General features: G+C 41.1%; 1 protein-coding gene across 1 annotated transcript; it reads left to right on the top strand.

Annotated features, from left to right (window-relative positions):
* Positions 1-1,030: 1,030 nt before the first annotated feature.
* Positions 1,031-48,616, top strand: LOC103782104 (short transient receptor potential channel 7; the record flags this gene model as incomplete). The annotated part of the gene is made up of 10 exons (XM_008949847.1): positions 1,031-1,213; positions 16,554-16,718; positions 22,439-22,655; positions 28,047-28,280; positions 30,214-30,478; positions 37,073-37,268; positions 40,091-40,312; positions 43,238-43,318; positions 47,362-47,437; positions 48,474-48,616. Coding segments are annotated over 10 exons (1,782 nt in total), but the record flags the coding sequence as incomplete, so codon positions are not given.
* Between the last annotated feature and the right edge of the window lie 12,519 nt (positions 48,617-61,135).

Genomic DNA, 61,135 nt, shown 5'->3' with positions numbered 1-61,135 from the left:
TCTTTTTTTTGGCTGCTGGCTTAATTAGATAAGCTGCTGAATTTAATTAACTCATCAAACCTCATTTGAAAAGATCTCTCAGGTCAGTAAGAGCTTGTCATATGCTTATTACTTCCATTTGTTGCATTGAATCTTTCGTATTACCATTTTGTTAGGATATTAATGATAGCCTTAATTGTGTTCTAATTTATGGCATTTACTCAGATGGTGGCATTTTTCTCATGTTTTTAAGTGTCAGCATGTGGAAATCAATCACAATTTAATTTAAGGCAGTGAAATTGCTTTTCTAGCCTTCTGTGAAGCCAGCTACATACTATCTCTTTTCCCATAAGTGTAATTTGGATTTGCAAGGTGAAATTATTTCATAGGAAATCATGTTGAGTTTCTGAAGTCCTATTTCCTCGAGAAGTGTTATGACAAAAATCATCCTCTGGATGCTCTTTCAGGACTGTTTAAACAAATCGTTGGGTAATAAATCTGGAACTGAAATTGGTATTGCAGCTATGTAATTTATTTGAGCTCATCTGTGTGTGGTGTTCCAGCTTGTTGTGCCAGTCTGAAACACCTTGAATGTTATTAAAGAATTACTAGCAAGGAATGTAAGTTGTAAAATTTGCTGTGAATTCTAACTCATTTGGAGGAGTTTTGTTTGACTGTCTTTTCACATTCCTAGAAGACATGCTACACAGAGAGGAAAGATCAAGCAATTGCTGAAAATCAAAATTTCTCTATAAATTACTTGCAATTTATTATAATTTATAATAACTTATAAACTGATTGTTCTGTAAAACATCCTCTATTGTAACGTAAACTACGTTGCTGATGGAAAAATTGCTAATTAAGTCTGGAGGAGTTAATGTAGCCTTGTGAAAGCCAACTACATCCTGGGTGACATCAAGTGCTTTCTTACTATTCCAGTCAACAGTTTTGCAGAGGTCACCTTGCTCACAATGTCTCTCTCTTGCTTTTTTAGTTTGCTCGCTTGAAGCATGCCTTCAAACAGCTCATTTTTTCCTCTGTTTTCCATCAGAATGACTATAGGAAGCTATCTATGCAATGCAAGGACTTTGTGGTGGGAGTGCTGGACCTGTGCAGAGACACAGAAGAAGTCGAGGCTATTCTGAATGGAGATGTGAACATACATTTGTGCCCCGAGCACCACCGGCCAAGTCTGAGCAGGATTAAACTTGCCATTAAATATGAGGTCAAAAAGGTAAGCTGTTTCTTTAGGTGCCTGGTGAAAATGTCTTTACACCTAAATTAAGCTGCTTTAATGTCACTTGAAAAGTAACGAATGAAGAATAGATTTAATGGGACCAGGACTATCCCTAGAATTTTACATTTTATGGCTTGATTTGCATTTTATCACATACTTTAATATGGAGAAGGTTAATTTGCAAAGGGCAAGTTACAGCAGGTATGGGATTTATTTTAAAGTGATGGACATGGATGTATAGATGGCCCAAGGGACTGCCCATAGAGCATGGTGCTTCTTATGACTCTGAACCTCTGAAGGCTTCAGCAGGGACCAAAACTCATTACCAAACTAAAGGTCTTCCTTCATTGTGATTTACATGAAGGTTAGGGATGAACCTAACAAGTGCTGGGGCATCTTTGGCCACAAATTATAAAAGCAGATCATTTAGTCCAGATCCTCACTATTCCCAAACCATCTGTCTTTCCTTAAACTGCATATTCTACTTCAATTTTGAAGATAGCTGGACCTTGCAGCCTGATTGAAGGCAGCAGACCAAGTCTCCTGTCTCACCTGTCTGCTCTCAAACAATCCCTGACCACTTTGATCCATCTCTCATGTTAATTAGTCTCCAAAGCCACTTGGAACCATCCAAAATGTTACCTTTTCTATAAAGCTACAGAAAGAATATATACAATAAAGTAGCAATTTTGTCAGTCAAGACCCTTTACTGTAGTGTGATGGAAAATGGATTTCAGATTTTTAAAAAGGAAGTTTTATAAATTTATTTAGAATTAAATCAAACCCTCGAAATCCAATTTCTAATTAACTTGGAATTTTGATTTTTCTTTGGAAGCATGTGAAAGTAGATAAATATTGATAAAAAGTAATAGATTCCAAACTTCTACTCTCCTGCAGCTTCAGATCCATATTGTAAGATTTCACATTTCCCCAGATCTACAAGACAGAAGGAAATTGTATATTTTAAGGAATAACACAGACACTGAATGACTTTTAGGAGTATTTTAAACAAACATTCAGCTTTACAGAAGTATTTTGTGTGAATGGAAAATTTGATTCTGGCAAATCCTAGGCCTGGGTGGTCCCAATTAATTGCTCCTACAATATGCATTGATGGAAACTGGGCTCCTGCTATGGGACTTGAAAAGCATTCCAAATTTTCAAGCTAACATCTGCTCTCTCTTTCCTCCTCCCAAACCCACCACCTGCTCCAGTTTGCCTCTTGACTGTGCTGCTGTGCTGGCTAGAGAAGGTCTTTTCCTGTTATGAAAGACATTAATTAAAGAGAATCTTAAAACTCTTATTTGAAATGAATTGCTTTCATGCAGGAGCACATAGCATGGAGCCAAATATTTCCTCCTAGGATGTTGTGTCTCTGCATCGTTCCATCACCAAGACTGAGCATAACACCTCAGTTCATTCTTGGATGCCTTTTAACAAGCTGGGTCAAGTTTAGTTATTGAAGCTGTTGCTTTAGTAACAGGAGGCCAAAATTGCTCTGGTGCTCTTGCAGAAAATGAACTCATCTAAAATTCCCTGAGAGCACCTCATCAAGAAATAGTCCTCAGTGACCTGTGATCTGAGAATTGTCATGCAGTTGGCCAGACACTCAAGGCTTTTCAATGTGTGAAGTCTTCTACACTACTTTGCTTGTTTATTTTTCTAAATATTTGTGTCATCCTTCAGATACTAAGAACTTTAGCTGGGGATGAATTGTCATTAGTTACTGTGCTGCTCTGAGCACATTCATCCTGCCTTAGTTTGTTTCAGAGGAACGTTTCCTCCATTTTTTACTTTATATATATGTGCACCTTTCCATAAAGCATGAATACTGACCTAAAGCATCTGTGGTGAGTCAGGTATAATTGATCTTTTTATGTATAAATATCTTCCTATGCCCAGGAAGACTGAGCATCCTTTCTGGATCACAGCACCTTGTTGATTGCTGATGATAATGGTTAAACTAATTACAGAACGTGAACATAAAGATTTGTCAAGCTCATGTTGACTCTCAGGGTACCATTTTTCAGAATACTCTTTCCAGCAGGTGTCTATGTGCAAAATGAGCATTTAACTGCTAACTTGTAAGTGAGATAGTTCCATTTGTGGGAGGCAGAGACACGTTCAGATAAATGGCTTTGGTTATTGGCAGTGACTTATAATAACAGACTGATATTTATCACACTTGCTGAACAAGGAGATTGTGTTATGGTAACACAGTAATGATTTCCTTAAGAGGCAATACATTTCAGGTACAAACATTTATCCAGCTGAGAGATATTTAGGCTTATGTATACAAACCCTGTGCTTTGAAAACTATTTTCAATTTAAGAAAATCCTGTAATAGAAGGGGGCGAGATGGCAGGTGGATTATTATACATATTTGATAAATCAGTTCTTGGACAGATTCTGTAAATTTCAAGTGATTTTTTTCTCAAAGATAATGCAGAGACCCACAGGCATAACCAAGATCACGTGTGGTCCTCCAAGTGTGAAAGGCAGAGGGGGGCAGGCACACCAGGTGACATCCCACCCACAGCCCATCACTTGGTCTGAGAGTGCTGCCTGCCCAGGACAAGTCCAGACACACGGGTGGCTGTTGGTTTTTCCCATTGTTGCCACTTGTGTTTACCATATTTTTCATCTTGGAAGCTTGGCTAATGAAGGGACTAGAGCTGACCTCACTACCCCTGCTCTCAACCTCTACCATTAGCACCAACATTCAGATGGGCAGTTTTGCATTCTTCAGCTCAGCAAGCTCCAGATGAGCCAGAAAAACAAAGATGTTCTTACTTAAACAAGCAGAGAGCTCCTGGATTATTTTATATTCTTTCTTTCCCTTGCACAGGCAAAAGAATCTTACACAAGACAATTTGAGGGACTTCAAAGTGGTCTAAGAAAACAAAACTAAAGAGATTCTAGTTGATATGGGGATTTTTCATTAAGCTGCTATCCAGACTAAATTTTTACATTTGCATCTAAAATTTTAAGAAATATTTGTTTGGGTTTTTTTTAAATAATCTATTTCTACTATTAGATTCTTAATTCATATTTCCATATTAGTACTTCAAGTACCTGCTGTAGGCTTTCTTTGATGAAAATGTACAGAGGACAATTTATATTGAAAATTATTATCTAATATCCATGATTTTACTTTTACAGCTGCTGATGCAGTCCATATTTTATCACATTTTTTTGTTTCCAAAGTCTGGGAAAGATATCAAGGGCTTCCATCCTCAGGCAGGAGAGCAATTGCATCTGAGTTTTGACACTGAGAGCCATCACCTTGCATTTTATGGAGTTTATTTTCCCTTGCCTGTACAGAGCATGTCATGCCTGCACATCAGGGAGTTCAGGCATCAACCCTGTGGTTGCTTTTAGCCCAAACCACTCTGATTCTTCTATCTTTATTTCTGAAGGACAAATCCCTGCCTGAAAATCCCCAAGTCTGGAGGCAACCGACACTTTTGCTGAATGTTCATTGACCTGTTCATTATCACACCCTATCAGTGCAGGAAAATCTTACACTCATATCAGGGCTAAAAAGAGGACTGAAGCCTTCTTACCTCCTCCACTTAGTAAACCTGCAGCTGGTACTTACAACAGGTTTTTGTCCAGGCCCTAAATCATCTTGCTGGGCACTTTTTCCTTTGTGTTTCCCATTAGAGTTCCTTGTTACATTGCTATTTTTGCTACTCCAAAATAACACAGATTTCCATTCAGTTGAAAGGATGCAGTTTGCATTGATCATTATCTGTTTTTCCTAATTTACAAAATTTGAGATTAATCTTTGAAAGTCATTCAAGAAAGCATTAAAAGTTCCTGGCCTCACCTGTCTGTCTTTTTCTTTCTTCCTTCTTTTCTGCAAAACGTGCTACTAGCACGTATGAGATCCTGGAAAGAAAGGAAGTTTAAGGCTCTAATATAATTGAAGGGCTTTATACAGAAGGTCATTGAAGAATTAAGAAACTCTGCTGGTACTTGTTTCCCAGCAAGGAGAAAGCTAAAATTATAGTATTTTACAAAGTGGTCTTTAAAAATGCTGTATGGCTTTAATTCTCTGCCCCTTCTGAAAGAACTAAATAATCACTCTGTACCCCAGGTTTCTTGGAAAACTGGACTCAATGTCCTCTGTTCAAGTTCTCCAGAGTCATTTCTCCCTTCAAATTAACTGTCTTAACGATTCATGATTCCTCAGAAACAATTACAAGGGGAACGGTTTATCAAGAGCAAAACAAACAATTTGCAAACATTTGAACATTTGCTGAGTCTTGGATTCTTTCCAAGAAAGGGGCTTTTAGTCCACGTTAGAGTTGTGTTGCAGATTTACTACTGTCTCCCCTGATATTATTTAGCTAAGCTTCACACTTGCATACTGCAGTCAAGAACTGATTTATGTGTCCTCCAGCAGTGCAAGGCTTCAGGCAAAGGGAGGAGAAAAGTCAAGGGGAGGAAGAGCTACAGAGCATCTTGTTGATGCTGTAACAAGGAACAGTTGTCTTGGACTCTTCCCTTGGACAGCCAATATTGTGAAAATGCCATTTTTGATGAAATTTGTGATGTAATACAACAAAAACATCTTACTGGTGTATATCAGCTTTACAGACCCCCTCATATTTTCTGTTCTCATTTTTGTCTGTACTGCTATGCTCCTTTCTTGTCATCCTTTAATGTTGGCAGGGGGTTTATATGTTGACATTTACCTTTAGGTCTAAATCTGTTGCTTCTCTATAGGAGGTGACATTCATTCTCCTCCATTCCCAGTGTCAGAATTATTGCTGCTGTATTCTTTTAATTGCAAATGCTGAATGCCCACCTCTGTTTCCTCAGCAGCCCATCGCCATCACAAAGCCAGAGCACCTTTCTCTTTCACGAGTTTTAATCTAATTAACAGTAAGACACACAAATTTGGGTCTAAAATAAATAAATAAATGAGAATTAAACAGAACACCAGATGGCTGTGTAAATCCTATTTAATAGAGAACAGGAACTTTTCTCATAACTGTATTATTAATAATTAACATATGGAGGATGCTCCAAACAGCCTTATGGCTTAATACTTATGGCTGTATTAGATTACAATTTTTCACTGCATTGGTCATGCGACTCAGATACTCAAGGGCATGAGAAGTCCCAGCTCCCATCAACTGCTGCAACAACCTGTGTTTCACATATATTTGCTCAGAGGATGAGGTTTTACCCTCCACAAGATCTTGTGCACAAAATGCCTTCCAAGGTTACCATTGGATGGCATCCAACCAGTAGCATTTCCACCCCACACAGGAGCTAGAGAAAGTTAGACCCTGCCCCCTCCTTGGTATTTTTCAAGGCCAAGTTGGATAGAGCTTTGAGCAACCAAGTCTAGTGGGAGGTGTCCCTGCCTGTGGCAGGAGGATTGGAACTAGATGAACTTTAAGGTCCCTTCCAACCCAAACCATTCTATGAATGGGCAAAAGAACCAGCCCTCTTCCCTCTAAGAAGACAGCTCTGCTCCCCCCAAATCTGCAATAACAGACACTGCCCCAAGCACAGACTGGGGCAGAGCTCAGCTACCACATCCTTGGGAAGGTTAAGTGGAAAAACTTGGTGTTTGCAAGACTAACACAATAAGCTGGAGAACGGAGGGCAGGAGGAGCCCAGGGGTGACAAGAAGTTCTGAAACTCCTCCTTTTGGAGAGCAAGGAGTATATACATCTGTGCCATGGTGGATAGTGATGTCTCTCTGAGCTCTGTGTGCTCTCAATTTACAGTTATCCTGCAAATTCCTGCAGTGCCATGCCCAGGGGAGGGACTGCTGGAGGGGAAGGGCAGAGAGGGCACACCACCCACCACCTCATCCCCAGCCTGGGCATTAGCCTTGATGCAAACAGAGAGCTACATCTTGGTAACCCAAATGACATGTTTCAGCTCCACAGCCTTTCAGAGCTGTGAAGGTCACAGAAAACCTCTCCTGCGGCTCTTTGTCCTTCTTTGGAACAAAATTAAGCTTAGAAGTTTCCCATGAGATGAACATTGATCTTTCTGTACCCCAGTGGTTACAACATGCACAGATAGGGCTTGAAGCAGGGCAGGGTTATGTTTAACCATCTAAATATGAAGCCTCAAGGAGGAAAATTCAAGAAAAAAATGAATTCAACTTTCAGGAGGTTGGCTTTTTGTATCTGTTTATATAATCCCTTGTGAATTTTTTTTTCCACTCTTTAGTTTCAGGAATATTTAGCTGAGGTCCTGGGGAGTCATTAATGGCTTGGGCTGTGCTGGTGGGCAGAAAAGTGTCTCTTGTTTCTAGCTCATGCTGTACAAATGTATTTAACATCTATGTGAGCAGTAGAAACACTGTGGTCACTCTGGACACTTAAGCTTATCCATGTAATTTTTCTTTCTACGTTTTTAATTGCATACTACAGACATTTTGTCAGAGATTGGAAAAGAAAGGAGTTACTTCCCTTCCTCACAGAAAGTGTTTCTATATCTCTGAGTATTTCATTAGCAAGGTTCCTTCCTCTCACTAAAATCTGTGGTTCTGATGATTTCCTTTTGCCCAGATGTTTTAGTTTCTTTTCCAAGATGAAATTCATTTTGTTATTTCCTGCCCATACATTCATGCTCTCAAGGCTTGAATGAATCATTTCTCCATCCTGAGTGGTGTTTGCAATACTCCAAATTTACTGTAATATGCAGACTTAATTATTTTCATTTGCTAAATGCCACAGGGTCTTACATGTCCATCAAGATTTTGACAAGAGAGCACAGGAACACATCAAATCCATTGCATGGGTGTCCATCACAGATGAAAGGGCATAAATTACCTTTATTAATTAAAAACTTCTCTTAGAAAAGAGCAATTAATATGATCTGCTCTAAACTTGACCTTAGTTGCCCCCAATTTTGGCTTAATCTATCTCACCATAAGCAGTAGACCTGATAATGTACATTTTGGATGGAAAGTCAGATGGGGAAGACTACAACCCTTCACAAAAAATTGTAAGACTCAGTATTTTCCCAAGTGATGTTCAAATTTGGATGTCTGACCCAGGGTGTGGCTCTCCTGCCTGAGATTCTTCTCCCACACTTGTAGACAATCTACAATTCAGTTCATTTTGGGAACTCTATACATCATGGTGAGAGGAGTGTCATCCTATGAATGAGTCTTCCTCTCCATCAGCTCTGCTGGGAGCAAAGCCACCAACACTGGAGACACCTGAGCTTGAGCACCAACCCAGCCCATCCTCATCACATCACCAAGGGAAAATGCTTTAGCCTCTTCCTCCTCCAGGAGAATCAGTATAGCATTTAAAATTTCTCCTCCTGCAACCACTGCAGTTGGATTCTTGTTTTGTTGGGTTTTGGATTTTTTTTTTTTGATACCAAAGGGATGTTGTTGGAAGATTTTTACTGTGACATGTTTTCAAATGAATAATTAAATAAGAATTCCCAAATGATTTTGATTCTGGACAGACATGAAAAACCTGCTAAGATTTCTTCATACATGTAAAAAGAGCCAAAACCAAACATTAGCAATAAATGTCTTCAGAAAACATGCAGCCCACAAGAATAGGAACCTGAAGTTTTCTCAAGTCAACTACCTTATTCACTACCCTATAGAAGAATGCTCAGCACAAAAAAAAAAGAGCCTCTATCCTTGTCTTGGGGAAGTGAAATTATAAAGAAACTTTAAGCAGAACAAGGTTTAAACCAAACCAATTAAAGAATTCGTTTAAATTCCACATTTTCTTGTTATACAACTCAAATATGCACCTCAGACTTCATTTCAGATCACACGAATTGAAAATGTAACAGAATGACCAAAAAAAAATCCCCTTCCATTTTCCCTACTAAGAGGATTATTAATTTTATGTTTTCACTCAGCACTGGAGAACATTTCTGTCAATGGGTGAATTGCATTTGAAATGGTCCTGGCAGTTTTATTTGCTCCATTATTCTTGTTTTCTATTAGACTAATTTGTTTTTATTGGGTTTTATTTTGTGCCTGTTTAACAATCTGGTGCCTGGTCAAATCTTGTTTCCATCCACGTTGCTCATTCTGAGGGGACCACACTGTCTCCTTTCGAGAGCTGCCCCACGTGGGTGGTTGGGGACAATTCCATCAGCACTGAGATGCTGGCATGACTTTCACTGCCTTGGTTCTGTCTTCTTGTCACCTTTGCAAAGGGAGATCCTGATCCCTGTTAATGCACTGATTTAGCAGAGAGCTGAAGATCTACCCCAAACAACACACTTGCTTTTATAGAGCAGACTGACTCACAGGAAGGTGCTGTAAGCTGTAGCTATGTAAATATGTTTTAAGAGCTCAAAATCAGAATTTTGGATAGGATACCTCAGGCCAACCAACAAGAGGATCCAGATACTGGATCTTCATAAAACTGGGGAATATATGAGTTTCTTGGGATTTGATGCAGGCATTTCCACACTGCCAAAACCCTCTAATAAGAAAGATAATTTGTTTCAGAAGGGTGCATGTGAAAGGTTTTATGAAAGCTGTAATTTATTACTAAAACCATAATAAATACTTGTATGTTTTATACCTAAAAAGTGACTCAGAGATTGAGGCTGCACAATTTTTGTTGGTTTTTTTTTTTTTCCCCCTAATAATTCCAGCTCCTCTGGGCTCTGCCTACAAACCTTTTCCCTTTACTACCAGGTTTATAAATGCTGAAGTCAGACTCTAGATATCAGGTCTGAATATTCATGGAGACTGTCATAAAGCAGGAACCTCATGAATATTTGTGATGCCATTAGACAGCCAAACGAACCCCAGGGACAGAAGGAAAGCTGCAGAAATCCTCCAGCCAGGGACGTTTCCTTGCTTCGTGGTCTCTGTGTGTGTCTGCAGCAACTGTTGGATTTTCTTTCATCCAAGTTCCATTAAATTCTTTTTTTTTTTGTACCTGGATGAAGGAATTTGGACCTGCTGATTTACTCTCCCACGTAAGGTCCCTCCAGTACAAAATGTTTTAAAATCTGGGCCTGTGGCTGTGGATAGAATTGAACTATAATTAGAGTAGGTCTCTTTTGTGTAAAGGTCACGGTCTCACAGCATGGGTGTTTGGATTGGAACTTTACTTATTACACTCAGTTCATAAATAACAGGGCAAGCAGTTTTCTATTTCTTTCTTAGACTTTCTGCAGTTTTACTTGCACCTCATATCAGGCACAACAGCAAGTTGTGCTGTATTTACCCTCTGACAACCTCATTTGTCATAGTTTAATAGCACGAGCACTTGCTAAAGGCAGTTTTTTTTCCATATCCTGGATCATGAAATATATTCTACCCCATCTGCTTCTGCTAAGGTGTCTCAGAATAATTTCTTCAAAACAAAGGGCTCTTTGTTCACTGGGAGGTTCACAGAGCAGAGTACAAGGTGAAGATAAGAAAAAGCATATGCACATGTTGGGTTTTTCCTGTACTGTGATTTCTTAGCAAGCTTCAGTGGTTTCCACTGAGCTCCACTGTCTTCTGCTCTGCATCAGGTGAGACAATTCTGTAAGTAGATGGGTCTTTCACTGGATCAAAAAATTGTTCCAATGTGTTCTGATTTTTTTTCTTTTTTTTTACCAAAAAACCCCCTATGTTTCACTTCAAGAAAAGTATTTTAGCCAGTATATATCCAGAATCTTTTCTTAGGCTTTGATTCTTAAAAGTGTTTAAAATACCAAAGGAATCTTCAAAAGTGAAAAGTGACATAAAAGCAAAGAAATCAGGTTTTGTTTTAATATATTGTTGCTTTTTGTGTGTGTGTCACATTCATGTGGGCACATTTACCCTTTAATTCATCTGATCCCCTGGGGTGAAATGGCAGTGTGGGTTTTACTCTTGGAGGGAGGAGAAGTAATCTCCTTACTTGATCTTTCCCTGAGTTTCTTCAATCCCTGCCAATGTTTGCTGATACTCCCACAGCATCTTCTGCAACCCACTGAAAAAGGATGACTTCTTATCTTGCCTACACAGAAATGGAGCCTCTGTGCCCAGCTTTCCATCCCTCCCTGCCTCTGGATTTGCTCAAGCACAGCACCTCTGCTGAGCAAACACCACCTTGCCTCCCAGAGCAGGACTGGCTTTGGTCCTGCTGGGAACACCAGCAGAGCAAGCTCAGCTCAGGCTGGGTTTGTCTGTGAGGTGTGTCATGAAGTCTTCTCAATACAACTTAGATATGTTCATCTTTTCAGAGCACACAACGTGTGTGCTTCAGATCCCACCTGGTTTCTCCAACGTGTGGATCCCTCCAGGAGCCCTGCTCCTCTACTCCATGGTGACATCCCCAGCAGAATGGGAAAAGCCACATACACAATCCACTTGATGCTCCCCTCCTTTTCCCTTGTAATTCAGACATACAGGGTGATGATTGACTCAGACAAGTCATCAAAATGGTTCTGGCATTTTCACTAGGATCCCTGGCATTTGAAGCGTCACCCACCCAACCAGGGGTTCCTGTGAGCAGGTGCTGCAGCCTAAAATTTGGTAATCAATGTAGGCTTGCAGAAGCAATGAGCTACATCAAAAGCCAAGTGTTTAATAATGAACCCAGAAAGGTTGTTCGAAGGACAGGAGTGCAGCTACATGATAGGAAGAAAAATGCCCCTGCCAGTGTCTCTTGACATAACCAATGTTCTCCTGCAAGTCTATTTATGCAGCTCCTTCTCTAGCTCTCACTCACTGATTAAACACACCATTGCTCACCCGGATTGCAGCTTTTGTTTGCTGAGGTTTGCCAGCATTTGTTCTGAGGCTCACAGTGAAGAGGAAAGCTGGAGAGGACACAGCAGGACCACCTCTGTGAGAGCAGGACGTTAAAGTCACAAGTTTGCGCTGTTAGTTTTGACAGGCAGGTTTTTTTAATGTTTTCACTGGTTCACTGATGAGTTTTCCCTTCCTACCTCAGCCCCTGGCTGCTTAGCACAGGGTGCTTTAACAAAGCAAGATGATCCTGTCTGAGTGGTTAATTCTTTTGCCTCAGTGGTAGATTTCTGTACTCATAAAGGAATTACAATTATTTCAGTAATAAAATAGAGATACTGTGGTTTTTTTTTCTGCATGATTAATTCCAATCATCTGAGGTTGACATTTGCCTTTGAACTGTCTTGCCATGTTTCCTTATTGCTACTAACAGCATTTTTCTGTCCAAGATAGATTTTCCTTTTCCTTTTTCTTTTTATTTTTTCTGTTGGGTGTATGAGCATTGTCTGACACTCTCAGGAATTTTCTGGAGTTTTGTCACCTGGCTGTAGCTTATCTGTTATGTACCACAGGATAGGAGAGATGCCCTTCAGGAAGGGGCCATGGGGTATTTGGGGCAAAGTGTTTAAAGAGTGTCTAACCCCTGACAGCTTCAGCAGCTGCAGTGCTGATACTAAAGAGCAGCAGTGATCAGGGAGCTTCATCACAGGCTCTTTCTCTGTCTAATTTAATAGAAAATAAAACATGAAAGTCTCTCTGTTACAGCATTTTTTATCAGAAGTATCTTCCTATAGAGTCATAGAGATATAAAGGTACTTTATTGTCTGTGTAGTGGAACTCCTGCATTTTTTAACAAGTTTGCTGAGGCAAAACTCTCACTGTGATGGGATCTGTGAAGTGCTCTCCCACAAAGCATGTGCATGACAAGCCATGAGAAAGACTTGTCATACATCAAATTAGATACGTGGAAAAATTATCTTTCCATGTGGTAGCCACAGTGGTCTCCAAAACATTCTTTTTATTTCTGTGTAAAACTGTTTCTTTGGCCCTTTTCAATTCCAGCTGAAGGCTTGGAGAGATTTTTTTTTTCCATAGTCTAGACAAATACTCATCTCATTCATTTAATCCTCCAAAGCACAGTGGCTTTCGGAGGTGTCAATCCTTCCCTGTGTCTTTCAGCAGCTCTCAAAGATGTCACTTTGACAGCTTCATTGTCTGAGCTGGATCTTCATATTGATGTGTGATTTTATTTTATTTAACCTTTTTAAGTTAAAAAAGTGTGTAACTGATAGGATTTTTCTATGGAAAAGTATGTATGTAAAATTATGTCGATGATAGGATGTAACTGGAGGACAATACATTTTTCTTCCTAAATGGTATGCATGGTATGAGGAAAAACCACTGCCATTTAATGAGATGCCTATGCCAGGGGACCAGAAAAGCTCCCACTGTGGTTTCTGAATTCAGAAGCATTAGAAAACATTTCACTTGAGCTCCTGGATCCTGATGTTTTACCTTTATCAGCTTGGAGGGTGACCAGAAAAGCTCCCACTGTGGTTTCTCAATTCAGAAGCATTGTAAAACATTTTACTTGAGCTCCTGGATCCTGTTGTTTTACCTTTACCAGCTTGGAGGGGTCTCACTCTGCCCATGAGATAAAGCACTTAATGTTTTTAAGTGACTCTTTTTGGACCCACGTAACCCCCTTCACTGCCAGTGCTTCTATTTCAATCAGTGCTGTCTTTCCCTTCTGCACAGCCCTGGCCACACTGGTTTGTTTGGAATCCTCTCTGGGATGCTCTCTTCTTCTGGGATGCAGCAGAGGAGCAGCCACAGTTTGTCTTTGGAAGCCTAAACTTTGCAGTACTGAGGAAAGGGAAAAAAACATTTAATGGGAACTTTGAAAAAGCATTGCAGCATTTCAGCCTCTGAAATTCAATATACTATAGGACCATTTTTCATTACACTTTGCAGCATTCTGCTTTGAAGCTTTTGTCTCAAGCTCTGTTCTTTCCTGTGTCTATGACACCAAACAAAGCATGAGTGTAATCTTTAACTTGGTGCCTGTGCCCATTCCCAGAGAGGAGAGACAGTTAAGTGGCTTTGTAACATCTCTGATGAGATTTCAGCTCAGCTTCTGAAATTTTGACAGAGTGAGGCTGGGTGTTGTCCAAGGGTCACTGTGTATTTCATTAATATCTGAGAGAACAAACATAATGAAAAACTGTATGGCTTACTGTAAGCAAATAAGAGATCAAACCTCACTATTGCTCTTATCTTTCTAATCCTCATCTCATTTTCCCCTCATTTTCGTAATAATCAGAATAAGATGAACACCATCAAGCCTCTATGACACGCTGCCAATCTTTATTGCCTTGTACAAAATAAATTGTTCCAATGAACTGGGTTTTATGGCAATTCCTTCTCAATTTTCCTATATTTGTATTTTCACTGTAGCCGTTCTCAGACAGAGTGGAAAAATGAACAGATTAAAATGTCTGATGAATCCTTTGAAATGCCAACCAGCCAAAGTCTTTGACTGCCTCATTGCCAAGGACAACGGAATTTCTTTGTCTGAATCAATTCTTATAATGCAATGAACAATTACAAGAGCTGTTGCTTTGGACCTTCATCTCAGAAGGCTGCACATCTACCAGTGTAATTTGCCTTCCCACGAGTTGCTACAATTGCTGTTGGATTCATCATATCTGAAAATAGAATTTACAAAGAGAATCAATTCTCTGTCTAGCTTCCTTCCACTTCATCTTTCTGCCCATTTGCCAGAAAGTTAATAAGCCCCAGCAGCATTGGCCCAAACATAAACATGGGGCATCAGGAAATGCTTCCTTGTGGTGCTGCTGTCATCACCTTAACCTCAAACTTCAAATGCTCAGAAGGATTAGGAATGATGATTAATAGATTATGGTTTTTGAAAGCTTCCTTCTTTTGAAAACAGTTTAAAAGAAAGCATAGTAAAATGTTAATATTTCCAGGAAAAAAAACTTAATACAGAAGAGGTTAAAAGCACCTATGAAATTTCTTCACTCTCATTTATTTATTCAGTGGAAGTGATAAAGTCTCATTTTATGGTGTTTTGTTTTAATTTTTTTTTTGTCTTTTTAAGAAACGCAGGCCCCAAAGCCTAATTCATCTGAAGAAGCACATTTTAAGTAGCTGCTAATGTGCTGTTAAAGAAAGAAGAGCACCATTCCACCACAATCCTAATTACTGTGCAACCGTATTTCATTCTGCACTAGCAATGAACTGATCATTTAAACTCCCAGTAACAGTTTTGTTATTATGTAAACATCTAGAAAAGAGTCCATTAAATTCCCTGTTTGATCATGGTTTCATAGATAGTGAAGATGAAAGCACAGTTAGAATTCTCTCTACTTCTCAGATGCAATAAAACCACAGCCTACAGCTGAAATCCCCTCTGCTGGTTGCAGCTCAGAACAGGACAAGAGGGTAGTTGCCAGACGTGGTCCACCCATGACCTCCATGCCAGGCAGTGGCAACAACACCCATGAAGCCCCATGGTAGTCTCTGCTTTCCTCCTCTCCTTCTCTCTCTACCCCTTCATCCTCCCTCTCATCTCCAGCAAGTTCTGCTTTCTGAAATAATGGAGGGTTTTACATTTGTTTCCCTCTTAAGAACACTTATTCAGCCACAAAACTCATAAATGAAACACTCAGTTCTGCTAATGCAATCAGCTACATTGACAACATATTTATTTTCCATCTTTTCTTTTGGTTCTTTTGCCTTTTAATTACCTTCCTTTGTGATTAAAGACAGTCACATTCTAAATTCAATCACCTTGAAGAACGGTATGAAATAAAGAAGTTCAATCTTTTATTATAAAACTCTTCTGTGGGATCCAGTGCTGCTGTAATTTTGCCATTAAGAATTTGCCCTTTTCAGTTGCCTGCTGCTCTCCTTTTCTTTTTTCTCTGAACAATAAACTGAAGAAGAGTCTCTGTTACAGGATACAGAACGTGCTTTCTGTACCAGAGCACCACAGCTTTTCCTTCTGCTTTTAAATTTGGCTTTTGTTTCTGTTCAGTAAAGAACGAGCTGTTGTTTTTTGAGAGGTACTCTGAGATAAAGCATTCAAAGTAGCAAAATACAAGCCAGGCCTCTTGTCATTTACAGGAGAATAACCTGCAGAATGGTTCACTTGGGGTCTGTACAGGGTGAACAGAGCAATGTAATATTACTGCTGTGTCAGCCACTATTTCAGTGGCCTATGTCTTTAACAAACATCTTGAACTTTTAGATAAAGATGTCTTTACCAGCTTTTTGTTTCAGCTTGACATCGAAGTGCCTCTCTGCTCCTTTTCTGGTTCTCAGTGTAGACTGTCTTACCTCAGGAGGCAACTTGCCCACAGAGGTATTTTGTCAGTACTGGCCACTGATGGATGTTGGGTTTTGGCTGAGGCAGTCTGCTGTCTAACAAAACTATCTAGAGAAGACAAGAAGCAGAAGTGTGGGGATTTGGGATGCCTGGTTTGCAGTTTTCTGTATGTGACACTATTTTGGACAACAAAGACGTGCCCTGTCTTGTCCTCAGCAGGTTATTCACTGAAATCTCATCCTCTTCAGACAATGCTGTTGATACTTCTGTTTCTGTTTCTCCTACAGTTCGTTGCTCACCCCAACTGCCAGCAGCAGCTGCTCACCATGTGGTATGAAAACCTCTCAGGCTTACGGCAGCAATCTATAGCTGTGAAGTTCTTGGCTGTCTTTGGGGTCTCCATTGGCCTGCCCTTCCTTGCCATAGCCTACTGGATCGCTCCCTGCAGCAAGGTACAAACTCACTGAGGGGCATGGGTTCTATGATCATTTTATATCCAGGGCCTGGAATGAAGTCACATATTTTTCTCTAATGTCATTGGGAAGCAATTCATGGAATCTTCTAAGACTGCCCCAGTAGAGAGCAAGCTTGAAGTGTTGCTTGATACACATAAATGGAGCTATTAGGTATGGTTTGAGGTTCATCTTCACAAGCAAAAATGGGGAGCTGGGGGAAAAAATTGAGAGAGTGGGTGACAAGAAGAATAGGAACAAGAAATGGTTAGGAGATAACATGGGAATAGGATAAAGAAAAAAAAAAATTCCAACAAACACCAAAATGGGTAATAATTAAAGAAGATTTCTTGAAGTGTTGCTTGATACACACAAATGGAACTATTAGGTATGGTTTGAGGTTCATCTTCACAAGTAAAAATAGGGAGATGGGGGAAAAAAGTGAGAGAGTGGGTGACGAGAAGAACAGGAGCAAGAAATGGTTAGGAGATAACATGGATATAGGATAAAGAAAAAAAAAATCCAACAAACACTAAAATAGGTAATAATTAAAGGAGAAGATTTTTATTGATGTTCTAGTTAACTCTGATGTTTAAATTCTCATTCCTTTCCTGTACTTTTTGTTGCAAGTTCTTCCCTTCTTCAGAGTTCCTTTCTTCCCTTTCCTTCTTTTTGATCTTGTATTTTTAGTTAGTGGAGCATTATTATGGTACATGTGCCTGATACTCTGACAAGCCCCAGGGGACTGCTTAGTGCTGCAGGGATGACTTGCTGTAATCTTACAACACAATATGGTTTTGAGGGAAGAGATAATGAAACTTGGAAAACTGTCATGTGCCTAAATACAGCTGTGTTATGTCTCATAGCATCAGATGGAGCAGGAGAGTGTTGCTGAGACCTAGAGGTCAAAGGACCAGAGCCAACCAATAACTTCTGCAAAAGCTTGAGTTGTTTGTGGTCTGAAATCTGTAGTGAGGTTTCCATCCTGAAAGAGTCTGCTCAAACGAGTGGAGATAAATAGGTCTGTGGCTGAGTGAGGAATTTTTCACTACTACTTCTGCCACAGAGGTTGGTGGCAGAGGAGTGGCAGGAAAGAAGATCATTTCACACTCAGCAATAGCCACCAACATCTTCTATTAAAACACAGAGTTCTTCAGTAGGAGACTTATCAGAGGTACTTAAATTTGATCAAAATGACCCCTGGCACTAGTAATATATTCAGGCTTGAAAGCATCTTCTCCTCTTTCCTTTAAAAGCAGTGAGCTGAGATAATAAACCATGTTTAAGGTTTGGTGTCTTCCAAAGTAACTCCAAGAAAAGTACTTTCTCTTAGAGGAATTGAGAATGTAACTTCATTTTCTCAGGGTTTTTATGAACACAAACTCCCACAGCTTTCATGAATACTGGACAGGACTCCAGAGTTTCACACAGAGAAGTGCATGTGAAAGCCAGGTCATGCTGCACTTGGTTTTGGTTAGGTCATAGAGGGAGTTCATGTGTGGAATTACCATGTTGATGCTCTCACATCTCAGCCAAGCAGATTTTTTATGAAACTGTTTAATTTCCTTCACCTCTGTTGAATGTCCTGGGAATTGGCACACCAGCCAACAACAACATTTGTGGTGTATTCTCAGAATTACAGAGGTTGCATCTGAATACAGCAATAGGTGGGGAACAATTAGGCTAGAAATAAGCAGAGAATTTAAATAAAAAGTATAAACACTGAGAAGAAAAAATTAAAGATAAATCAGTTAGGTAGCAGAAATAAGAAATAAGTTATTTGGGTTTAATTTCTTGAGGTAGGTGTATAAAAATTTAAAAAATGCAGAAGGGGACTTTTCATCAACTGACTTCATTACACTAAACCTTTCAAGCATTCTCATTTTTCACTGCCACTTTCTTTTCACTTCACTTTAGACTGAAAAACCATACGTAAACTTCATAAAGTCAAATTGAAAGCTCCTTCTGCAGGAATTGTCTTTTATTGCATGGGTTTGCATTGTTCAGAACAATGTAGTCTTGATTTTTGATTAGGGCCTATGATAGAAATGACTGAATAATGAATGCATTTTTCCTCATGAATTTGTACCTCACCCAAAATCATCATAAAAAGGTTCAGGGGCTGAGGGCTGGTGCATGAGCCTTTTATCCTCTCACTGTTACTGCAGAGAGCTCTACAGAGGCAACATATCTACTGAAAGGATGATGATGTTACCAGAAGATTTGTGTGTGATGCTCTGAGCAGCTTGGGTTTGTCCTGGTCAATTTGACAAGTGTTTTGTTTGGTTTTAAGTCATGGAGACAATTTTGATGTTACACAACTGGGTAATGAAATAATTTTTTCATAGTAATGATCAGCTAAGTTATTTAACCTAAATCAAATCAGGCCTGTCTTGAAAAACACATGGATGATGAAGCATGACTCAGGGACTCATTTTCAGATGAAGACAGTGAGGAAAATGAAGAAAATCTCTGTAATGTTGAATACTGCTTATAAGAACTGTCCTATAAGCTGTCCTAAGGATGTGTAGCACATTCTTAAGATGGATTGGTCAAATTCTGCAGTTTCACATAGAATCATAGAATGTTTTGGGTTGGAAGGGACATTTACAGGTCATCTTCCTGCAGGGAGCAGGAACATCTGCAACTAGAGCAGGTTGCTCAGAAAACTATCCAACCTGACCTGGAATGTTTCCAGGGGTGGGGTAAAGACCACCTCTCTGGGCAACCTGGGCCAGAGTTTTGCTACCCTCAGTGTAAAAAATTTCTTCCTTAAATCTAGTCTGAATCTCCTCTATTTTAGTTTAAAATCGTCACACCTTGTCCTGTTGCAAAAGGTCTTGTTAAAAAGATTGTCCCAATCTTTCTTATAGGTTTCCTTTAAGTATTGAAAGGCCACAATAAAGTGTCCCTGGAGCTTTCTCTTCTCCAGGCTGAGAAACTCCAACTCTTTTAGCATTTATTCATAGAGAAATTAATATTTAGAGTAATATTAGTGATAGAGTAACTCATATCTAGAAATAACTCCTTCACTGATGTATGTTAGCAAGGAATAGTTTTTTCAAGCCTTTAGCCCCTAAGAGAAGATTTTCTTTAATAAAGGTCTGTTGGCATATACCATACTAAATACCACCCTCAAAAATTTGAGAAATAATATTAACTGGACTACACAACTGTAGTTTCATATCTTCTTTTGATTTCAGTTGCATAGACCTGTGTTTATTAAAATTAATTTTAGTGTCAGGCATTCATTCCCCTCTGGTTGCACAAAGTATCCACAAGACTTGCAGAGCATAAGCCCATCCTATCCTGAAATCTCTGTGTTGACTCATCCACCTCATGGAGGCCATGACTATGAAATGAACTGTTGCTTTATACTTTGGTGTCCAAAACTTATTTCACTGGTGATAAAAAGAGAAGATAAGAGAGGAGTGGAAAAAACTACACAGTCTGCTGCACAAGAATAGAATGAGAAGAGTTTGGGCTGTTTGGACTGTCTGCCAAACTTCAAGTATTTTGTTTCTTTGGTTGATTGAAGTGCACACTCAAATATTGCAACACTAACAGGTTATCTACACATAGTTCTTATTGACTGGGTTGTTCTCTGGCTTTCATGTAGCCATGCTGGAAATTCATGGACTCTAGTTCACTGCAACAGGCTCAGCATTGTTTAAACCCTGGAACTTTAATGATTCACTCCACCCAAAGCTGTACCTGTACCTGTTTACTCTGGCAATTTTCCTCCTCAATTAAATTACATGAAATTTCTACAACACTGTTCTTTATGCTTCTCCTATGAGCATAGTACTGAAAGCAGCAATGACTTTTTTCTTTATGATGTTTCTGTCTTAATTTGTTCCTGTCTCTTGGAGTAGGGGTTAATTTTCCTCTGGAAAACTTTCTTTTCATATCACATTCATTTTTCTCCTTCATTCTTCTTGTTCTCCTATGACACAGATAGGATAGTAAGTCATGAAATTAGCTGTTCTCTTAAGAATGAACCTTTGTATTCACACACTGCCAGTGTTTCCATCTTAACAGTGACAGCCAGGCACTTCCCTGCACTCCCAGTTGATGAAAGATGGTATTTTGATTTTAAAAAGTAATTGAGAAATTGATACATCCAAGTAGTTACACACCTTGAGTTTAACTGTGTCATGTTGCTTGAAAAATAGATTTATTGTCATAAAGCATTAGGATGTCTGGAGGAATTGACACTTCATTGATTTTTTTTATAGAGTATTCTAGTCAACACTTCCACCTCCTTTAGCTTTTAGCTAAAAATCAGATTTCTGAGAAGATATGAAAAGCATCAGCTCAAGAAAAAGATCTTACACTTTGTGCAGTAATAAAGGGGATGAAATGCTGATCTAACACTGACTAATGCAGACTTTTGTTAAAGCAGTAGAGAACTAAGTGAAATTACCACAGAATTTGTTTGGTTTTGTAACACATGGCATTATTTCTCTGATAACCAAGCCTGTGCTACTTTAATCCCAGGTCTCTTTTTAAGAAGTTTCTATAGACAGCAGAGAAAGTCTAATTATTTGCAGAGAATTCATGGTTCAATAGACAGTGTTTTTGTCCCTTTTAGTGAATTCAGGGTAGAAATGAGTCTTGCACAAATTGCAAATGTACTTTCTTAAAACTTGATTGGTAAGGCCCCTTATGCCCATAGTTGTTCCACTTGACTCTTGCTATTGGAGTGCTCTTAAAAAAAGGTCTTATGAGGAAAACATCTGAGATTATTGATGGAGAGGACATTGTTCAAACATATTCCATCACTCCATCGGATATAAGTTCTGCTATAAAGCATAAATCTACTCAACAGCAACCATAAAAAGCTGTTGAGAACTAACACTGCACCAAAGTTTACAGCAGAGGAGTGAACCACCATCATAAATGTTGGGATTGGTTTTAACACACTTTGTTTACTCCTACATTTATTACTGCCATAATATTCCTAGACAAGATTAAAGAAAATTGGGGTTTTATTCAGTGCAATATCTTCCTGCTTAAACATATCCTTACTGACCTTAGAAAAAAAATGGTATGTTAATAAGGACTCATGGATAGAGCAGATTTTTTTATATATATAATTTTGTTTATTGGAAAGTGGTTTTGGTATTTAGAATCATGCAAATTTTTCAATAGGATTTACTCTTCTGTCAACTTCATGAAAGATTTCTTTGACATTTTAAAAACTCAGAGAAGAAAAAGAAATAAGAAAAAGTAATTATGAGGCTGTCATATCAAAGCATGTTAAAGGCATTGCTAAAGAATCTTTATACAGAAGGCTATTTCCTACACATTCTTAATGAACCAAAACTTCAGCATTAATAGATGTTTCTAATATATAATAATGAGAAGTGGGCCCATCATTGTACACATGAGTATATTAATATAACACACACACAAACACATCTCTTATATAAATGTGCTGTCTGTTAGTTTTCCACATACCATATGGCCAGAAAAATTAGATATTAAATGTCAGTATAAAGGAGCAACATAAGATACTGCCAAGCACAGAAAATTATCCCAAGGGTATAATGTCTACCAATAGCAAAGAAAACTTGAACAAATCTAAACCCCATTTAGTTCATGATCTGGAATTAATCTGTGGATCTTTTTCACCTTGGACAAATGCTTATAATACTTCAAGGAGGTGGATAAAGTTAAAAAATAAATTCTTATGCTCTGTGTATGTTTCATTGCAGCTGGGACGGACCCTCCGAAGTCCTTTCATGAAGTTTGTGGCACATGCAGTTTCTTTCACCATCTTCCTTGGACTGTTAGTAGTGAATGCATCAGATCGGTTTGAAGGAGTAAAAAATCTCCCCAACGAGACCATCACAGACCACCCGAAACAAATATTTAGAGTCAAAACAACTCAGTTCTCGTGGACAGAATTGCTGATCATGAAGTGGGTATTGGGTAAGCAAAGCTAAAGTGTCTGTAAGTCCTCCAGGGAAACTCAGCATGACTTGGAATAGCATCATAGAGACAAGATAAAGAAGAAAAAAACCAACCCAACCAGATAAATCCCACCAAATCCCCCCTCTCCCAAAAAAAAAAAAGCCAGCAGAGGCTAAATTAGAGCTTGATGGTAGTATTTTGATTAAAAGAGGATGAAAGAAGACTTTGATCTTGGTCACTGCTTTTGAAACTACTGAACGATGCTCAGCAAATTCCTAATTTCCTGACTTTACACTTTGCATGGTGAATGCTGCAGAGGTTGTTTGCTTGCCTCTGGTGGCTTAGTCACTGTATATTAGAGAATATAACCTAGTAGTAGAAATTTATAGCTTCACTTAGAGGGCATTGCTTTATCTAGACTGAGCAGAAAGAATTGTGTCCACTGGGACATGGGTGACTACCAGCCTGTTTTATTACCCTGCCATGAGTTCCTATTATAATTCACTGAACCTCAGTTTCTTCATATACAAAACTGTTCCACTGTTATTTATTTTTTTTTCTAATACACTCTGAGATCAAGTGATAAAAACAGCTGGGTAAATAAGAGCTGGACTGCATGAAATTCATAGTATGAAATTGTTACTGGTGAGGGGACAGCACAGCACTGAAATCTTGCTAAAGAAATTAAGTTATCTAACAATTACAACATAGAGATTGAAGTGGATGAACCCTTCAAGTGCAAAAGGATGTCACGTGCACAAGTTAAACTTCCAGGGAGCTTTAGGCAAATTCAGAAGCATTAATTTTCTTATAGGCATAAGTTATTCTTACCTTGAACCATTAATCTCAACAAGCTCAGAAGGATTTGGTGAGAAACTGAGCTTATCAACTCTGCAGAATCTTTGTCTGCCTCTTCTATATCTATTTTTACTCACCACCGTGCCTTTGATTCTTTTTTTTGCAGCAAATAATTCCACTGTTCCAAAAGTACTGATGGCACTAAACCCCCTTGAAAAACAGGCTAGGACTGCTCTATCTGATGATTTCCTGACCACCCTTTCTTTGTTCCCTGTCCCTGCAAGAGTCAGAATCCTGTACAGGATATTAGGCTAGAAAATACTGAATAGATGCCAGACTGGATAGAGTAAGTCTGTAAGATATATTTTTAAAATTATATTAAAGCAGTTGGACAAGGTGATTAGATTTTAGACTAGGTATTCTTTTCTTAGAGGCAGTAGGTATCTCTCTGCCTCATGAGTTCCTGAGAGACGAAGAAGAAAACATTTCATTTAAAGCAAAGGTTTTCACTTTTCTGGGAGAGGAAGGGTGATTCATTCTACAGACTTCTGAATATAATGAGATTTTCTAACGACTGCCTACATCAACACTGACAATCTTCTCAGGCCATTTTACCTCTCTGCCTACATAAAGTTTCAAATGATGTTTCAGCAATGCTAAGGTGAAACTTTGGTGCATGGGGACTTGAGCACTTGTTGAGCCCCATGTATGAGCCTGAACTTTAAGGACTGTAAGAGCCCAAAGGATGACAGACTGCCCAACCTTTTGCCACAAAAACCTTACAAGTATTATAAATATGTATATGGAAGCAGAAATATAATTAAAGTGAATGCTACAGATAAATATCACAGGTAAATCTGTCAAGACATGCTTTTCCAAAGAGACAAATGTGAGTAGACAGTAAGCATATGTTAATCAATCTAACAACTCTTGTGCACTAAATGTACATGACTATATTTAATCCTACTTGGCAACATCTGCAGTTGCTGTCTTCAGACTCAACAGCGTAGGTGTGCTACCTACATTTTGATTCCTAGTGCAATCAAAGAGTGTAATTTTATTTATTCTCAGCTTGTAAATCCCATCTTTCTGCTTCTAGTCTTTAATTTTTCTCCTTCATACTTCAAATGGCAGGAGTCTGAATGCTGGTAACACATTACTCATTCCAACCATAGCACATCATTTTTAAGAAATTAGTTTACAGGTCCCTGACCTTGGTTTTTTAGGGGGAGAAAATTGGCTGTCTGAGTTATCTGGCTGGCAACCACAAAATCATGATGCATGTTCAGAATAGCATTATTTGGGGATAATATGATACATTAACATAGCATAGTGTGGGCATGAGTGAGCACAACCTGTGAGAGTAGTCCCTGCAATTAATCTTGTTGGAGACAATTGATCCATGCATACATATTTCCAGAGAAAACTACCAGGAGGGGAATTTCAGACTGGAGTCATACAAAAAGTTACCCTTGGCATCTCCTGCTCCCAGCTACTTGTAATGCAGCTGAGTAATGAAGTAAGCCAAGAAGAGGCAATGACTTTCAGCCAGGCAAGCACTTCATCCTGCTCCAAAAATCCATGCACTTCTGAAATGTCTTTAGAGCACTGTTGGACCAGCCAGGGAGTGTTAGTAGCCCATTTAACATCCCTATGAACAGCCACTTAACAGTTTAAGGGGGAGAATGCCTTTTTGGTCTAACTCTTTGTAATGACCAAGCATCCAAGGGTTGCAGATTATAAATCCATTAGTGCAGAGAAATACCATGGTGCTCTGAGAGCAAAACTTGCCTCTTGGTCCATGGGGCATGGCAATTTCAGCTCATGCATCTGTGGCTCATTGCATGCCTAGGCTACCTCTTCTGCTGTGGACAAGTCTTCCCATCTTTTACCTTCCACTAAGGAAGGCTGGGATTTTCCTTATGAGCAGTATGGACAAAAGTGTGTGCTGGAAGCAGGGAAGTTTCATCTAAAGAGGCAAAACCAGCCAAGGTAGCAGTTAAGCTCTGTGTAGACACACTCTGAGCACAACTCTCTCTCCTAATCCAAGAGCCTTTGGTGGATCAAGGACGTCTCAAAGGTAGCTCTGCAACATCAGCTGCTTGTGATTTAAGTGCCAGTGGATATAAAAATCTGACAAATTGTTCCTTTTTGTGCACAGGTGGTGAACAGCTCTTCCTGCACACTTCCATTTTTCTTCCAGATGAGCTGTGCCCATAGCTTGACACTTCTTCCCCTGCTACAACCTGAAATGCCCACCAAGGAGACCTTTCTGATTATCCCTGCTGTGGGACAACTGAGAAAGAGGCATGCAGAGGCTGGAGAGCAGAACCTGGTCATATCCCACCTCTCTGTGCATCCTTGGGAAAGGCCCTCACCCAGAGTCATTTGGAGTTTCTGATTATCCCTGCTGTGGGACAACTGAGAAAGAGGCATGCAGAAGCTGGAGAGCAGAACCTGGTCATATCCCACCTCTCTGTGCATGAAACTTGGGAAAGGGCCTCACCTAGAGCCATTTGGAGCCTGAGAAACATCAGATTGAAATGTAATCACATTCTGGAAGATCTGCTCTGCCTAGTCACCTTCCCTTATTTCTTGCATCCAATCTTACGTCCCATCCTCTGAGTTTTAGCTCCTTATTCTCTTCTCAGTATTTTTACTTAAGGAGAAGCTTTAAATTACTCTCTCACAATGTATATAAAATTACCCAGCAGTACCGACTGAATAATTACTGTAACTTCTCTGCTTGTCCTGAACAGACGTTTTTCCATATGTATAGATAAAAAATGATTGCCACACTTTTGACCAAAAAAAAAGAATGATGTGAATTATAGGCCAATAGTGGGATACTTTCATGAAGTGATTCTAATTTTAGTCCGTCTACTCAGCTTTAGACACTTTTTACTTCATTAATCTGTGACAGGTATATTAAGTGACCAAGATGAGAAATAAATTTGGATGGGAGAGTTAATATTTAAACCAGAAAAGACATTTCAGGACATCAATGAACAAGTGCTTTAGTGGGGAATATTACCACGTGTGTGATATTTCTTGAAGTCCTTTAGTACCTTTATACGACGTGCGTGCGTAATGTGTAGGGCTAATGTCCCAAATCCATCACTTCTGGGTTACTTTTTTTTAAGCTAGAAATGTTTCTTTAATATTTCATCCTCGCTTCAAGACAGTTCCTGAGAAACCAATTCTTCCACCATCTCCCTTAGGCTATTTGTTATTAAGTCTTACTCGTGGTGAATGACAGCTTGGGATGGAGTTCCTGCTTTTACTTTACAAGCACCTGCAGAGTCGAGAAGAGTTGGGAGGTTGGGATGTCGAAGGACCTGCCTGGAGATTCCAGGGCTATGGAGGTCACAGACTAGCTGTGCTTTGGCCAATGATTTTATCAATAGCTTAGCTTTCCTTTTCCTCTCAAATCCTTCCCCTTGCTGAGAGCAGCAGTTCTTCATTCCTCCACCCCTCAGCTAGATTCCCACTGACTTGTTTCCTTGCCTACGACCCAGCCTTTGGTTGCACCCCTTGGGACACCAAGTGCTTTCAGGAATCCCTGAAAAAGCCAGGCAAATGCATTTATTTACATGCCATATCATGAGAGCTTCCAGCAAAGAGGATGAAGAAGAGTTCACAAAAAGGACAAGGTTGCAGGAGGCCACGTGGAAGTTGGCAGGGACTGCTTCTGCTTGATTAAATGTAGATTTTGCTGCTGCTATGGAAACAGGATTGGGTAGAGTGCAGGAAATACTCATCAGTGGGTTAAATATTCCAATATTTTAGCTATTCAAAAGTAAGAGTTTGCTCCTGGAGCCCTGATGTGATTGAAAGTGGGAAAGTTGGTGAATTTGACCTGGGCTCTTGGCTCCAGTTCACCCACTGAATTCACCTGTCCTACTCAGCATTCCCCAGTAGAACATGCACGTCAAAACATTTGAACTTTGGGGGTCTGGAATTTAGGTTTATCTCTTGTAGGAAAGAGCCTAAATTCAGGCTAAACTCAGTGTTTTTGAAGTGGTGGATCAGGCTTCAACATACGAAAATTCATTATTATCTAATCTAATATATAAAAGTACTGCGAAGGCAGGACTTCTGTCTTACCTTTTGTCTAGTCAGACTGTACTTACTCCTGATTTGCTCTCACAAAGTCTAATCCCAAAGTGGACGCACCCATTATTTTAGGGTAGGAGGAAAATAGCAGCAGAGCAAACAATACCATTTCCAGTGGCACAGGTTGGTGAGGAGATTTTGGGGACAAGGGAGAAAATCTATATTTTTTCAAATGGATCAGCAGTAGCATTGGCTAATGTCTTGAGTATTTCTGAATTGTGCTTTCTCTGACCTCACCAGAAATCCACCTTCCTGTTGAGTCAAACAGTGAAATTTTGAAATTTCTGCCTTCTACACACAAAAGGACTTATAAGCTTGAAGTTTTTAATATTTTTTTAAGAAAAGATGGCACAAGCCATTCTCAAGAAATACAGTTTAATTGAAGAGTTATTTGCCTCTGTCTTAGAATCCACCATTAGCCAGGAAACAGCTCTGCCTGAATACAGAAAGCACCTCTTGTGTTTGTCAGTTAAATATGTTCTGGCCTTTCCACAGGCATGATATGGTCAGAGTGCAAGGAGATCTGGGAAGAGGGGCCACGGGAATACGTGGTGCATCTCTGGAACCTGCTGGACTTTGGAATGCTGTCCATCTTCGTGGCATCATTCACGGCCAGGTTCATGGCTTTCCTCAAAGCCACCGAAGCACAACAGTACGTGGATCAGTATGTTCAGGATGATGACCTCAGCAATGCCACCCTTCCCCCTGAAGTTGCTTACTTTACTTATGGTAAGAAGCTTTTTGCTATCTAATTCTTCCTGTTCTATTAGGCTAATATGTGGCAATGCTAAGAGCAGCTTTCTTTTTGTGATAGTTATGTAGGTTTTTTTCTAATTAAACCAAATTATTCTTCTCAGATCCAAGCATTCCTAAACAGTCAGAAAGGAATTGTGATCTGAGCCTCCTTCAGTCTCTGATCTTGTGCTAAGGCTGCATTCAGGTCAATCACATTCCCAGAAAATGGCTTGAGGAACCAATAATCATGAGCTGGGAGCAAGGAGTATACAATTTAAATTACAGATGAATGAACCTGCCTGGTTCTCCAAATGTGAGAAGGAGAGATGTGTGAACAAACATAGGATCTGGAGTTGCATTTCTAACTGCTGGTGCACTCTGCACCTCTGTGACATCCAGTACCTGTATAATAGAAATACAAACACCAATTACACCTACAAGCTGCTGCTCCTCCAAGGGAAAAGCTGTTTTTGGAGTGCCTGTATTATCTATAAGTGCTACCAATTGGAAATGCAAGCAGTAGTATAGCCTTGACAACATTATTTTTGGTGGCTGAACTGTTTTTTCTTTGATATTCACAAATGAACAGAGCTTTCCACCCCAGTCTAGGGACTGTATTCATTGCGAGCCTTAGATGTAACCCCTGAGTAAAATCCATGGGGACTTTTGCTCATGGAGGATTTGCAGGAGCTGAAGACCTGGTCGCAAAGGAGCATCATTTGCTCCCTGTGGTTGTAAGATAGTTATTTTAGCAATGTGATTGGGCTGGAGAGGAAAATCTGGGGCAGGAGACTTTGCCCACTGTAGCCATGCATCAAGTGGCACCAGAGGCCCATGCCTTGACCCCACACCAGGGTTCCTAGCCATGGTGAGCTGGTCACAATGTCTCAGCCTCTTGTGTAGTATGTCTCCTCTGAAGACAAGTCCCCTGTGCCTGCCCAGGCAAGCAAGAGGCCTTGGAGGTGATGCTGTGGTTTTCCTTGCTCTGGTTTCCCACTGACCCATTTAAAGTGAGTTCATCATACAAAGGTGCAAAGAGTCCAGAACAGAATGTAACAACCAGATCCTGCAAATCCCTCTGTCTGCTGCTTTTCCTTTGGTTCAGATTGCTGAAAATAATGCCTAAGTTTACTGCTGTGTCCTTAAACATGTCACATATTTTAACTCTGAGTCACAATCTTTTCATCAAGAAGCTCAGTTGATGCAAAGTTGATTGCAAGTTGATGCAGAGTTGATTAACTTATAACCTGTATTAATATAAATGTTAAAATTTTGGGTAGATTAAATCAATGATGCATACCTGGTGTCAACAAGAAGCATTTCAAAGTAAAAATATTAGCAGCTAGACTGCAAGAATTGATTTTCATTTAAAGATAACATGAAGATCATACACTTGATGGTTATATCTTCTATATCTGAACAAATCCTAACTCTTGTGTCTAATGGCAAGGATCTCAGTCTTTCTGAGACTCTCTCATTCTTTCAAATGCTTCCTTCTCAAATATTGACACTGTGCCATGTATCCAAATCTACAGCCAGACTCCACTGTGTGGTGGTTTTGGTTCTCAGTCTCAAGGGCTTTAGGTGGAAAAAGCAAAGCCCAGCCCAGCTGATGTCCAGCTAGGAAATGGAGGAGACCAGATTTGTTGAAATACCATGCTATTTATTCGCCATGTGACTTTGGTAGATTCCAGGGACTTCCTCATTTCTCATCTTTACCATGTGAAAAACACAACCCATTCTTCTCACCCCTATTTGGACAGCATGCTGAGGACTTCAGCGACCAGTTCCTCCAAAGGTTTTGGTGTTTTGACTCATTAACTCCTGGCCAAAACCAAGCTTCAGTCTTAAAAAGGGGTCATTTATCATCATAACTTCCACCTAACACTTTTTGTTACTAATACCTAGTGTACATATATTGTTTTAGCCAGGAACAAGTGGCTTCCCTCGGATCCTCAGATCATTTCAGAAGGACTGTATGCAATAGCTGTGGTACTCAGCTTCTCCCGCATTGCTTACATTCTTCCAGCCAACGAAAGCTTCGGCCCCCTGCAGATCTCTTTGGGGAGGACTGTGAAGGATATCTTCAAGTTCATGGTCATCTTCATCATGGTGTTCCTGGCCTTCATGATTGGAATGTTCAACCTGTACTCTTACTACCTGGGTGCAAAATACAACCCCGCTTTTACAACGTGAGTACCTGTGGAGAAGCTGCTTCTCTTGTAGGGCTCAATCTGTTCTGGTCTACTGCTGCTTCAGGGTCTGCTTAGATAGTTTCTGTTGCTGTCATGTGGGGAAGTCACAGCCAGGCTTTGGGAGTGCTGGAACACCTTTCTTACAATGCCAGGCTGAGAGAGTTTTGGTTGTTCATCCTGGAGAAGAGAAGGCTTCAGGGAGACCTTATTGTTGCCTTCCAGTATCTGAAAGGGACTTATAATAAAGTTGGGGAGGAACACTTTGCAAGGGCTTGTAGTGACAGGGCAAGGGGTAATGGCTTCAAATTAGATATCAGGAAGAAGTTTTTCACTGTGAGGTTGGTGAGACACTGGAATAGGTTGCCCAGGGAAGTTGTGGATGCTCCATCACTGAGGGGGTTCAAGACCAGGTTGGATGGGGCTTTGAGCAACCTGGTCTAGTGGAAGGTGTCCCTGCCCATGGCAGGGGCGTTGGGAGTAGGTGATCTTTAAGGTCCCTTCCAACCCAAACCATTCTGATTCCATGAAACTTGTACCACAGCCCCCAGCCCTAGTAGCCAGGTTAAGGCCTGAGTGGACACGTAGCCCAGGAATGGTTATTTCTGGAAACCAAAATAACAGATCTGGAAAATGTTTTGTGAGATGTTCAGTTTAATGTTCAGTCCAGAAGAGGTAGAGAAGAGGTTAGACCTAAGATTCTTCTTAAAACTGCAGCCAAAACATCCATAAAGTAAGGGAGGGTGTTGCTTGTGTGAGGTCTGTTTTAGGCTACCACCTGAGTGTAGCTGTGATTATTAGGTGCACATCTGCAGAGCCAGCTGCTTGTCGTGATGCTCTAAATAACAAAGCAAGGCAGGATGCCAAGGCTGTGTTCCTGAAACCCTTGGCTGGGCACTTGGCAGCAGCTGCCAGGTGAAAGCTGCACAGAGCATCACGCCAGGTCACTGGCCACCCAGGGCAGTGGGTCTGCCTGGGTCACACTCACCTGCCAGCTCTTGCTGTGTGGCCACACAGCCCTGTGGTGGAGGCTGTGCCAGGGATCCTGTCTCCACCTTGTCAGGGCTGTCAGGAAGAGAAAAAGGTTGGCAAATGCTCAAACTGAGGCTGTTTTTGAAAAGGGAAAGCCTACAACTGTTTGGAGATGCTCCCAGAGAATCAAAGTTGCATTTTGTGCTGTGGGAACCCAAACCACAACCCCTGAGGTGATAGCTGAAGTCTTGAAGGAGCTTTCAGAGGAAGGGACATCCTGGTGTGCTGCTGTGTCTGAGGGACGTGCCCCATGCCCCCATGGGAAAGGCTCTTCCCTGGCACTGCAATGTGGCCCCATCACAGCACCAGAGCTATCAGCTTTGTGTCTCACAAACTCACCAGGACTTGCCCTAGGGACACGGTGGGGACTTTCCTTCCCACACACCCATCTGTGAGGGCAGAGGAAAGCTGGGTGTCATGTTTTCTCCTTGCTGTGATCTGACTTCCAGACAAGCACAGCATGCTTGCAATGCCTGAGCCCAGGGTGTTCACCAGATGCAGAGCAGCCAGCAGCTGGCATTTGATGTGTCATATCCCTAAAGTGTCACACAGCGAGCTGGGGGCTTAGCTCACAGCTCCTCTGGGAGAAATGACCTTTTCAGCATCATTTCTGTCCTGAGAGTGGCTGTCTCCTTCCAGTTTTACCATACCACCCTCTTGTGCAACATGTATCTTGCAATATGATGTTTACTTTCTCTGACTGAGCCAAACATGCCTTCTAGACCTCTTCTGCAACCTCAGGCTACATTTTAATGGAAGGATTTATTGAGACCAGATGCAATTACATTTGTCTGTGCTCAGTAGTAAGGTGGAAGAAAATTGAGTGTGTGGGATGCGACTTGTTTCTTATTTGAAGAGAAAGAGATGCCCTTGAAGCACAAGACTTAGTGAGGAGTTGAGTCGATACCACCCTTGGCTGGCTGGTGGCACAGTAACCCTTAGTTATGGTGTCCCCCAGGCACAGCACTGGAGCACTGACAAATTCCAGTCTCTGATGCAGTGCTGTGTGGTCCTTCTCTCATTAGCACTCATTACCTAAGTGGATCTTTCAGTAGTTGTTGCCTTTGTAAGGAAATAATGAGCAAGCATTGCCTAAACCAAAAACTGCTCGCTGGAGTAAAGATTGCTTCAATGCCCAAGGGATGTCTGGGTTGGGGAGAGTCTTGTCAAAAGGCAGTGCTCTTCTTCCTTCACTTCAGCCTGGTGACTGCTTATCCTAAAGGGACTTCATGTTGCTGTGAAGCAAATTTTCCATGAGGATAAATTTTCCTTTTAAGAGTTTGGAGGGGATTTAAAGTAGACTTCCTTTCTTCTGATTATTTAAACACACCGGAGTGTCAAATGATGATCAGTGAAAACAAGCCCTTTCATCATACAAAACAAAGAGAATAGATTAACATTCATCCTGAAAATCCTTCTCCAGACATCTCATTCAACAAGCTAGAGACCCCGAGGTATACAGTCTCAAACAATTTGAATAAGCTAATGACAAGGTTATGTTGGCAGATGGGCAGCTACCAGCTCTAGGAACATTTCCTTCTCTATTTCCCATGAGTTGCCTGTTGGCCTTGCTGAACATGGCAGGTTCCTGCTGCCATTAACTTATTCATGAAAGGAAGGAAAAATTCAATGTTAGAGCTGAGTAAGTAGCTCAAGCTTTGTGAAGATTCACTGGGGCAAAGCTAAAGCACACTTACTTTCATGTCCTCATAAATGTTCTGTGACTTAAGTGACTTCACTGAATGCATTTCCTGGTGGGTATGTTGGTGACTTCCAATGAGGATGAGTGAAGTTTTAGAGAAAGCAGGTTTTATACTCAGAAATGTGACTATTGGACTATGGGACCTGATTTTCAGAGAACACTTGGCTAGTCGTGGTGGAAAAAGACCTATTAGATTTGTGTACTAATTAATTGTGGCCAGTTTCAAAAGGCTTTGAACTGACAGCTCACTGGATAGCCTCAGTAAGAAACCTTCAAATGACAACATTTACTTCAAATTACAGATTTAAGAAAACCACAGCTTCCCAGGACACTAGGGAGGCAGAAAAAAGAGTGTGCATTTGTGCCAGTAACACTCAGAGGGAATTGCTTGCTTACTTCTAACGATAATAATCAGTGAATATTTGGTATAATTTATCTTTCACCTTCCCTTGCTGTTGCACTTTTGACATCACGTGCTCCATTTTGATGTGTTGCCATATGCAGAACAAGTATGTAGCATCCCCAATGGCCTCTGAACTGAGTTATCCTGCAGAGGTACTGTTGTTTCTTCCATTTGAATGTTCTGGATGCAAAGGGAATACAGATGCAGTGGACTTCACACAGTTAAATGCAAAAATTATACAACTAACCATGGTGTACTTTCAAGTTTTATTTTTCTAAGTTCTTCCATGCTGACAAGTAGACCAATTCCACACCAGTTGCATCCGACCCCAGCTATGTTTATCTGTTTATCATATGCTGTGTACAGAACACAGCTCTTGAAACAGCCTGTAATTAAGAACATGCTATGCAAACAAAATCGAAATGGAGGCAGGACTGATTGCATTCGTCTTGCTTTCTGCATCACAAATCAGGCTGAGGGCTACAACACAGTGTTCTCTGCCTTCCTCTCCCAAAGGAAATGTGACTCACTCCTTAGTGCCAAAGATACTTCAAGGCTTAAAGGTTTTTTTTTCCTTCTCATTTTCCTTTCTCGAACTGGGATATTTTGTAGATTATATTGACCGCATTGCCTTTTTGGCAGTGTTAAATCCCAACCAATCCATTTAAGGAAAGAAGTCTGAAAGAGGACACAAGATTGACATGAAATTATAACCTTGCCATGGTCATCTTGGATGAGCAACACAGTGCTGTTTACAAGAGCGAGGAAAAGCTGCAACTGGAGAATTGCCTGGGGTCTGTTTTCCTCCTTGATGTAAAACCTTGAATTTTTACAGGACTATGTGTACTGAAACAAAAAAATCTCTGCTCTTTCCTTACTGCAACAGTTGGCTCTATGGCAGTAGAGAGGGAGATCGCAGCATACCCATCTCCACAGGGAGCATCAGTCAATCTGCCACTGCCAGATCCTCCCCCTGTCAGTCTGGGCAGGACTCTTGACTTCCTCCATTCCTTCATTTGTCTGCCTTTGGGAAGAAGAAAGCACCTGCTGACCTTGCAGGAAGGCTGTAAATTGCTTAGCTGGCAACGATGAGACACATCAACATCTTGGAATCTTTGAGAACTTGGCTTCAAACCTCCTCATCTCGTGTTTTAGTGAGATGTTCTCAAAAACAGCCCCAACTGACATGCTTTGTGACCTGTGCCAAATGTTGTGCAATTTGGCAGTTATCTAAAATGAGTGATGCAGCTTTTTGGAGGGTAGGGATGGACTAGCACAAGATCTCCTTGGAAATGTTTCCTCTACAAGAGGAAGACCTGTGTCTGCCTGGGGGCATTGCTAAGCACCATTTTGGACTGCTACAGGTCAGGTCCACATCTCACACCACATTTCCAGTCCCACCAGCATGAGTACTTGTATCTTGCCTAACAATGGGAATAAGGACTGTGGATATTTTCACTGGAGCCCATTGCCCTGGCTCTTACCTACCTCCTCTGCTGTTCTCAGGGCAGTCAGAGCTGCTCACAGTCCTTAATTAACTTCTGAAAAAGACTCTGACACCAGAACAAAGGTTAATGCTTAAGCTGTGGAAAAGAAGCAGAGTTGACATGTTGTATTAAAATCTACCGGCAGGGTGGAAAACTAAGGGAACCTTTCCAAATTAAAAAAGGAAGGTTAATAGCAAGGTGCAGCTGGGATCAAGGCTGGGGGTTATGTTTTTTTATTAGTTTAATAAGTGGCTTAGGTGGTGGGGTTTAAAGCCAGAGATTTTTGGTGTTATATACATTGTCTAACTGGAAAGCAGAACGTTTATAGAACAAACACTGGCCAAATTGCTGTTGTAAAAGTGAAGGGTATCTGACACATTGCTGCCAGCTCCCCTTGGCTGCAGGTGAGGGCAGGAGACAAGAGCAGGGTGTTACAGGAGAGGAAATGTCCAGCAAGGGGAAAAGTGATGGCACTTTGCAGCACAGCCACAGTCTATCTTTGCATGGTGTCTCAGCCTCGTGTAAAGCAGCCAAGAGGGAGTGAACACAGCATCAGTGACCCTGAATATCATGGGGACTGAAGATGAAACCAGATTTTAAATGAAGTTGTGCCCCATCTGTTTGAAACACCACTCAGGGTTATGCCCCACAAGTCAGTGCAGTTATACTGGTTGAGAATACAACCTAAATTTTCATTGCAGTCTTACTGCTATTTGTAAATGCAATATGGAATACAGTAAATTATGATGGGAGATAAATACCTACTTGCTTTGGCAGAAAGGAATTGCCTAGTGCTCTGTACTAGCCTTTTGAAAGGTTAAAATGAATTTATTTTGCTTTTATGCATGGCGTAATTGATACTGGGACTGATGTAAAGATTATTGCTCCCTTAGGATATGTTGTAGTTTGTGTCTATAATCTGTTTTTATGAACAGATTTAGCAGGATTAAGCTGCCACCCTAGTAAAAAACACTTCATCAGATGAATTTATAAAAGGCATTATTTTCTTAAAAGATATTCTTACCCCCTGGCAGGCAGGGGGAGAGGCAAGGTAATTAACTGTTAATGTGCTAAGGATTGTTCAGTGAAGGTAAAACTGTTTCTGAATTAAAAATTAGGGAAACTGCTTCCAAAATACACCAGAATCCCTCCTCCTCCTCCTTTCTTCCTTTTCATCTGTGGTTGCTCCCCTTCTGCCCGTTAGGGCTTTGATTCCTCTGCATCAGATCCCCCTTCTGACCTATTTTTGGCTTTTTTCCTTCTTTTTTTTCCCATCTTTTGACCTTTTCCTTTCTAATTTCAAGCAAAGATATTAATCAAATCAAAATGCCTTCCTGAAACATCTTCTACCACTCCTTAATTTCAAATTTTTACCACAAATGCTTGGACACCTGACTTATCTGCAGTCCCAAAGCAAGATGGGAAGAAAATCAGACTGTGGGCTGACTACACTTGCATGGTGTGCTCGTTATGTTAATGCCATTAATCAGAACTTTTCAGCCACTCCTCCTGGGTAAAAAGCAATGTTTCTCTTCTGCCCTGGAAATCACATATAAGAAGGTCAAACTAGGTTCCTTCCCTTTCCCAGGTGATCTCTGCCTGTCTTCTTTGGATGAGAAAAGAGTAAGTGAGAGTAGAAGTTACAAAGCCCTACCCAAAAGTTTCAAACTGCAAGTTGCCCATGGAGAAGTCCTTAATAGGGATACAAAATCCAAGTGCCAAATACTCCACCTGGAAAGGGCAGATGGTGTATATCAGAGGATGCTGTAACTATGGTATTAAACAGAAATTATATTTCTTTATCAGATCAGGTAATATGATTTGCCACATCCCTGGGTGATGGATAATGGTTTACAATGACTGTGCCAAGGCACCACATTTCTGTTGGTGGATTGCCACTTTCATTATTAGCATTTGGCCTGGCTAACCTGGTATCCACTCTATAAAGTGATTGTTTGTTTTATTTTTAGGGTAGAAGAGAGTTTTAAAACCTTATTCTGGTCAATATTTGGCTTATCTGAAGTGATATCTGTGGTGCTGAAGTACGATCATAAATTCATTGAGAATATTGGCTATGTACTCTATGGAGTATATAACGTGACAATGGTGGTGGTGCTGCTTAACATGCTAATAGCCATGATCAACAACTCCTATCAGGAAATTGAGGTAAGATAAACACTAGATTACAAATTCAGTGTGCTTAATTATCACTGATAATGAAAATGTTTTAAAAAAACCCAAACAAACAAACAAGGAAGCTGTAGCTTATTCTGTAAGGTTAGAGTGCTGTTGAAACACAGATCTTACACTCTGTAAGAGTTAAGACTGTGTCTGTCTTTCCCAAATTATGATTGAATTAATAATCAACAGTGAATTGTTTCTAGAACAACTTCAGCTGCCTTGTTTTTAATGTCCACCTGTGAGTAAACCCAATTTCCTTCACACATGTTTAATGTATTTATATGTTAATATAATATATGTATGTATGTAATTTTCTACACCCTGTGTTGGTTATGATAATTTATGTATATGTGTTACCTTTGCTGTATTGTTTGCTTAGGATAGATGGAATATTATTTCATCTGCCTTTTTGCCCAGTTCTCCACTGGTTAAACAGCCAAATCCATCTAGGTCTAAAGCTCATGTATGCATATTTTAAAAATCCATATTTTCCAAATACCAGGCATACAACCTTGACACATATCTTTACAAAATACAAACACAGCCCTTGAGGACTATGAGTAGTTTTCTGCAGAAAGGTGTTTACAGGGTTTACCCTTGTTCAGTAGCATTGCTTTTGGCAGACTGAATTTGCTACATGCTTTGCACATAAACATCTCCCTGCTAATGTAAATAAAGGCAGGGGGAAAAAAAATCTATTTGGAGAATATTAATGCTGAGTTACCTCTTTTTTTCTGGTTTGTTAAATGTCAAGTTTCTGTGGTTGGGCTTTGTTTCAATTATTTGTTCTAATCTTCCCTCAGAAGCTGACACTGCAAAAGGCCAGAGATGAAAATATTTTTTCACTGTAATGTTTGATTCATCCCTGTACTGTAGTGCAAATATAACTCTATCTTGTGCAGGCTGTAACTAAGTCTAAATGTCAGAGAGACCTTACATGTGTTCTCTGCCCCAGAAGCTTTCCTGCATGCTGAAGGCAGAGTCATTTCCCAAAGGGTTCTAATCACTTAATATCAGGCATCTTCCTGAATCCTCTTCTACTGAAACAAGCTTGACTTCTGAAGGGGTTTTCTGACTGCATTTTCTTTTTCATTGCAGTAGGTAGAGATTCTCTTGAAGGTTTCCAAAGAAAAATCTCTAAAAATAACTGAATAGGTGGCCTATATTAACTTTCTAGTCTAAACTTTGCACTGACCTTTTTCCTGGAAAAAATGCTTTCTCATCCTCCTTGATTGCTTGGAAATTTTCAGAACTTTCTTAGAGACTACTTGTAGCTATCAGCAAGCAATACAAGTATGAGCTATTTGGCCCAGAACTTCTGACTTGGGAACTGAGAAAAACTAGTAAAACTCATATTAGTTCCTTTCAGTCCTCAGCAGGCAGGAGATGAGAGACAGAGTCATCCTAGTGACTGCAGAGAAAGTCCCTTTTGCCAGTGTGTTTATCTGTCTGATGACAGCAATGCCAATAACAACAGAGGATGGTCATCACTTAGGAATTACACTTCATTATGGTCAGTGTGGACATGTTTTACTGCTAGCTGGAGTGACAAGACCATATTCTCATGCTTTCCATTGAACACCTCTCTTCAGCTTCTTCTGTTTCTCTTCTGTTCATGCCTCAAGTATTAGTGCTTTCTGCCAACTTTGTATTTATGGAAGAAAAAAGTCCTTTTCCAGCCAGAAACCAGAACTACCTCCATCAGTAGTTTCTTAACTGCTTAACAGACAAGCATTGAAAGTGTTCACAAGTGTTTTCTACTGTAATGCAGCTTATGACTTCCACGAGGTGCAACCCCAAGCAGTAAGACCAAACAGCAGAAGTGAATGCTGCTCTGTTGGTGAAGACATACTGATGTAACTGTGACAGAAGTCATCTCAGTTGTGTTATGCCAGTTTTTGACTGGGTTTCAGAGGTACAGGGTAATCAGAGGTTATTTATTTCAGCACAGCACAGATGTACATGAGTACAGGGCGTTGGTAGACCCTTGCTTCTATTGATGCTGATGGCCTCCATACAAACCACCATAAATCAGCTGTAGAGCAGCTGTATTTTGTTCTTTCTTTTACCTGATAAATGGTCCTGATACATGACTCTGACCATCTCCTGCATAAAACAGATCCATAAATCATGTGTTAACTTGCCCTTGTACTTGGAGGTGATCCTGACTCACCTTGACTGTTCATGAAGGAGATTTCACAGACACTGAGTGATGGACTTTTTCTCCACCTTCATCCACTGAGGTGAATAGCAACAGAGTTAAGGTGTATTGATCTTGGGATACGTGACAGGGAATGCAAACAAGGTCCGTGAGGAAATCTGCTGATGACAGAAGTCAGCAACCTAATGTCTTTTATGGGGACTTCCTGGTCAATGCAGCAATAACAATTAGCTGGCAGTTAGTTAGATAGCCTTGCAGGTAATCAGACAGTCTTTGCTGCTGTTGTTCACATAATGTTTCTGCCTGCTTTCCATAGCTCTGTGTGTGCTCTGACACATTATTAGCACAGCACAAACACCAGATTGCTGCTGAAAGACAACCCCTTTGATATCCAAGGAAATAGTCTAGTATTTAGAGGACCTATACTCTCTATTACTCCATTGCTTTGTTCCAATTTCCCTTATTTTGAGATTACCACAGAGCAACCTACAGACACATTGTGTACAAGGGTCTTGGTTTGGCAAACAGAAATCTGATTCTAGTTAAAACCTACCTGTATATTTGGCCTTCTCATAGCTAAATTCCTTCCTATTTACTAATTATGCATTTGGGTGATGTGTTCTTTTTTTTCTCTTCCCTTCCCAAGGAGGATGCAGATGTGGAGTGGAAGTTTGCACGTGCCAAGCTCTGGTTATCATACTTTGATGAAGGAAGGACTTTGCCTGCTCCTTTTAATCTAGTGCCAAGCCCTAAATCATTTTATTATCTCATACTGAGAATAAAAATGTGCCTCATAAAACTCTGCAAATCTAAGGCCAAAAACTGTGAAAATGATCTTGAGATGGGGATGCTGAATTCCAAACAACGGGTATGTTGTACTTTCTCCTTTCACCTTCTTTGCAAAAAGGATTCAGGCCAGGAAACCTCTGGTGGGGGGTTGCATGGCATGCAGGCAGATCTGGGACAGCACAGACTCTTTCTCAGCCTCATTACTGCATGTTTCTTGTATTACATTACATCTAGAGGGTCCTCCCAGACTTGTGGCCTCATTATATTAGGCACTGTCTAAATACAAGGAAAAGAGTAACTTTTAGAAAAGCAGAGATTTTTATAAGAGAGTTTCCCAAGGCCAAGTAATCAAGGTCAGAGACAAAGGGGAGAAGGAAAAGCACAAGGAGGATCCCACCTTGTCTGACTCCTCATTTCCCCAGCAGGCCTTTTGCCTTTTCAAAACATCCACCTTCCTTTAATTGATTTCCAGATCAATGTTACTATCATTACAACATTTACCACTACCCAGGTTTGGGAACAAGTTTCCCAGCAGTGTTTAATAACATCTCCTAGATACCTAAAGCTATAACAGCCTCTCAACTTACATCTGCCTAGTGATGTGTAGCCACTAATGGGTAGATCCTACCTCAGACATCACCCCTTTGGCCATTTGAAATAGAAACTTCCTTTGGAAATACTGGCTCCACAGCAGCACGTTTTCCTCAGGTCTAGTGAGTGTCTTCATACAAAGCAAGAGAGAAGCAATAACACAGTCAGCAACCAGCTCCTTCCCAACAGAATTAACTTTACTCCCCCATGGGAAAATTCCAGAGAAATTAAGGAAAATGATGTTGCTTGTAGAAATTATCTGCAACATGGTGCAGAGCATCGCTGGGATGAAATGTTCCCAGCATATAAATTCATAAGAAACACAATCCCACTCACAGGGCAAGTCCACCTGCTTAACACCCAAAACATTCACAGGAACTCAGCCAAAGCTGCTTGGCTGCTGCCATCAAATCCAGTGGATTCAAAGATGCAAGGAGGCAGCATTGTTTGAAACTGTCCTGTCCTTTATTTAATTTTCTCAGCTCAAACTGGGTTTGAAACAAGAGAACAATGCTCAGAGCCCATTCATTGGGGAAAAAAAACCCAAACAAACCAATCCTCTGAACTGTGCTGTCTCTTATTTCTTACAGTCACTACACATAAAGGGGCCAGTGTGGCTCCTTGGTAGGTTGACCAGCCTTTCCAAAGGATGTTGATATTCCCTCAGCCTGCTCCCAGACCCATCCATCCAGGTTTTAAAACCCTAGCTGTTTCAAACTGGGACACTCCAACTGAGATGCAGGCACCCAATGACCAATTTTAGGCTTAAAAAAAGGAAAAGGTGTAATAAGAGAGACCAAGGAGAGGAAAGGAAGATTGGAGGAGGCTTTGTAGAGTTTTCCTTTGTAATGTGCAGCCTGCTTTGGAGCTTTGTCTGGATCTCTTGGCTCTTCCTGAAGGAGCAAACAGCTGAGCAATACAATTCATGGTGAATCACCCAGCTCCAGGTAAAGCCCCTGGGCTTGGAGATCATGTTCCCCTGGATTTATGAGAACTGCTCAGGTCCGATGTTCATTCAGTCTCTGTCAGAGCCTAAACTGAATGGAGAAGTGTACATGTGGGGTCTACTCCATGTTATCATTTAATTTAACTACCCAGCACTGTGAACATTGCCAAGACAGACAAGCCTTCAGGGGCATCTTTCTCCATAAATTCATTTAATACTACTATTGATTACTGACAGACCCTCTAGAACAGTGGAGTTGTGACATGAAAATATGTTTGTCCTTTAACTAGCACAAATAATGATTTAAAAAGATAATATTCTTAAAATGTTATTTGAATCTAACCACATGAAGCTTGCTTTCTTTGAAATTTAATTTCTGCTTCAAAGAATAAACCCAAGTAATAGAATTTGCTCTAAACACCCCTTCCCCAGATCACATGAGTGAAAGCCTCTGGCTTGCCCTTTTTCATGGAACTCATGAAAAATTCATAGTTTTCAAGGCTTAGACATAAACAATTAAGGTTATCAGTCACTTCTTGCTTGCCTGTTGATGGGGTTCACAGATCATCTTCAAAACAGCCTCTGTAAGACCATGGCACATCTCAGGAGTGAGAAATAAAAGAAATAATTACATGATTACTTTAGGCTTTTAGTCTGTATTATCAGCATCCTGATTTAAAAATAAATAATAACAAACAAAAGACCTATTTCTCAGTATCTCTGTCCAGTCAGGGAAATAAAAAATCCTTAACCAAAGCTCTCCCTGTACACACATTTGCATGTAGGCTCAGAAGTCTACAATATGTATTTGCTTCTTTGCGTCTATGATTTGAATTACAAGTGAAAATTCCTTTTTGTAGGCTCTTGAACCAAAATATTCAGAGGTGGATAACAAAATGTAAGAAACCTTTTACAAATATTGTGTAGTTCTCATAAAAGTCTCCTTGGAAGCTTCTAGAGTACTAAATCATTAGCTGAGTTGTCATCCGATAAAAAATTCTGCTCTATCTACAAAACCCTCATATTTTTTTGAGCTAAAAAAGTAGCAAATGGTAACTGCTGTTTGAAAAGCACTGATGAAAATCAATTCTGTTTCCTAATTCCTCTTTGTACCACATTGATTTGTTCTCTTTAAACATGTTTTTTTCCCTTCCTTTCTTAAATTGTGTTGTAAGTTGATAATCACTAATCTTAGATTACTACATTTTGTGCCTCTTATCATCATCTTGCCTAAAACTTGTATGAGAATACCATTTTTCTCTAGACAATTTGAATCCATTTTTTTTTCCAGTAATTTATGGGTTTTGACCCTTTTCTTTCTTTCAAAAGTTTACTTTTTAACACCTGAATGTTTTGGCTTTTATTCTATTTACACATTGAACCATTTCTACGTATTTCAGTTTGGGGCTGCTTGGGTATGAGAAGCTATCATTGATTTAATTATATCCTGATGTTTTATAATTTCAGAAAGTTCGTTTTCACTCTAACACTCGAAGTACAGAAAACTTTTCTGGGAAGAATGCTTATAACAAGCCCACCAGATATCAGGTAATGACAGCAAGAGAGCAAGAGCCAGGGAAGGGATCTGCAGGTGAACAGCTCTTACCTGCAAGGGTCATGTTTGCTTTCTTCTAGTCACTGCCACCCTGTGACATGCCAGTAAAGAACTGGGCTGGGACAATTCAGTGACAAACACAGCCTGTCACCCGTGGAAATACACATGGTGTTAGCATTTGTCATGCTAATTAAGTCCTCTCAAGGGTATTTAATTTAACACAAGAAATATCATTCAGGCTTTAATCCTCCTGTCCTGCATTGACAGCATTTCATTTGTCATGACATAGAGTCATCCTTCCAGCCTTTGCATCAACATTTGCATGTGCTTTCTCTGGCATTGACTTGTCCAACCAAGCTACACCTGCAATGTGATATGGTTCAAAAAGACCTGTGGCTCTGCTGGTGGCTGTCTCAGCTGGAGTGTTCATGCCAGCAGATGTATTATTTCTTGTGCAACCATGTGTAGTAGGGTGACACAATAGACAAGGTGTTCCCTATAGGTGTTTTTTTCCCTTATTTTTTAACATAAAGTGAAAAGGAATCTGACAGCAAGTGATACACCTGAAGGAACTGACATTATTGTGGAGGAAAGTAATAGTTAGTGGGTAAAATGTGCAGTGGTAATGCTTCAAGGGGTTTATCTTGTGCTGGTACAGCATCCATCACTGTGAGATCCTGCACAGCAGATAAGTAAGAAATTCTTACCTGTTTTAGAAGCTGTTCAGGCTTTTCTGCAAGGATAGGAGGAGTATCTAAAGATCTAAGTTAGGAAAGGGATTTGTTCACTCTAGCAGCTGGAGTTAGTTGGCTTGATACCACCAGAGGCAAAGAGAAGAGATGATTGTGTCCCACTCAGAATGGTATTTCAGCATCTCTGATGTTTTCCCACCCATTCAAACTCAAAAGAAATGTGTCAGCCTCTGCTGGACTTGTTTTCTTCCTGTAGCTATTATTTCTAAATGAGACTGCCTAATGTTTGTGGTAAATTAGATCCTTACTTCCAACGTTGAAAAAGCCAAAGGCGGCTGTGAAAACAGATAGAAAGAGATAACTACCTCTTATTTTGCTTTAATAATACTCCTACTAAGTTTGTCTTCAAATGATCTTAGAAGTTTCAGTTGCTGCCAGAAGAAATTGCCCAAATTACAGAAGGAGAGTGTAATAGTCTTGGTTATCTAAATATAAAGAAGAACAAAGAGCTTGATAATCTGGCCAGCAAGCTTTCTTCTACAACTGGGAAGACCTTTTTATCAGTAGTCTCCTGATGAACTGTTTTCTTTAGTGGTATTTATCAAGTGATGTGCCTGCAGTCTGTGTACTTTGACTCCGTACAGACAGTGCTCTTGAGGGATAACAAAAACAAACAGAATCAACACATGCAATAATTTGAAAAGCAGGGAGAGAGGTGAGCACACAGCTGCTGTGATCTAGGAATAAAATGGTCCAGGCAAAATGACACCTTTATATTTTTTTTTTCTGTTTGGAGGGACAAAATTCCTTTGCTTGTTCCACTCTCTTGGGATCACCAGGTTTGAGACCTGATGCCCCAGTGAGTAGTTGTCCCCTCTAGATCACTGCTGACTTCTGTCTGATTTTCACCAGAGACTAAAAGGTGCAAAGCATTTCTTCCCATTGACATCTGCAGCACTGTCCACAAATACACACAGCATTCAGAAAAAAATCTGTGACTTCAACAGCAATATTGAGGTCTGTAACAATGTGATCTTCAACAGTGCATATAAGTGAAGTCCAGGTTAAAACACTCTAAATAGTGAAGTGGGAAGACATCATGGCCTCCACATTAATGACAAGGAACTGAGGTCCAGCAGGGCTTATCAAACCCTAAAAGCCTATGACTCAACCAGAACCTGAGTCCCAGATCTCAAGAGCCCAATTTCAGTACCTTGGCCACAAATCTGTCCTTTTCTTCTCATTTACCTCTGTGCTAGAAGGTGTAGAAGGTGTTCAGATAGCTGATGGGAAATTCAGAACTTGAAGGCTGTGCCAATAAATGCATTTTAAAATAAAATTTAATTCTGTGTAGAGTTATAATTTATAAATGCCTGACCTGTTCCTAGAACCTATTCTCTTAAGACTATTTTAAATTCAACACTCAGTAGCTGAGTGTTGCATAGTATAAAAGATCTCTAAAACCTGAAGAATTTCAATTAACTTTTAAAGAATGGGGGAACAGTACTTTATAGAAATCAGACATATTTGAACTGTTTCAAGTTTAACCTTCATTACCAAGAGGCTGTCTGTACGTTTTGTTCAACATTTCCCTGCAGTAACCAGGATTATTTTGCCAAGAGGCTCCTTCACTTATAGTAGACAAAAGGAGCAGTGCCTGGGAGAAGGGGAGAAGCAAGAGTTAGAAGCCACAGTGCATTATTGAGGCAAAAATTAATTCCTTTCCTAAAGCTATAAGTGGAAATATCTACTAAGTGGCTTAAGTAGACTCTTGTCAAGAAGTGGTCATATTTTTAATATTTAGTTTCTGTTAATGAATCTGACTGCAACATGTATTTGATAGACTGGGCAGCCTTAAGCTTGTGACTTCCATCACACATCGTGGTTAATAGAGGCTAACACTGGAGTAGTGTTCACCAAAAACAGAGGCTCTGTGGGAACTGGAGTAGAGAAACGTGTTCTCATATTTTTCCAGGTAATAAGAGCATTCACCGTGTGCTGATTCCTTGGTTTAGCCTCCATTTGGGGTTAGTCTTCATTTCCTCTGTTCTGAGACAATAATTTCTTTTTGGATCCAGCATTTCCCTACTTTCCCCAAACGTTACTTCATTTATGTTTTCTCAGGTGACAACCCTACCTCCCTCTGGATTCTACTACCTTGGCCACCTTCAACACACCGTACGTGCACTGTGCCTCCTCTCTGTTGCCTTAATGCCCCTCCTGCTTAGCCAGCTGCCTCTTTGAGCCAAGGACAGTCTCAGACATCCCATATTCCATGACTGCATGACACACACAAATGACTGGCTCTTTCTTGATTTTCACATGCCTTTGGCACTGCTATAGTCCCTGTTTGGCTACTAAGAAATAAGAGCAGGTGTACCAATTGCTAAAGTTGTATTTCACACTCTTTGCAGCATTTTTAAGTGATGTTCAAAGCAGGGATGTGATTGGTCTGTGAATAAGTGAGCCCATGCTGGGAGAGGCTTTTCCCCTAACAGCAGCCATCTGGCCAGTGAAAGACATCTGTGTGTCTGTTCTTGGATGCTCACTGAGCTCTCCTCTGTTTGCAGAGGCTGTACTTAAATCACTGTCCCTGATAGAGCAATCCTTTTTATGTTTAGCATAGTTGAGATTTTTTTTCCCCCATTGTTGAATGTCTTTTCTGTGGTGAGGATCTGGCCTTCAGCTGTAACCCAGTGTGGAGCCCAAGGCTGCCAAAGTTACTTTCCTTCTAGATGAATGTTACTTAGACATTTTTGGAACAATATCACATTGCAAGCCCATATCCACAGCCATCTTCTATTACTTCCATATATGCTGTTCCTTACTAACCATCATCTCCCATTTTACAAGGTTACATGACTATTTTTAACCCCATGCATGTCCTTCAAGATCTGTCATTTCCCTAAGAAACTTCTTTCACTTAAGCCAAGTTCTCCACTTCTGTTCAAACTCTTTTCTCTGTCCTTTACTAAATTTATTTTCTCTCCTAAAACCTCAATTACAAGGCAGAGTTTTAATCTTGGGTCAGATGTTTAGTTCATCATCATGAGTGAGTTTGCTAAAATAATTAACTAAGAACTTATTTCCTCCTGTGAAGTATTTTTTATTAATACATTAAACAGCAACATCCTAAAGGAAGGCTCTGGATCCCATTTCTTAACTTGCTATTGAATCATCTATGTTTTAAATCAATTAAATCAATTAAAAAATTCTCTTTGCATCCTCTGAAGCCAGGTTTTATCCATAGCAAAATCAGGTGTTTGAATTGCTCCTATCAAGTCTAGAATTAAGTCAACTTTGATAAGGGCATATTAAGCTCAGTGTTTCTGTTCTCTTGTCAGAAAATAATGAAGCGTTTGATCAAGCGGTACGTCCTGAAGGCTCAAGTTGACCGAGAAAATGATGAGGTCAATGAAGGCAAGTGGATTTTTATAATTGACACTGATTAGAGCACCTAGTGTTATTGCTACTGATATGGCCAGTAAGGGGGTTGAGCTTAGAGAGCATCCTCTGTAGAGAGAGAGCATGCTCAAGCTTGCACTAGGGTGAGCAGTGCTGACCTGGAGCCACCTTTATGCTCCTGAAATTCTGAGTCTTCAATTCTCCTCAGCAGAACACATAACTCATAACATCTTTACATAGTCTTGCTCTGCCCATAGCTCTACCTCTCCTTACTTTACAACACCCAGGGTATTGTCAACACCCAACCTTACCTTGGTGTCTAAGGTAATTTCTGAGTGCAGTGCCCACGCCTGCCCCAAGGACATTTTTGTTGAACTGGATAAGGACTCATTTTGTCATGTAGGATTCATATGCAGATGGAAAAGCACCTCCTTCTAAAACCTCTTCACTGCCACCCTCCTGCAACTGCCCTATTTTGGTGGAGATCAGCATGTGGAGAGAGAACTTGAGAGAAAAGGTGATTTTCCACACATACTTGCTGTTGCTGTCAGTACCACTACTGCAAGTCCAGATTATTTCTTAAAAGTACAAATGTTAAGTGCATACATGCAGGGATGTCACATCGAGCTCCACACAAACTTATAACACTGAAATTAATGCTCTCCCAGGTCTTAAAGACTCATTTTGTCATGTAGGATTCATATGCAGATGGAAAAGCACCTCCTTCTAAAACCTCTTCACTGCCACCCTCCTGCAACTGCCCTATTTTGGTGGAGATCAGCATGTGGAGAGAGAACTTGAGAGAAAAGGTGATTTTCCACACATACTTGCTGTTGCTGTCAGTACCACTACTGCAAGTCCAGCTTATTTCTTAAAAGAACAAATATTAAGTAGATACATGCAGGGATCTCACATCGAGCTCCACACAAACTCATGACCAAGCACACTGAAATTAATGCTCTCCCGGGTCTTAAAATCATAGGGTTTATTTGTAATCATACTTATACTACTTAATTCTATATTGCTAACAAGAACATTTTCCTCCTTTTAGGAGAACTTAAAGAGATTAAGCAAGATATTTCTAGTCTCCGCTATGAACTCTTAGAGGAAAAGTCACAAGCTACCAGCGAGCTGGCAAGACTAATACAGCAGCTGAGTGACAAATTTGGGAAAAACTTAAATAAGGACATTTGATGGAGAACACAGAGAAAAGCAACCTGCTTTCTAAACATTATTCAGTCTCAACCAGCATCTCAGAAGGGCAAAAACCATGTAAAAGATGGGTACCACACCCTCAACTTTTGCTAACTAGCAAATGTTTTTAGGAGCATTTTGCATTACTCCTGTGCTTGGTAAGATACCAGTTAAATCTTTTATGACACAAAAGTGACTTACTGGTAAAAATATATGCCCTTTGACATCAGAAATAGATGCACCATAGGAAAGGCACTTCTGGTTAAAGGCCAAAACCCCAGATCTTCACCCATCTGACTCTAGAAAATGCAACTGAGCTTGTTAATACTGAGACTGTGTGGATCAAAACTGAGTGAAGTCTGAAGAAAAAAGTGTGCCAAGCATATTCCTTGAAAGATTTTAATGATTCCTGCCCTTGAGTGTGCATTCTCCTTTTATGTTTACACGGGCATCCATGAAGGTGAGTTTGGACAGCATTGTGGTTAATGAAAAGCAAAAGAGAAGTCATCTGCTGAAGTGACCAAGGCAACCTAAGGCAGGTAGAGGTCCTCTACCTTTGAGACCAGATGACAGCATTGGAAACAATGAGTCAAGCTCTTTGGGTAAAACATCCCTTCACCCCTCTGCTAGAATAAAGGATTCCCAGCCAAAAACTCAACTCCACCTTTTCCAGCTATATTATCTAGTCCACTAATGGATATGGTCTCTTTGTACACACCCAGCCTCTTTTATCCTTAGAAGATCCCTGTTTCAACAACAGTGTACTGAAATATTCATGGTGATGAGACACTCACTTTCCAGAAATACCATATATTTTGCTAAAGAGTCCAGTTGAAGGTACAGCATGAATCTAACCACAGTGATGCAACAGAGCTCAGCTTTCAGACTCCAGAGATCAAACAGTGAGCCACAGGGTGAGAGAAATCACAAAGAATACAGCCCAGAAGCTGCAAAACTCTAAATCAATATGACAAGGCTTCAATTCCACTGAGAACATTCTGGAAAAAATAAAATAAAACGAAATAAAGGAAAAACTACTGTAGAAATTATTGTCATAAGTTTGGCTCTTACAGAGGATGAGGAAGGGATTAAAACTTTTAAAGGCTGCAGGAATACAAGTCCTTGGACTGCACTTATACAGCTGGAAAGCAATGGGTCTGTGCAAAACAACAGCAAACTTGGATTGCTTGGGGTTTTGAGTTTAACTACATGATTTCAATGACTTAAAGCACACCTTATTACTTGGGAACCACTGAACTGTACTGTTTTTTTACAAGAGATACTTATAAGATGAACATTACATTGAGGTGTCTGCTGAGAAAAACAAGCAGAACCAGAAGGCGACCTGTGAGCAGTTCTTAAGTGCCAGATGAGAATACAGATAGCCTAATAGAATAATAGTTATATTTGTACAAAAAATATTAAAAAAAATAAAATAAAAAAGTGTACTGTATGTAGATCTGTTTAGAGAAAAAGCAAAATACTGTATTTTTACCTTTACTAAGATTATCTTGTATACTGTAATATTTTTATCTAAAAATGGGAACAAAAATAAAATTACCTCATAATATTTTGTTGCACACTGAGTGAAATACTTGCCTCATCTTTTGCCTATCCAATACACAAAGTCACAGGCTTTAGCTGGGAAAACAACTGAAATGACATTTGCTGGTGGTTACCCCATCTGGGTGAGTGATATCTCACAGCACTCCAACCCAGGGGAGCATTTCCCACAGCTGTGCTCTGCAAACGAGGGAAATCTGTTGCTTTGATGGTAGTTCTTGCAAGGCAGTGTCATAATAAAACGTATAAATGTCAACATTCAGCAGAGAGGACCAAATGCCAGTGTAAGAAGATGGGTACTGCAGGCAACAAAATCTGCAAGAATGATAACTCCTTGCTGCAGGCTGCTTTCCACCACTTAAACCAGAAAATGCTGCTGATTTGAAATATTCACTTTTCCCCATCAGAAGGAGGAATATCTTTCATGGTAATATTTCCTTCCTTCTGCCTCCCTTCGTTTCTTTCCAGACACTGTAAGTTTTTTTTTTCAATTTGGAAACCCATCTGTTGTCACAGCACTGTCCTAAAAATTTATTTCCTTCCAGCTCCACACCTGGCTCCTGATCTCAGCATTGCTTTCCCCTTCTCCTTCAGTGTTCCAACATCCCCTAGGATTTTAAGCAGAATTATTCTAGGTAGCACATACAACCACCACTATATTTTCTTTTTCTTATGATATTGCATTCCAAGTTGCCCAAGAGAAGTGGAACTACTAAGATGCTCTTACATTTTATACATTTAAATGCAGCTCAGCAAAAGGCTTGTCCTGAATTCCAGCCATGCCAGCAGCAATTCTCCTAGTGCTGAACACTGCAATCAGTGCATGTTCTGCTGAGCACAAATCACACTGTCCTGTGACTAGCTCTGCTGAATTATTGGGTCCAGGTAGAGGTGTAGCTGTGCTCCATCAGCTGCTGCCTGCTGCCCTAAGAGCATCTTTAGGATAGAAACAGTGCAGTCCTGCCACCACTGCTTAACATGCTGCTCTGCACTCAAGAATTTGCTATGGAAGAGCAAAACAGTCTCTAAGTCTTCAAAAATGACAAAAAGAATGCATAGAAAACACTTAAAAAAAAAAAATCCACTTCCTCTCCTTTTGCATTCATATTCCAGGAACTATCAAGGTATGGAGACTTCTTATATAAATATTCATGATAAGAAAAATCCCACTTCATCAGAGCACTTTTCTCATCTGGTCCCAGGAAGACACCCAAGGAAGCTGCACACTATATATTAATTTATCAGCAGAACAGATGTTAAATTCATTATTTATTCTCCAGGCTCTGTTTATAAGAAATTAAAATTAAGAAACCTTACTAAAAGGTCCCTGAGAGAACTCAGAGAGTTGGTAGAGGGAAAAGATGGAAGTAGGTGGGTCCCAGATTGGATTAGACTTGAGACATGTAAGTCCCCTGTCCCATCTCCCATCACCAGTGGGACCTCATGGCAGGCCAGTATCACATCAGCCTGCCTGCTGGGTTAGATTTGATCCAATTTGTAACAGATAGCTCTTCATTTTGGCTTTGAAATACAAGGTTTAATATTCCTTAGACAGATTCATACTGCAAAGGAATGGAACTTTGTCCAAACTCATTGTAGATACAGAACTGTAACTTTTTATGGGAATTATGTTAGAATTCATCAGACAAAAATGAAACTAAACTGAAGGCATCCAAAAAAGGGTTAATATTCTCCAAGAGCTCATCCTAACTCTGCAAATCCTGCAGGCCAATCAAACTAGAACTCCAATAGACCCCCCTGAGGAAGATCAGAACAATGCCAATACTGGTTTATTGGCTGCCCAAGTCTTCAGAGGATTGTCTCACACCTCGCACAGCCCAAAGGAGTCAGCTGCTGCTAACAGAAAGGCAGCAAAGAGCATTAAGGTGGCTGGAAGTAGCTGCACTGCCAGGTTTTAAGCCAGGAAGCCTTGCTGACCAGAGATGCAAATCCTGAATCAAAGGAGCTGCCCGAGGGCATCTGGTTTTCTGCAGCATGGGATGGGCTTTGCAGCCCCCAGGGTAGATGGGATGGGATGGTCCATGCTCAGCTTTGCTCTCACTGCTGGACTAATTCTGCCTGTAACTTTACAGAGAAGGACTAAGATTACTGGTCCTACATCCCACAAAGCATGGTTTAAAAGTGAATAAGAATCAAGAACGGGGTCATGAATAATGGCTTAGGAAAGTGCCTGCATCCTGACCAGAGCTCACAGCACATTGAACTGTCAGAAACAGGTTTTATTTCTAACTAATCTACATGAGAAAAGCATTTCCAGAAGGCCAAGAGAAACTGTCCTAATTAAAAGATGTAAGAGAGAAAGATCACCCAGTGAAGATGCGCAGGGACAGAGTCCAACACCACAAATGCAGGAGATCTGAGCAGCATGGAGGGGGTTTCAAACACAGCTCCAGCTTACAGCAGATCTCTGCCCACTCCACGGCCAGGGCTGGGCTGCAACCCTGGGCTGCAGGTGGGGAGGGAGGAGGCAGCATCAATCCTGCATCCTGGGCAGTATCACTCCTGCATCCTGGGCAGCATCACTCCTGCATCCTCGGCAGCATAAATCCTGCATCTTGGGCAGCATCAGTCCTGCACCCTGAGCAGCACCCTGCCCCAGAGCAGCTCTGCTCATCCTGGGCAGTATCAATCCTGCATCCTCGGCAGCATCAATCCTGCATCTTGGGCAGCATCAATCCTGCAGCCTGAGCAGCAGCCTGCCCCAGAGCAGCTCTGCTGCCTCTCATGCACCACACAGAAACCTGCAAACGGGTCTTTTCATTCCCAGTTTGGCTTTAGTTTTCTTCCATGACTAACCAACAGGTAGAGAAACAAAAGACACAACTTCATAGCTAAAGCTACCAGAGCTGTCGTGCAAGTTGGATTTCAGATCTGGATGTTCCCTCTACCCAGATATAAATACTTCCCTTGAGACCCAGCCTGATCCCTAAAAGCAGCTCTGTCCTTGCTTTGGCCACAAATCTCTCACCACCAGTTAGATGGGCAGCAGGGTCTATTGCTCCCTCCTGCTCTCATTGGGTTCATGCTCATCATTTTACCTGGGCAGTGACTGGGCTGTAAACCCTGCAGGTGGGAGACCTGATGCTGGACACCAGCCTGCACAAACTATGGCCTTAAGGAACTTATATTTTTAGCAAATAAAAAAAAAAAAAGACAAAGAGGTCACAGGAGAAGCAGCCCTAGATACCAGTGAGGGGAGGGAGGTGGAGAGAAAGTCAGAAATTTGCCTTAATGAGGTAGAAGTCATGGACCAAGAATGGATCTGTGAATCTGAATCTCATTTGGAGCTACATACACCTACTGGGTCCATCCTCTCTTTCTCCTTGTCCTGCATCTTTGTAGGACACGTGCTCCAGGGTGAGGGGTAAGATCTGCCCGTGCCCAGTGCAAGCAACACGAGGGCAACCCGAGGGAAAAAGAGTCAGTGCCTCAGTTATCACATTCTGGGAAATTATTCCCTCAGCCTCTGGGAGGTTTTAATAGTTTTATATCAATAATGAGAGAAGTCTTCTCTACAGGTGAATTTAAATATGGCCAAATAGAAAGAGAGATAATAACCAAAGGGGCAAAATAACTGGTTCTGGAATCTGTAATGGCTTTGATAGCAAGCACAGGGGCACGTGCTTAAGGTCATTTGAGACAGATCTTTAGCACAAAACTGCAGTGTGATAAAGAGGATTTGAAAGGGCTTAAAAGGCTAATGAATAGCTAACAAGCTTGTTAATATATAACTAATGTTTACTATAATACAGACTGATATTTAATTCCCTTACTAATTATTAATTATTCTGCTGGAAAGGTTTAATTAGGGCTCACACAGCAGGAGTTGGGGGGGGTGGATCTGGTGCTGAGATGAATTTCTGTGTTGCAGTTGCTGGCCCAAGCTCTGAGCTCTCCTCCAACACAGCTTTAGGTGTCACGGTGTGCCAGGAGACTCAGGGCTCAGATCTTCCTCAGGATGAAGGTTGTTCTCCTACACAATCCAAATGTGCAGCACACAGACCCTATAGCAAGTTGCTGTTGAAAACAAGGAAACCAACCCCAAAAGGAAAGCTCTGCTGGTAGCCCAGGAGCTGCCAGCACCAGGCACTCACCTCAGAGCAGGTCTCTCGTTACACTGGTACCCAAAATCACTCCTGATTACAAGGATTGTGGAGCAGGGATTGTGATAACTTGCTTCCAGATTTTCATTTAAAAATGAGACCTTCTGCTAAATTAAAAGGTCAATTTTATGCAAAATTGTTTTCTATAGGAAACTGTGCTTTGGGCCAAATTTGCATGATGATTCCCAAACAAGTGAGCTCACAACTTAGTGACTTGGAATTTTGACTTTTTTTTCCCCCAAAGTTCACAGTATTCATATCCATGGCACAGCTCTTAGGGCCATCAAACCTGAAGCTTGTTGAAGTAACACCTAGGTAAGTTTTAGCTAATGAGAGGCCACCAGTTTCATCTAAGATCCATACACCAGCTTGTGCTTTTCTGGCAGTATCTGATGTTTGAATAACAAAACAATGTTGTTGTGATTAAACAATTATTGATTGTGATTATTGTGAATAAAAAATGGGTACCTCATGAGAAGCAATGTTCACTGCAAAGTAAAAAGACTCTCAAGTGTGCACAAAGAATGGCAATGAAGATGGTGAGAGGGTCTAGAGAACAAGGCTTATGAGGAGCAGCTGAAGGACCTGAGGTTCTTCAGCTTGGAGAAAAGGAGGCTCAGGGGAAACCTTCTGGCTCTGACAACTCCCTGAAAGAAAGGAGATTGTAGTGAGGTATGCATCAGTCTCTTCACCCAAAGAACAAGTGATAGAATAAGAGGAAATGGCCCCGCGTTGTGCCAGGGACGGTTTAGGTTGGATATCAGGAAACATTTCTTCACCAAAAGGGTTGTCAAGCCCTCGTCCAGGCTGCCCAGGGCAGTGATGGAGTCCCCATCCCTGGAGGGGTTTCAAAGCCATGGAGATGTGGTGCTGAGGGACATGGGGCAGTGGGGACCTGGCAGTGCTGGGGGAACAGTTGGACTTGATGGTCTTAAAGGTCTCTTCCAACCAAAATGGTTTCATGACACAACTTGAGAGAAACTTTTGTACTTATTAAAAACTCTTAACCCTGTGTCATGTACTTGATAACACCTGACTCAGTCCCTGCTATCATCTACCCATCAGGACACGTTTTTCACCATAGTCCACAGTTACCTTTTCTGCTGCTACAGGTCTCATCATGGGAAATTCAGAGACAGCCCATGGCAGGCACAGGAGCTGCAGAGAGGAACAGGGTCCTGGAGCAAACCAGCCACCACTCTCCTAAAGGGAAGGGTGGAAAAGATGATGTTACAGACCTGAACCACAAACCTCCAGCAGGGTTTGCTTTCAGAGCAGACCATGGTGGGAGCAGGAGTCTGCAGGCAGGAAATCCAAGGGAACAGGGGCAGATTTGCCCCCATGGCAGCTGGGCTGTGGCACAGACTGGGATATACATCACCTGGCTCAGAGAGAGCATCCTAAGGTAATAGGAATAATTGTGCCTGGTAATGCCAAGTGATGCCACAGCCTTCAACAACCCCACAACCCTTCAGAGTCCCAAGTCTGGGGGTCTGAGAGGAGAGACACTATTTCTTTTCCACTGTTTCAGGAGAGTTTTCTGGCTTTTATTCTATAAAAGTTCAAACCTCTTGTCCCTGCAGAGTTGTCTCTCTGTATTCTTCACTCTTTGGGCTACGGGCTGTGGGTTTCTCCCAGGGATTTCAGTGGGCACGTCCATTCCCAAGGGGAAAACACATCCCGAAGCATTCCCAGCCTGAGACACAGGCTGGGAGGCAGCAGGACTCGGGCTGGAGGTGCTGGTTGTGCTGGGAGCCAGCAGGCTGTGCTCATGAACAAGGAATCCACAGCTCTGCCTCTGGGATGCTCCAACGTTAAACTGCAGCTATAGGAGAGGGGGAAAAAAAATAAATCCTCTTTCTGCAGGTTTTTTTTCAGCTCATTATAGCAACCTGCCTACGTGCTTTGACAAGACACAAAGCCACCAGCATCTGGCTCTTATTAAACTGTATTATTAGGCCAAGGAAGTGTTGAGCTGCTGCTTTGATGTTAGAAGGAAAGACAATATTTCTTCATCTGACTGATACACTCAGGGTTTCTTCTTTCTACTATCATACCTATTGTATTAGGGTTTTTTTTGCTGGTAAGTGTCTTGCTCCCAGGGGACCACATCTCTCAGTGTCTCACACTCCTTCACGCCTGCACGAAATAAAGATTAAAAACCTCCATCACCAACACTTTCCCTGCAGCTGAATTTTGTGTTGAGGACCTGCTGTGGTTGAATCACCACCTACTGCTTCCTCCAAGTGGAGATACAGCTATTTATACTTATTTTAAAAATACAAGGATAAGGTTCTCCTCTAATCAGTACCTACTTAAGCTAAACCCAAACTGCTTTTCAGTTGACAACAAAATCATGTTTCTGCTGTCATCTCTCACAATAGGCAGGGATTTCTTCATCCATCCTTCAAATGTGGAAAATTCCTAGATATGAGGTACAAAGACACTTGTGATAGCAGAGTGACAGCCTGTCAAATTCTGACAGGGAAACCCTCTAGCCTGCATCCTTGGAGCCAGAATTTAGCCTTTACTCTTTCTAGGCACAAAGTCTGTCCTGGATGATAGATAACACTTCAATTGTCACCTAAACCTCCAGAATTACAGGAGTTTATTTCTTGCTATTCTTCTTGTAGCAGTTAGTCAGAAATCTTTGCTTTTTGGCAGCTTAAACCAATGAACTTGATGTTCCCAGATGCAATTAAGAGACAAAAACTCTAGTCCAGTGCCCCTCTCCTGTGCCAAAGCCAACACAACCTCAGTCCTGACATTTAGGTCTCCAACAATACCAAGATGCACTGTCAGTAGTGAGGGGCTCCTCTGAGGGCTGGGTGAAAGATGGGAGTGACCCAGAATTATTGGGATGACACATCCACCACACTCTTCAGTTTTAACTGGGGTTTCACAGTACAGAAGCTGAGCTGCCCTAGATAAAGCAGTTTAACTGTTTATTGAGAAAAAATGTAATAAAGCCAAGACACAGGAAAAGCACTAACTGAATTAGTGAATAGCAGAAAACCCCAAACTAGTTTGTTATCAGCTCTGTGTATCACTGCTCCACATGCTTCCCACAGCCCTCTGCTCTCCAGCACTAGAATCTGAAGCCACCCCCATGCCAGGGGCACAACTGTGTAGTGGTGACGTGCACAGCATGAACCACAACCTGTATCAAGTCCAGGGTGTAGTGGTGACGTGCACAGCATGAACCACAACCTGTATCTAGTCCAGGCAGAGGACTGTGGTTCAGAACCACACTGTCACCACCTAAGTCAATCTCAGCCAACCAATTCCAGCTCCTCGCTTGGAAAATACCACCCACACTCTATAAAAAAAAATTTGGATTTGCGATGCAGCCCACAGAGATTAATGAGGGTTTGAGTTTATGCCTCGAGAGCTTCTGATAGTTTTATTTTTCTGCTATACCACTATAATCTTCCTATACATGAAAGTTGCTCACACACTTCCAGCTAGGGAAAGGGCTTCATTTCACAGCTAATAAAAATTGCATTCAGGAAAAAAAAGAATAAATAAAGTGTTTGCTCTATCAGGCTGTATTTTAGCACAAAGTTCTTATGTAAATTGGTGTGTCCTGGACAAAGGGAGGTTCAGGTGGTGTTTCTCTCAGTTGCAGCTTCTGCAAGGTGCAGGTAGGGCAATGGGGACGTGCAGCCCCCATTCTGCAGGGTCTTCCCTGCAGGAAGCTTTTTGCTCAAGGTTTGAGGAGGGAAGGCAGGAAACATAAAGCAGTGTTGGGAGACAGTGAGACCCTTCCAGTGCTCCTCAGCTGGCCAGACCTTGTGAGGAAGGCTGCTGAAAGCCACCCTGCTGAGCGTGCCCATTAAAAGCAATCAAAGACACTTCCCTCTGCCTGCCAGGCACTTCAGCACCAGCACTACACGAGAGTGTTAGTTTGGGCAGAGCAGGCTGGGAAACATCTCTGTGGATTCAGAGTTTACTCTGTTGCACTACGGGCACTGTGGGAAGCCCCAGCAGAGCACCTGGGCTTTGCCTTCCTCTGATAGCTTTGCTTCACAAATTCCTTTTTTTTCCAAGTTTGAATTGGGCACCCTGGGGGGAAAGAAGCCCAGGATTGCCTGAAAAGCCAAATAACCTTGTTCTCACAGACTATAAGAGGATCTCTCTGTCCTCTCCACCTCCTCTCAAAAAGAAGAGAGAGCATTTATCTTCACTTAGCACTGAGTATCTCCTGTTACATATTTTTGAGTGATTCCAGTACCTATAAAGCTGTAGGAGAGAAAAGACATTCCTCTCTACACACTGCATGTTAGACAGCCTTAAATAGCTCTCAGGACTGTCCTGTAGAGCAGGACCAGAGTGACAGTGTGAACCATCACTGTCTGACACTTGTGATATTCCTGCTTCTGCCTGTGCATCTGTTTGAACTGCATTGTGCATAATTCAGCACAATTGTACACATTTCTTGGTTAATGTACTCAAAATAAGCATTACTCAGCTTGATGACTAGGTCTTCACTTACAGCCATCTGGCTGATTTATTTTAGAAAGGGATTTGGAAGAACAGTTCTTTATTCATAATTATTCCAAGGGCTCCAAGAGAACTCCAGAGCTGCATGGATCCAGCTCCTGGATGTGTTTTGCCTTTCTCTCACTAGCCTCCAGGTTTCCCTTAGCAGCTCCCACATCTTTTGAAGGAGGAAGAGAGTATTTATCATTAACCACAAGCCATTCTTATCATCCAGCTTTGAACAGCAACAGGGTAAAGGCCACTTGGTTCCAGAGGTGACTCACCATAAACCCACCACCTGAGAGTCCCCACTTCCACACCACCAGCACATGCCAACCTGCACTGGGCTGCAGCCAGATAACAGAACTATGCTTCACATTCATGCTAATTAATGTTCCCATGACTCACTCAGACCTTTTCTGGAAGCACTGCCTTTCAGGGTACCACTTGCTGTGCCTGGAGCCCTGCCTGGCAATGCCACCAACACGGGTCTGAGGGGCTGCAGGCTGCCTACAATGCAAGGAGGAGAGGGATTGCAAATTTAGCAGGGCTTCTTGTGTACCTCAGCCAAGCCTCACAGTGCCCAAGTGATTGACTGTGCATGCTCTGTGTTATTTATTGTGTCCCCTTTGCCCACGCAAGCAGGGAACGTGAGCTAGTGGCTCAGCCACAAATTTTATACATCATCCCAGTATGGTTTCTTCCAGTTTTCCTCCAAAGGACAGATTACTATGCAATTTTCAAGATAAATATATTTTCCCTCGGGTGCAGAGACTTTCTTGGGTGGGAAGGTCTCAATGAAATGAGGTGAAATTATCAGAAAAGGTCACTGCAAGAGTTTTAATAATAAACATGATTCTGATCACTGTGAATAAGCAGCCCACTCACTAACCACACGTCCAGAGAGTAACCACAAGGTATTTACCAGCCCAGAAAGCAAGCACAGGATATTTAAATGCCCAGGAGGGTGTTGCTGGACCCTCCTGCAGTGGTTTTCTCCTTGGAAGAGGCCGTTGTGACCGTGGAGCATGTCCCATCTGGGAGGCACTGGGGGCTGTGGGGGCTGGTTCTGCTTTCCCACTCTGCTGCTCGTTTTGCCCAAGCCAACACAAACCTTTCCATCTGGAATTAACCCACGATGGGACAAAGTGAGGGTGCTTTGGCCATGTATTCATATCTCCCCTGCTTTGAAGAGAACTCTGCAGAGTGACAGCATCTGTTTTAACCCCCAGGTGGTGCCAATATGGGACCTGGTAGTTTCACAGGACACTCTCTGTGGGCTCATATTCCTTTGGTAGCTCATAATAGAACAAAACTACAAAATACAGCAATGATCCCACAGCTGCAAACTACCCATTAAACCAACACAAGATGTGTAAAGGTTGGCTGTTAGCACCCTCAAAGCCAGTGAATCACCTCATGCCCTCCCATCTGCACAAAGCATTCCCATTTCCATTTATTTTCCCAATACCTGTCAGAGCAGGGGGAAAAAGAAAAAGTGCATTTTAAAAAGGTATCAAAAATCATCACTGTCAGGACCAGGAGGGAAGCTCTTAAATTGTCAGATTTCCCAGCACAGACTGCAAGATACTTCTGCACATCTTCATGATCCCTCCATGTCAGAAAGTTGTAGGGCTGCTTGCAGTTGGATTTGTAAAGGAATTGCTAGTTGGGAAAAATAAGCAATTCCCCCCATTCTATTTTACAAAGAACAAAACAAACCAAAGAATAACAAGAGAATAGATTTGCCTGAGCTGAAACAGATGGATATTCTCTCCACCACATTGCAAATGTCAAGAAGATGCATCAGCTTCTTTCCCACTGTGGATTTGTAATGAAAGAAACAGAAGCAAATAAGGAGGGTTGATAGCAGGAGTCTGCAAAGGCGTCGGCAATCTCAGGCCAGGCAATTTTGTCTGGAGTGCTTACTGTGTGGTCTCCAGGGATGGATTCTTAGCTGGCATTAATTGGCATGGCAAATCAATGCAGCCATGTGTATAAGCTGAGGTCTTTCTTCTCCTTCCCCTACGCCCGGGCAGGGGTGTTGTATCCAGACTAATTGCTTCTGGGGGTGATCTGTGCTAACTCCACAGTCCCTCCAGGAAACTAATTTTCCTTTAATCCCCTCTGGTGCCGAGGCTTACGAAGGCAGTTGGGATTCCTGGATCTCAGCCTTTGGCTACACCTGTGATTAATACCATTCCCTCAGCCCTGCAGATTTAGGGTTTTAAGAATATGGTGAGAGAAAGCTTGAATTTGTCGGGCCCCAGGAGTCTAAAGTATTTTGAGTGCTACATCTTTCCTGTGTGGCATTAGATTATCCTCATTGATACATTATTTTATCCAGACT

The sequence above is a fragment of the Merops nubicus genome, unplaced genomic scaffold, assembly GCF_000691845.1.
Source record: "Merops nubicus isolate BGI_N331 unplaced genomic scaffold, ASM69184v1 scaffold7461, whole genome shotgun sequence".
Taxonomy (NCBI): Eukaryota; Metazoa; Chordata; class Aves; order Coraciiformes; family Meropidae; genus Merops; species Merops nubicus.
The sequence above is the reverse complement of the archived record's forward strand: the minus strand, read 5'-3'. Positions and strand labels throughout refer to the sequence as shown.